The sequence below is a fragment of the Pipra filicauda genome, unplaced genomic scaffold (assembly GCF_003945595.2).
Source record: "Pipra filicauda isolate LSUMZ 115617 unplaced genomic scaffold, ASM394559v2 scaffold127_size2900866_pilon, whole genome shotgun sequence".
NCBI classification, from domain to species: Eukaryota; Metazoa; Chordata; class Aves; order Passeriformes; family Pipridae; genus Pipra; species Pipra filicauda.
In genome coordinates, this window is record NW_024103740.1 from 1967980 (window position 1) to 2028927 (window position 60948).

Sequence of the window (60948 nt, forward strand, 5' to 3'; positions counted from 1 at the left end):
AAATCCTCTAATGAAACCAAGCTGGTTTTACAGCTTCAAATCTTCTGCCAGGTATGTTTGGAGTTATAAGGATACAACCAACACCGGGAGCAGCACTCCTGCAGCTGGCACTGACAGATAGGAGTTATCTTGCAGAGTTTTTTTTCCTTCTTAATTAGTTTTGGCAAAGCTCCCACAGATTAGTTGTCTGGCAGGAAAGTTGGGCTTGTATCGATCCTTTTTCTCACGATCTCACTGAACAGCACTTAAGGAGCCCCTTTCTGCTCAAATTCCCAATAAACCTAACATGGTGTGAACAAACTTGGAGCAGCAACTCTCACTTGCACCAATCCCGTGTAAAAGTTTGGAAGAAACTTAAGTGACATACAGCAGTCACCATCACCAAGAGCTCTGAGGGAAAAAAGGGAAATAAGGGGGAATCCCATCCTTGTGGCCACTTTTCACGCACAGTAAGTGTGAAAAAATTAACGGGGAGCCCCGGTGGCCACAGCCCTGCACCCCTCACACGTGTGCCTTGTGCAGTGATTCCTGCAGTCCCCGCAGGACCCACAGCAAGGCCACGGCCCCGAGCCACCTCATGGTGTTGGTGAAGAGCAGACAGTGACACACAGAAACAAAGCCAGCCCAGAGAGACTTCCAGCATCCCGAGGAGAGGGACCAGGGCTGCCCTTCTCACGTCCCCATGGCAAAGAAGAAAGTTGATTTCAAAGAAAGTCAGGGATTTCTGGAGCAGGCAGGGCAGGGGGGAGCCAGCTGCCGGCCCCGCGGGAGGCACACGCGCTCCTTCCCTGCCGCAGCCAGCGCCCATTAAATCACCTTCACCCCGCGCCGCAGCCGCCGCCGGGCACTCACCTTGGCTGATTTTGATGTTGGTCTGGGGGAAGGCGTGGGCGGCCAGCAGGGCGGCGGCCAGCAGGGCGCACAGCGCCCGCCCGCAGCCCATGGCCGGGCCGCCCGGGCTCCGCTGCCGGGCGCTGGGGTCGCGCTCGGCCCGAGCCCCGCGGGCTATGGGGGGCGGCCGCCGGCCGGGGCGGATATAGGGGCCGCGCTGCCCCCTCCCCCGAGCAGCGGCTCCTCCGCAGCCCGCCCCCGGCTGAGCCCGGCCCCGCTCAGCGCAGCCCAGACGGGACCCGCGCCCGGGGCGCGCCCCCAGCCCGCCCCCGGCTGAGCCCGCCCGCGCTCAGTGCATCCCAGACGGGGACTCGGACCCGGACCCGTGCCCAGGGCGCTGCCCCCAGCCCGGCTCGGGGTGCACGCTGCTCCCAGAGAGCCATTGTCACCCTCCGGAGCTGCAGGCGAGCAAGGACGTTACCCCTCCTCGCCCCTGCAGCCGCATCCCGGGTTGATATTCAGTGTCCCCATCCCGCGGCGCCGCGCCGGCTGCGTCCCTCGGGATACTGGCGGAGGGGACTCCGGGCAGCCCGTCACCTCGGGGGGGTGACAAATGGGACCTTCTGCCTGCGGGCAAGGCCGGCAGAGAGCGGGCAGGGGCGGCGGGAGGGCGAGGGCTGTGCTGACACCGGGGAGCGGCGGCGGCCGGCACCGGGCACCTGGGGAGGCAGGGGGAGAGGGTCCCAGGGCTGCAGGGCAGACGGGTGTAATACATTAATGCCCTATTTTGTGTTGGGTTTTTTTTCTTGTTTTGGTTTTGTGGGTTTTTTTGTTGTGGTGGTGGTTTGGTTGTTTGGTTTTTTTTCCTTCGTTTGGTTGGTTTGTTTTTTACCCAGAGCAAGGCGCTACAACAGCCTGGAAGAGGGAACCCTCCCAGCTGTGCCCGGGGCTCCAAGGCTATTTCAGAAACGCACACAGCGCCCATCTGCCAGGTCTGTGCTGGGTCCGTGCAGTCCTGAGACAGCAGAAAACCTGGTATGAGACAGCACTCTGTATCATTAATAGCCAATATTATCCAGCATGTCTCCTTCCTGTGGTCAACATTTGGTCGGACATAAACTTCATGTGTTTAAAAATATTGTATAAAGTCCTTTCCTAACTGTGGCAGTGGTAAGGCAAAGAGCGCAGACACAAGTACTATAAAATTTTGTGGCCCTGTTCCATTTCCAATTTATGCCTTAAATCAGCATTGAACAAACTGCTTAGGAACACACTCAATGCTGTTCCCTTTTTATTCTTAGCTACCAATTAAAATATTCAGCATTTTTTGGGACTTCAGTTGGGATGACCATTTTTAGAGGCAAGATTCAAATACAAACAATTGGGAGTGATGGGAGGCCTTTAGTACAATAAAGCATCCAGACTTACTCCAGAGACAGTAACTCATTCAATCAATTTTCTATATTAAGTTTTCTTTGCATTAAATAAAGCCTTTTAAGAACACCTCCCCCTCACTTGCATACATTGATCTGAAACTATATGGCTCAAGGAAAAGCTTATTGCTACAGCAGACCACTAAAAATGAAGGAATTGAGATTATTAGAAGTCACGGCATGCCTTCTCCCTTCTTTCCTGTGTGTCATCCCCAGATAAAGCCAGTGTTATAAACAACTTTCAGCAAACTATGGAACAAAAATCTCTTTTGAGTATATTAATCTATTTCCAAAGCACAGATGTTCAGGGAGGAGAGATCCTGAATAATTTTTATCCTGTTTCTAACAACAGACCCACGGCAGCAGCATCCCCCCAGTGCAGGTGGGAGCACCGAGCCCCCCGTGCTGCTGCCCCTGAGCCTGGCACAGCAGCTGGGCACCAGCTTTGCTCCCAGCACTGGGACAGCACAAGCACGTTAAGCACACAGTGCCAGCTGGAGTTGCAGCTGCACTTTGTGTTACCTTCCAATTTCACCAACCATGAGATGTGCTTCACCTGCTGGGTGCAGCCCTGGGAACAGGTCTCAGTGATTCAGCCCTCACACTCCTCTCGCTTCCCATCCTGTGTTCTGATTGTCCTGCAGGTCGGGAGCTCCTCAGTGTGTTTCCATCCTGCTTTTATTAACCTTTCCTCTGGGTTCCCTCACCAATTTTTGGCGTCCTCTGTATGTGACAGCCCCCTCCCTGTGAAACAGATACCTCACAACTCCGAGGACAGACTCAGGGCAAGAGTACCTTCTGTTCACATTTCATCCCCAGTGTTGAGCAAAGCACATGGCTGGGCTCAGATCAGCTCCCATGGAGCTCGTGCTGCTGCCCACAGGCTCCAGATGGAAGAATATTAATGTCCACAGCAGTAACTGCTGAAACCACAGCCCCTTGTCTGAGCCTTTTTGACTTTTCATAGAAGGAGATCTTCCTTCTACAGCATGTATTTGCCCAGAACTCCTCATGGGGTCCCTCTCCTTTGTGATTTATTGATGAGACAAACCAGGAGGAAGCCAGAGAACTGTCGACCTCACTGCAGGACAGAGGAGGAACTTCACCTTGCAGAGGGGCAGGTTAGATCCAAAACATGCTCAGAAATAAGATGCCCAGCCCTGGAGCCACCACTGCCCCACTGCTGTGTGCTGCCAACACAGAGCAGCTCCCAGTTCATCTACAGTGAGGAACAAGGGGGTAACCATCAATGTTTTGGCTTTTCTTCTGCCATAAGCATAACTGAGGGAGCTCAACAGAAAGGTGAATTCTGCCAATAGGTATCACCCCAGTCTACGTGGCACAATTAAATAGAATTTTATTTTCAATAAATATACAATCTGCATCATACCAGACAATATGCTGTGAAAAAATAAAATGTACAGAAGCAACCAACAGGACAGCTTGACCGTAACTAAGTTCGCTTGGTGACCTGGAGAACTACCAGGGTTAACACACACAACACAGAAAGAGCCACTGCAGTCTGTGAGAGAATTAAAATTGTGTATTTTGGGTCTTCTTAACCGCAAAAGTCCCTGCAGGAGGTTTCTTTTGCACAGCACAAGTTTGGAAAGATGCGAGCTGGTTTTCCCAGTACAAATGGTATTGGAAATGTTTATTTTGCTATATCATCACTGTATCTACTACACACACAGACTGCTATCGAGAGTGGCAGGTCTCACTGCTGACGGGACATCAGATCCATCTGACGTGGGGCCGCACAGCCACACGTGTGCCCCGGCACACAAACGCACGCACTAACAGGAGCTTAATTCTGTTAAAACTAGTACAAGGACAAAACTGGAGTCAGAATCGATTTCACCACAGGTTCTACTGTTTAAAAAAATACTCTAGCCTAATTACCACGTTCACCAACGAGAGCACATGGGTACTTATATCTCTGAGAGGATGAGCCATGGATTTGGACTGGAAGGACAGCAGAGGCAACTCCCAACTCCTCCACCCACTCTGCGCTCACCATGGCACCTCCACGTGCAGCCCATGCCGCCCGGCCACGCGCTCTGCCACGCGGGATGCAAACAGCTGAGCGGTGCCGGGGGCAAGCAGCGAGAGGTCTGGCCCCAGGGGAACAGCCAGGACCCGGTGGGACATGGTTCACAGACGCCAGTGCGGCCAGTTGGGTGCTGGCAGCTGCTTCAATCCAACAGAGCTGCTGTGGGGTGTGTGTAGGGTGTGAGGTGGGGTGTTTTGGTCACTGGTTTATTGTTTTATCTTGTCCGCCTGCTTGGTCTGGCTGCCATTCGTCTCCCACCTCATGTCACCTCCAGGGATGCCGGGGAGACGCGGTCGCACTCCTCCCGGGACCGCAGGCTGTGCCACTGCTCCACGGCCGTCCGGTGCGCGTTCAGCATCCGGCGCCAGTGGTTGGACTCGGGGGCACCTGTCGAGTACTGCCCGATCACGATCCTCCCAATGAAGTCATTGCTGCTCTTCACGTTGTGCCCGTAGACTGGGGAGAGCAGAAACAGAGACCGGTCAAGACAAAGGCACCGCTCGTCCACCCAGAGCCCTGCCCCAGGAAACCAAATATCCTCCACACGTCCCCTCACACTGTGTGCCAGATGCCGGCATTTTTGGTATGTGACTCAGCACCTCAAAAATGTTAGAGACCAAAACAGGAGTTTGGAAGGAATAAAATAAGCTGTACTACCAACTAAAATACAATTCAAATAAGCAAAACACAGATCCACAGTTATGGAATTTAGCAAGAACAGGTGAAGTAGAATCATACAGTGGTTTGGGTTGGAAGGGACCTCAAAGATCATCCAGTTCCAGCTCCCCTGCCATAGGCAGGGATACCATCCACTAGAGCAGGTTGCTCAAAGCCCTTTGTGTCTGGCCTTGAAGCAGAATTACATCATGTAAAGAAGTGCCAAAAGCTCTGCCTGGGCATCGTGAAATGACAAAAGCAACCCTGCAACCTGTGCCTGGGGAAATGCAGAAGCAGCATCTCACACTCTCCTCCTCCAAATGCACGTAACCCAAACCGCTCCAGTGCTAATTGACAGCCTTCCTGACTGGAAGACAGGAACTACACATGTCCAGGCTGTCAGCAGGATGTTTACACGGAAAAGATTTGCCATAATTATCACTGCAGCTACTTGTTAGAAGACCGGGAAAGAAACTGGGGGAGAGACATCAACTCCACACCCCATCCTTTGGATTAGCCCAGTCTCCTGGAACAAAAGGCAAACCCTAATGATGGGCCCGATCCTGGGAAAGGTTGAACACTCCCACTAGACAGGAGCAAAAGCACTTTGTGTGCTACGAATTGAAGCCCTGCTTTGGCTCATTAGAAAGTTGAATTAAAAGTCTTTGCAAGCTGAAGCCAGGATATCCACAGGCACTGGCTGGAATATTAAGGATTAAAAAATCTCCTCAGGAAAGAGAGGGATTTTTAAGAACAAATGTCTGCAGGAGATCCAAATCCAGCCAGGCTTGCGCAGCAAGAGCATGTTCAGTGTGGAGTGGAGCCGTGAGCCCAGCACTGCCATCGCTGCCCCTGCCAGCAGCACCAGCTCCCCAGGGCTGCTGGAAACCAGCACTGGCAGCAAAGCTACATCTGGGATCCCTCACAGCACACCCTTCCAGGCAGGCAGGACACTGAGCACTATGCACTTGACCCCACTTTTAGTGGGGCACCTTTGTCAAGGCTGCATATTTCCTATTATAATACACCCCACAATTGATTAATGTTACTTTAATGTGGCACTTCGTCACCTCCACGCTCTGCAAAGGCTTGTTCCCCATCACTGCACCAGTCTGGGATCTTATTCCCTGGGTGACTCAGGCACCACCTGCCAGTGCAGTCCCAAAATCAAGCTGAGCAAGGTTACATCTCACTATATCCCTTCCAACAGCTCTGACATACACAGTTCATGGGCAGAGATGTTTCTGCCCACCAAATTACCTGTGGATATTTTAGGTAATGGCAAACCTTCAAATGCCCAAGTAATTTGTCCAAATAATTTCCCTAAAAAACCCACTCCGCAACTCAGACTCCTGTAAGTTTATCTTCAAACAATGATTTGGGGTTCACTACCCCAGCAGGAAGACTGCAGCTGTTCTGCCCATCACCAGCAGCTATCTAGGGGTGACGCCATCAACTCTCTGAGATGTGTTGCTGAGCAAGTGCCCCTGTCAAGAGGCCAGGCTGGTGTTATTTGGAAAGGCCACCTTCTGAGGATGTGGTGAGGAATTTTAAGCCATGCATTTCCAACTAGTACACAGCTTGTCACGGTTATTAACGAGTTCTCCTACAAAGCAATGGATCACAAGCATAGCTAGCAGGACTATACTAAATGTCCTGCTATGATTTATTAGCCTAGAGGAATCAAATATTGTGATAAAATTTATGTGCCATGTAAAAGTACCCCCAAAACAAATTTTTAAACAGGATTTTTTCCATCTTTTTTTTTTTCCATTCTTTTTTTTTCCAAAATGAAAGAAAATGAAAAAAAATGAAAGAAAATCTTGGGAGACAATACTAAGTAATTTAAACCAAGAAGTCTTACAGGCCATCAATTAATCATAGGATAAATTAACAGTGGGGAAGTACCCCAGGCATACAAATTCTTCAAAAACATTCCATGCCAGGACTGTAAAACAAGCAGGTGTCCTAAGTAAGGGGACCTGTTATTTTACTGTTGATCCAAGTATTCTGAATTCCTGTAATGCAACTTGTTAATCTCATCGTGTCAGGTAATAAGCATGCTGAGTCCTTTGGGGTATTAATGAGCTAATTATACAAGCACTGTTGCTTCTATCATTAACTAGTGTAGAGAGCACAGAGACTTATTGCTGAAGAACAGGGAAGACATTTTCCAAGGCCAAATGCTTACACACACACAGACCATAAGAGGTGGCACTAGATCGATCTCAGGTTAACAAACTCGCAGCTTCACCACAGCAGCCTTCTCAAAAGATGAGAGATCTTTGTGGGCCAAAAATTCTGATCCACTCATCAGTTCATGAGCCTTTTAAACTCAAGGACATGCTTTTCTGAGAGGCTAACTGCTGTATTGCACTCACAAATGGCCAGGATTTGCTGAGCAATTTGCTGATGGCTGAGTGGTACCGAGCTGTGGAACCTTACCCAGGAGAAGCTGGTATTGTGAAAATAAGCTCTTTCCTTTGCTCACATTCAGGAGCACAATTTTTCCTGTTGCTATCATTGGTTCTTCCAAGAACAGCTTGGAAAAGAGAACTGTAGGAGCCCAGGGGCCCAGGAGAGCAGCCAAAAGCAGAGGCTGGCTGTGTCATCGTGCCGTGGGCTTCTGTCCTGGCACAAGGAGGGGGAGCAGCTCCCCAAGTCCTCCTTCAGCTGCAGCAATCACTTCTCAAACACAGGAGCAACCGTTTCCTTGAGCATCAACAAGCAACCACCAGCCACTGCTGCGCTGTTTACACTCCTGTCTGACACTTCAGCCTGCTCCAAAACCCTGCAGAAGCAGTTACCATCACACTCTTGAAACAGACCCCTCAGGTACTCATGGACTGACAAGGGCTCCTTGTGCTCAGCCTCAGGAAGTAAAAAGCACCTGCTCTTTCCTTCCAGCTTCTTCCACAACAGGTAGAGGTGGAGAAGCCCCTGTGGTCCAGCCACGGGCAGCAGCTGAGCACTGCTCCATGCTCCAAGCTCAGGTGACAGTACAGGACTGAACTGTGTTCCCCGATGCCTGAGCATCCCCTGACATAGTCTGAAAGGAGCTCAGAGTAAACTTCAGATTAAATCTCCCCTTGGCCACAAAAAACAGTAAATCCGTAGAGCTGCTCAGAGGCAGAAAATGAAGTAATTATCATCTGGGATTTTCAGACTGACCCAGACTCTGGTTATGAACAGGTAGATGCTGCTTTCCATTTAAGAAACCTATTTTCCTGACAGAAACTATACACCTGATCTCATGAGCTTTTTTCCTACCATCAGGGTAATTTACACAATAGCAACATCCATTTCTAGGCCAACACAGAGCAGAAAGCAATTAAAGAAGCAGAGGTCAAACCAATTCCTTCTGCAGCTGCTCTTCACCGAGGGATGCATTTGGAAACAGAAAGGCTCCTTAAAAAGAAATTCTTCATAATAGAAATGCTGAAATACAGAAAAAAATTGGGTTCACTTATGTCCATTAAATGGGTTGAATTCTTGAGAACAAGTTACATGGTGTAAATAAAACATTTTCACGTTATACACTTATTGAGGCAGCACTCCTAAATGATGCATATCAAAGTGATGGGGCCCTCAGTGCCACATGAAACATCTTTGGGGTAAGGGCCCATGTGCCCCACAGGGCTCCTGCACAGGAGGGATGGCTGAGGGCCCCCCAGCCTGGCTGCCTGCTCCCTGCAGGGCTGAGAGCACAGCACGGTGGGTATCAGGCACTGCACAGCCCAGAGCTTCTCCCCAGCAGGGCAGCGACTTCCAGGGGATGTGATGACACTGGAGCTCCAACATCTGGCTCCAGGTGCAACTCCAGCCTGAGCTTTCCCCTTGTCTTCTACCAACCTCAGTCACATGGAATTGCATTTTACCAGTCAACTGTTTTGCATGTCACTACATAACCAACCCATGAGGTTGCCTAGGTGGCATCAGCCCTGGCACCAGATCCGGCCAAAACACCCTTTACCTTCCCCTTTGCCACCACACTGAGACTTGCAAACTGCCTACCTGTGAAGAGCACGACTGCAAAGCATTTGTCATCTGTGAGTTATGTGCAATAGTACAATTTAAGCTGGCATTTCAGATACTAATTCATCCTTTGATTGAACTTATTAGCAGCTTTGGAATGACCAGGGAGGAGCACTGACTCAGAAAATTTCCTTAAGCTAACTTCAAGGCTACCAGTACCATATATGTGATGGGGAAAAGCTTGTGACTTGCAGCTGGGGCCGGTCACAAAACCTCTGCACTTCCTGCAAACCCTTTTTCAGATGTGCTCAGCAGTTACTCAGCAGTTAAGGCTGTGCTGCACCACCAAGTACGGCCGCACAGCGCCTCTGCTGCTGCCTCTCTGGGAGTAACAGCAGAGGAATCTCAGCGTGCTGGAACAGCTGAGAGCTCCAGCACAAGCACCTAACTCTTCTTCAGCCACCTACATCGTTACCTGCAACACAATTAAAACCATTTAACTCAGAGAAAAGAAAAATAAGCAAAAACATGCCCAAGGCTGCAAATGGGCAACTGAGGACACAGGTCTCACAGGTTCTCTGGCAGAACCACACACTGTTTGCACTGACCCATCAGCACTTCCTGCACTTCCCACTTCACCCTCAGCGCTTGGCAAGGTCTCAGAAAGTGCCCCTTCACACACCTGCCCCACTTGGGCAGGCAGTGCCTCAACCCACCCTCGGCAGGCAGGAGCCAGTGCCCAGCCCTCTCTGTGCTGACCACCAAGCGCTGCCACCAGCCACTGGGGGTGAGCTGTCAGGTTAAGTAGGACTGAAAACTAATTCTGAACTGCTTGACATCAATACTGAAAAGCTATTTAGCACAAAGAGGTGCTGCAAGGAGCAGCAGCAGCTGGGCTAATGATGCACACCGAGAAGGTCACAGGTATGGACCAAATCCTGCCCCTTGCTCCCTGAGCGTGGTCCATCATATTTAGTAGAGAGGAGAGAAAAGCACAGGAGAAGATGCCGTGGTTTCACATTTATCAATTTAATCTCTGTCAGGCTCCGATGTGCACGTAAAACTCACTTCCCAGCCTCTCCTCTGTGAGACTGCTCCCTGCAATGTCTGCACCTGCCCAGTTCCAGAGGGAACTGGAACTACTCGAGCGTGTGGCCGAATCCTGGCACAGCTCCAGCATCCAGCTGATGCTCCACGAGGGAGAATGCCACCACAACAGGACACTCTCTTTGGAAAATCATCTCCCTCCCTCAAGGGCAGCCCCTGTGCTCTGGCTGGGGCACCCAGGGAAGGGGACCCTGCTGATGCACCCTGAGCCAGGCATTTGCCTAAGCAGGGTCTGGCCTCAGACAGGGAGAGGAAAGTCCCGTAGGAGACAGCAGGGACCCAGGGTGCAGGGAAAGTGCAAGAGCACAAGTGTGTCTTACAGGGATCTCAAGGGCATGCAGGGATGACACCTCATGAAATTACCTCATCAGGAGAAACTGGAGTAACGGGCTGGATGTATCTATCACGACAGCCCAGAGGATACTGAAAAGGAGTATCTACAGCTGGCTTTTTCCAACTCCAATTCCTCCTTTTTTTAAAATCGCATCTTAATTCTCTGCACTATGAGCCCCAGATCCAACAAAGCACACGGATGGTTTCACGCGTATTTACACACCTCACACAAAGAGAGGCTCCAGCACCAACCCCATACAGCACCTCCATACAGCACCTGCACGAAGGCAGGGATGGTCGTGAGGGAGAGGCAGCCTCTGCCTGCACGACCATCTCCTCTGATGGCCACGGCCAGGCACAGGCATTCCATTTCCAGACACTGCTCTGCCACCCACAGCAGCTCCCACCACCAAGACTTTTCCTCATTTGATACACGGGGAGATTCTGGCCTTGTGAGACATTTGAGCAATTCCTTTCACCACAGTGTGACCCAAACAAGATGGAGAGGCAACACTGCTTAAATTAAGGGGCTTGGCAAAAGCAGTAAGCACCGATCATCCTGGAGAGAGGGGGACTTGCTCCTTTCTTTAGGAGAAAAAGATTCCCCCAAAATTCCAGAGAACTCCAGCACAAGCCATTTCTGCCACATCTGATGTGGTACATTTAATAACTAAGGCCACTTGAAGAACCTAATTCTGCCTTCTAAGCAAGCAACAGATTGGCTCAGGAAGCATTAGCATATTGTTGCTCTCACCAGGATTAATGGTGTTTCACTCCTCCTCGTTGAAGAAGCCAGTGTGCTGCAAAAAGCCAAATCCATCCACAGAGCATCTTCCCTGAGTGACCCTGGGCCAGGATTGGGGCTGCAGGACTCCACTCAGTACCTCCAACCAACCCTTGCCGCCTGCTCTGCTCTCACCTGCTCCAGGCTGACAGACAGCATCTGTCATGGAGGGGGACATCCAATCCCCCACAGATGGGGATTGAGAATTGAGAGCAACAGGGACCTTCCTCCTCCCAAAGGGGATTTGAAGCCTTTGCATTGTACCTCTGCAGAGAGGCTCTGCCAGGCAGGGCAGGCTTCAGGAGGCCACTGTCTCCCCCTGCCAGCACATCTCCCTGTGCCCTTCTCCCAGCACCCTGAGGTGTCCTCACGAGACCTGCTGGGACACCTGGAGTGGCCACAGCCCCTGGAGCAACCTGGAGCAGTGCACTGCTCTCCTCAGACTTGGGCATGGACCATATGGTGTCTGCTGCATAAATGCATCAAGTGTTTTATAATGCCAGACACAAAGGCCAAATTCTGATCTAAATTAAACAGGTATAAATCCCCAGAAAACCCGGTGCTGACATCAATGGTTTTTTCCATTTTTTCTCCTTTGGCTAAAGTGGGATTACACAGGTTTAAGCAAGGATTAGACTTTGCTTCTGAGCTCCAGATATGGGAAATATACAGACAGTCCAACACTTCAGAAAGACACATTTAATAGACATTAAGAAACAATTTTCCAGCGTCAAGCTGTCTAATTATCCATCCATCTAAAAGATGCTATGGTGCCCAACACAATAGTGTTTAAAAAAAGAAACCACTTCTTCCACCAGCATTCCACCATGGGGAAAAAAAACAAACAGTTTAGTTTGACTCATACATTAGGGAAGATTTGTTCCCCATATATGTGTGCAAAACACAAAGTGCCTGAATGTTTGTTGGGGTTTTTTTTGTTGCAAAGAAAAAGCAACAAGAGAAAGGAGAGATGAGCATCTGAGTCAGCAAGTCAAAATGTATATGTGTGATGACTCCAGATACATGCTGTTTTCCATCCTGGCATCTCAAGGTCATGCTTCCACACAGCCAGGGAAATCAAAATTCAGATGTATTTCAGGGGAAGCCTGAGGACAAAAACATTATCAACCTTCAACCTGCTCAGCTAACTGAGATATTTCAAAATCAGTCTGTTAATTAAAAAAATACCACTGAAAAGCCTTGCTATCTCTGCATCCTGTTCACGGAACATTTACAAATCTCATGTAGCAGGCAAACACCAGAAACATCACCTTGTCTCCAACATCTACACCACAAATCTGACCAGCAGAGTTGATGGTGAAAGACAAACAGTGTTAAGGGCTGAAGAGAGAATGCTCGTGAGCTGCACCCTCAGCCAGCACTTACAGGGAAGATCTCACCAGCTGTCACACACATATCAAGGGCAACTTCTCCACCAACAAGCAAACTCTAGCCCAGTCTGCTTCCCTCCCCCAGGCAGAGCATCCTGTCCTGCTGGAGCCATGGCCAACTTCCACAGGGCAATGGGGCAGTGGGATGAGCCCCACCACTGCTCTCCATCAGATACCATCAGCCCCAGTGCTGTCCTAGCTCCAGCTACACTCCCAGCCAGGTCAGATGGCAAAGCAGGTTTTCCCTCTGCAATTGCACAGACAGTACCCTGAGCACGAAAATGATTTTTCCCTCTTTGGGGACTCTGGTCTCTTCACAAGCCATAAAGATCCTGCCACTGTAAACACGTACAAGAGCTTATTTAAATGGAGAAAGACACACACAGTCACCACGAGGACCTTGGGGAGATAAATATTCCCTAACTGTGAATGCTGAAGGTTGCCTTTTTTATGGTAAGCGATCAAAAGATGTTAACGAGTCACCGAGATGCAGTTTGCCCTGGAGTGCTGATGGTTTTTATTGGGCCATCTGGGCTTTACTGCAACACAAACAGCATTACTGACGATTGTTATTAACAACATTATAATCATTAACAAAATACTCAGTGCTCAGATTTCAGGTGTTGTCCACCCTCCCGCTGCACAGCCCAGGATTTCTGAAGGTTAGGCTGGGATTTAGAGGACAGCCTGCCCAAAATCCAGCAGTGGGGACAGCACAGGGTCTCTAGGCACCCAGCATCCAGCTCTCCTGAGCACAGAGGCTGCATCTCAAATAATCTTTTTTCTTCTTGGAAATGACAGCTGGCAGCCCTGCTGTCAGGACCAAATTCCACCTTCCCCTTACCACTGGACAAAGAGTAACCAACACCTTTGTTCACAGGTGTACACAGTTAGGAGAACACCCTGCCTTTCACAGCCTGCCCCATTTCTCTGCAGCAGGTGAGCCCATGACTTGCCTGCACTCAAGCACAAGGTGGCACATGGGGGGATGATGTCAAGTTGCCAAAAAAACAGGAAGTGGATAAAAGAACCATCCAAGAGTGCATTTCTGTTAGATATGGCTGCTTATTACCTAGACAACATATTTGATAGAGTAAATGAAAAATCAAACATCATCTCCACCAGCCGTTGACTCACTCATCATCTTTTTTTTTTTCCTCAGGACATGAGACTTGTTATGAGTATCAGTGGCTTTCCTGGTTTCAGCCTCTTTTGGTGAGAAGCTGTGAACAGACAATACTTGCAGCAGCAATCCTGACCCTGGATGCCTCTTCCTGGAGAGGACATCTCCACCTGAGCTCATCCCACCTCATTTTAGGCACTAAACTGGGACATGTGAGTTAATGTGGAGTGACAACTCCAGTAAGCATTAGAGGTAGGAACAGAGGGCAAGGCGGAAAGGCAGCTTGTACAAGGTGTCCTGCACTAATGTGGAAGGAGAAGCATTTTGGTCTGTAAATGCCAATAATTTACAGTATTGAATCCTTATATGCCTAAGGAGGAGGAAGGATCAAAGAATCAGCCCAACCACCACCTTTCCCAATCTTGGCTAATGCAAAGCTGTCTCTGTGCACCCCATCTTGGAGGCACCCCCTGCCCCCCTCCTAATCCAGCCATGCTTCAACCCTGGCTTTGGTCTGAGTCCAGCTCTCCAGAGCACCACCAGGAAAGCAGGGAGCAGGACGGTGCCTTACTGTCCACTCACAATGCTTGCACACACAGTCCTGGCTAAATCACAGCAAAATGGTGGAGAAATCCTTACTAGAGTGCACTAAACCCAGACGGCTTTATTCAAGATGTGCAACAGAAAAACACACAGGGGAAAAAAAATTAATTCTACTTTGTCTGGATAGTGCCTTACTTTGCAGCGTGGTACCAGCCCCATCAGGAGCCTGGAGCCCCAGCTGATGGGAACTGGCAGGATTCCATGGCTTTCCAGTGAAGCCAAGCCAATGTAAAGACAGCTGCAGACTGGGTCCAAAATATGAAGCCACAGAAAAGGTTCCTCTAAATTATTGAAGACATACTCACTTCTGGCTCCCATGACTGCTTTTACAGCTCCCTCTCTCCATTCAAAGCATCATCACCCACCCGTTAAGCAGGATTATTTTCCTTTTCAATTGGACTTTGACTCAACAGCAAATTTAATTAACTGACCTAATGGACTAGAGCTGTGTATTGGAAAAAAAGAAAAAAAAAAGAAATAAAAAACAACTCCCAACAAAACACACAACAGAAAGAACCATTACTGCAGAAAAAAAAAAAAAACAAAAACAAAACCACCCAAGTTAAACCAAAACACCCAAGCACAGCAGGAGCAGCCAGCCCGAGGACACCCACAGCAGTGCCATACCCAAGCTGTGTGTCACCCTTCAGTCTGAGAGCAGCCAGGAAATCCTGCCCCACCGCTCTTCCAAAAAGCTCTGCACATTCCTTCCCAGCTTTGGAGCCGCTGGGGACATTTCTGGCCTGGGATTATTTATTGCAACGTTCAAAGCAAGCAATATGTCACTTTGAAAGTGAAGCACCACTTACAAGGCTCACCGCTGAAATCCGACTGCATGATGTATGGTGATAATTCAGCCAACTTCCCATTGGCTTATTTTGAGACTACATCCCTTTGCACAGAAAAATTTAATCAGAGATCCACTCATTAATACTGACTTCATCCACTGTGGTGAGGAGCAGCACATTCCCCTCACCCTCCTGTCTGCACACAGCTGCTACTCTGTTTGCCTTTTCTGCTACTAGTAGGAAAAGCGGAAAACAAAGAATAGAGTGTTTCCCACCTGTCACAAGATCACCTGATGGAAGCTTCCAAGAACAAACTCATCGCTGCACATGCAAGGTACAGTCAGGGTGACATGCATGCAAAACAGTGATTAATTATAGATGTTTTGCTGAGGAAATTTCTGAGCATGAAGGGCAAAATTTAAATTGCTGATCAGCATCACTTTTGCTCTAATATGTTTGGAAACAAACTAACGGGTTGGAATTAGCCTCCTTGTACCAGCTTTGACACCTGTATCTGGCATGTAAAAAGTAAAATTAAAATTAAAAAATACTTCAAAATACATCCTTTCTGAAGCAGATTGCTTTCTTTTCATCAAAAAAGGGTGAGTTATGGGTGGAAAGTTGACAAAAAACGTGTTTGTGAAGCATGAGAGCCCAGTGTGGTGGAAGAGTGTGGGTCCCACCACCCAGCCCCTCTGACCCTCCAGACAGCAAGATGGTCTGACCCTGCTCCTGATGGTGCCCGAGCTCCACAGCTCCATGGGCTGGGTGAAACCACAGTGTGAGAGGGAAACCCACCCCTCATCAGGGTCCCTGCAGCCCTGCTCAAGATCTCTCTGCTGGGAAATGGCAGAGAATGCCACCAACCACAGCGGGTCCCTCGCCCAGTGCTGCTGCCCAGCCGGGGACCATCCCTGTGCTCTGCAACTCCTGCTCCCACCAGCACCTCGACTGCCAAGCTCTACTGCCTGGTTTTACGCCTCGAGAACAAAAACAGGAGATTCAGAAATTGTTTAAAAATAAGAATTCCTATCCCAGCCAAACATCTCCAGCGCTGACAAAGCTCTTGAGTGAAGTCAGCCTGGGACTGCTCCTGGCCCACAGCCTGCATGGTCTGTGTCTGGGTCCACCTCAGCTGTGCCACACAGGGCTTGGCACTGAATCTCAGTCCTTCAGAAATAAAGGCATGAACAAACCTGCTTACAGAATAGGAGAGGTCAATGTGAAACACCTCCAGCTGCATCATCTCACCAGCAAACCATGTCGAATTTTTGTCAGTGCCTGGGCTCTGGGATCATTCACTACTGCCCTCTCATTCTTCTAATTTTTGACTTTGTGCCCAAGTTGGCTGTCACTGAGAAGTGCAATTAACGCTCCTGCTCTTCCTCTGCACAAAAGCATTCCAAGTGGCACCAGTTAAGCCAGGATTGACACAGTGTGCTCCCAGCCAGCTCCAGCTGTTGGGTGGCAATGCTGGGAACAGCTTCTGCAGAGGACAGAGTGCAAATTAAGCTTCCCTGGAGACCCCAGCGATGGCCACCCCTTGCAGGGTGGCTACTGGGACAAACACTGCCCTGCATGGGCTCATCTGCACACCCACAACTGCTGCTTTGTTCACCCCAGAGCCAACCATGACCATGCTGAGCCAGTAACACCACCACAATTACCTGTGAACACCAGGCTGGTATTCTCCAACTCTTCCTGTGGAACCTTGAAGCTGAAGGACTCATTGTAGAAGGGATCTATCGTGCCCCGCATGCAGGAGGTCTTCTTAGTTTTTGTTAATTTTAATCCATGAACAAGCTGAATTTTCACAAAGGGATCTGGCAAAAAGCACAAGGCACAGGCTCTGCATTACAGGCATCATGAGTCAGTACCCCTGTTCATGAAGGTTGGGCACTACAGGGATGGACCACGATGAGAAACAGCCTTTGGAAATGGCAGGGACTTGTACCCCCACACTGCTCCCAGGGATTTGCAGTGGAGACAAAAGTCAGGCAGCAGGATTAAAAACAGTCCTTGCCAAAACCACAGTTAATGACAGCCTTGATACAGACCGAGCACACTGTTCTTTTTGGAAAATGCCAATATTCTGGCAGCAGCAGTGGCTGGGGCAGGGAACATGGGAAAAACACCTGAGAACGTAAGCATGAAGCAGTTACCAGCCAGCATGCTCAGAGCCAGCAGGGAGCACTGCCCACGGGTTGCCTTACAGAACACAAGGGGGGAACATTAAAGCTCCTGGTTCCTCACCTCACCCCGGTACAGAGATTTTTACTTCAAATATGGCAAAGGTATTCACAGGGTAAGCGCTCCAAATACTTTCATTATTCTTGGTTATACATTTAATATGAATATCCAGAGCTTTGTATTGATAAGAACTGAGCATCCAAATCCCCCTGGGTCCCCCACAAATTGCTGCCTCACCACTGATGTGCTTTAGAGGCACATATATATAATCTGTGCATGAGTAATGTGAGAAATGCACTGCCCTTTACCTGAACCTTGGCTCATGTCTGTCTGAAGGAGCTGTTTTGCTCTAATGATGTCCACGTTCAGTCTTCCCGCGCTGGGTAGATAGTTTAGTGACAACAGCAGCTCTCCCAGCTCCACTTCATTCTGCAAGGAAAAGGCAATGTGGAAATTTAGAACAGAGCTCAGAGGGGAAGGGAAGAGAAGGAAGAGAAATTAAATAAATCCCATTTGTCTAAGTGCCTGAAAAATGAATTTTAGTCACGCTCTGAACTGCAACCAAGAACCATCTGGTGGCTCCTCGTCCTAAGCAGAAACAAGAAAAAATACTATCCCCAAGTGAAAATTGTTCTTTAATCACTGATTTTTCCCCAGCTTTTCAGCAGCAATGCAAATAAGACCTAAAAGGAGGCAGAAATACAAGGTCAGTAGTTTTTACCTGCTCCATTTTGAATGGTTCCAGGTGGTTCTGATCTTAGCCATGTGCAGAACATAAATCCATTCGAGAAGATATTATCTGTACTTCCCAGCCCCCAGGGACCACACCAGCCACTTGGGAAATTCAGGCATGCAGTGGTTAATGTATCCCTGAGTCACAAGAAAGCAGTCCAGAGGAGACATTCCCTCAGCATCCAGCCATCTACCCAGAGACCACGGCACAGCCTGACTGTGCCCTTGCTGTTCATCAGGCTGCACTACTGCCACAGCTCTGCTTCAATACAGCTGTGCAGCCATTATTTCTTTTCCTTCTACTTAGTGATGCTTAAAACTAGTAATTAAAGAGCTGGAGAGCTGATATCACTGCTCCTCTTCTGCCTTGCACAACCTGGCTCTGAGATGCTCTCATTGTCAGATGCAAAATACACACACTGAAACAACTCTGGAGCCTGAAAACACACCAGCCAGTCCAGGAAGGGCATTGATCCATCTGCCTTGTCCTGCCTCAGGTCCACACAGGAGTGCAGAGCTAGTTCTTCATCCCAAATAGTCAAACAGTTCAAAACCAAACTAGATCAGGTGGTTACAGCCCATTTCCAAGAGGAAAAAGAGCGGCAGTGGTATTGCAATCATAACAAAAGGCTTAAATATCTTTACTGATGCCCCATATATTAGATTACAGAAACCAGAAACTAAAGGGCTGGGTAGACAATAAAGTAAAAAGCTCTGAGACACAGTCACAGCCTGAACTGACCCAAAGAACCAGGTTCATCAGCAGATGGGGCAGCACACAAGGCACAGTCCCTGGCAAAGACATCAGTGGCTCAGGGAAACTGAGGCTGGGCTGCTGGGAAACCCAACCAGTTCATGGCTATTCAGCTGCAAGTGGAAAAGCACAATTTCCACTGGGTGCAGAAGAATCAGAGGGCTCAGACCAAACCCAGGAGCAGCACAGCACCTCCTGCCTGGCTGGCCAGCAGCCTCCAACAGCTCCTGCTGACAGCAGGTCACTTCGCTCCTCACCCAGCAAGCCAAGCACTAAAAGTGATGTCAGGTAATGGCATTAGAAGTTTTTCCCAAGACACTCGTTCATGCTTTTCAAGTGTGCCCATAATTCTGTTAATTATTTTAAGGGAAGGAACATGCAGGCCCCACCTCCACAGAGGCCATGGCAGGATGGGTGTGCTCAGAGCCAGCAGGGAAGAGCAGCCTCACTGCAGGCAGCACCAGCAGCATTTGCAGCCGTAACACAAGGTCTTTTCAGAAGGAAGCCCAGATCCCTGGATAGCTCACCTCCCCAGGCAAGTGACTCAGCCTTTTCAAGGCACTTAATTCCAGCAGCCAACTGCCTCTGATATTATAAATGCATTATTTCCAGCTTAGCCACGAGGATCTGGGAAACATGCTTCAAATCCTGCCCTGGTGCCTTGAGGGGATGTCAAGCACTCGAGAAAATGAATCAGTTGCCAATAGTCACCACACTTTCCTCCCTGGCACATTATGCTGGCACTGCCCTCACTGTGCTGCTGCACCACATCCACCAGGTTTCTCCTGCAGTCCCCCGCCATCACTAGCAAGCAAGCACAGAATTCACGGGTTGCCCCGAGAAGCAGGAGGTACAAGGCACACCTCCAAAACCTATGGGAGGTTTTAGTTCCCTATGCTTTCCCCAAAAGCTTTGCTGACGTGACAGTCTTGCTCACCCGCACCTTGGACACACTGTGTGCTGCTGTACCCACTGACCCCCGTGCCCATCCCCTTGTTCACAGGCATCTTCACCAGCATTAGGGCACGCTGTGCCGGGGGCAGCATGCACAGAAATGTTCTGTCACACACACTGGAGCATCCCCAAACCTCAGGCTCACGCAGGGGCTGAGCTGAGAAGAGGGATCATGCACGAGAGGTGTCATCGGCACGCTGTTACACGTAGGGCAAGGAAGTGTCTGAATTTTACGTTTCCTGGGTCTTTTCATCAGGAAACTAAAATGTTGTTGGTTTTGCCTTCAATATTTTGCTCACAGAAAGCAGCGTGCAGAGGTGCCCCTACGAACCTGTGCTAAGGCATCATTTCAGTTGCCATTATTATGCTGATGACGTGCTGAATTCTGCCAAGATCCCAGATGACCATGGAAAAGCAATTTCCTGTTTGATGAGATGCTGGGAGTGACACCAAGTCTGGGATGTCTGAGACTCTCCTGAAGCTCTGATTAACATTTCACTCCTGGCTGTTCCTCTCCACAGCTGTATTACACAGCCAGGTTGGATTTGCAGCCCTGGGCTCGCCTGTGATCCAGAACCTTCTGCAGTTACTGCCTGGGTTGAACCCAGAAATTTTTAAGCAGAATTCTTTTTTCTTCTTTTCTGTCATCTCTGAAACACAAAGAGGCTCCCCCAAAGGAAGATGAGCTTCTAACTCATGCCATTTGTACATCTTGTTTGGACCAGGGTAATTCCTTGCTCACAGCCCCCCAGACTGTTTGTTGTGCATTGCTATAACACCAGCAAAATTCTGCAGCTGAAACCCTCACCAGTCCCCGACGGGAACCAGAGCACATTACATCAGCACAGACATCTATGCAACACTCCTAATGAAGTTTCAGATTGATTTTCTTCCTCAAGGTTATCTGTGATGATACCTCCAGGCACATTAAAAAACTGATGGTTTCGAACAGTTTGCTCTAACAGGTTTTCTACAGCATCCTGTGACACATAGCCATCATTTTGGGAAGGCTGAGCTATTAAGGATCAGAACCTGAAAAAAAACCCAACTTACCAATGGATAAGAACAGTGTTTCCTACTTAAGGTATATCAAAAAGAGTCACAAAATCCCTTCTAAAATGTAAACTGTCTTTGCATTTTGGACAGCCATAAGAAAGCCTCTGCTGTACAAAAAGCTTTAGGAAGAAGATATCCTATGGAGAGGTTCTACTCACAATGGGCAACCCCTCCTCTGGGCTCTTCCTCAGCAAAATACACCCCACAGCATCCCAGTCCTCTGCAGAAAGGGCAAGGAGCAAACAACACTGAGGGGAAGGGGTGAGGTGACTGAGATGACAGCTGGAAGCAGAAGAGATAGATAAGGATAAAGAGAAAACAATAAAGAAGAAAAATTGCTCAGTGATGGAGCTTTAAAGACTGAAGAGAGAAAGGAGGAAAAAAAACCCCACTGAAACGGAAAATACAGAGTGAAAGAAAGATGGCAGAATGTTATAATACAAAACAGGAAAACAAACATAGGTTAAGAGCTAAAAATAGTGTTACCATGACAGACAATAATCCATCATGGCTGTCTGTCTCAGTTCCCACAACTCCAGTGACATGAAGGGTGGGGGTATCCTTCCCTCTGCCAGGCTTTGCCCAGGGCATCTCCCACACTGGCCACAGGTGAACTGCCAGGTTGATTTCAACATCCTGCTGCTGAGCAAGCATGGCCCCACATAACCAATCCACATTCATCATCAGTGATTCTGCAGCATTCCTTCAACTAAACAGCCACTAAGCTTTTGGATAGCTAAAAAAAAAGATGGAGAAAAAGGAAAAAAAACCCTGACAACATTCCCTTTCATATTTAATTTCCCATGACTGTTACAAACATGGACCCCCATTTCACACTGATGCACACAGCCTTGAGCCAGCTGTTATGCCAACTCTCTGAACTAAATCTCTGTCTGTCCAGCACTTTCTGCCTGTATGAGACATGGGGATGGCATTAATTTCAATAATACACTGTGCTACCAAATGCAAGGCATCATCCCATTCCCCAAGGATGGCTCCTCCTCAGGGCTGCAATGGATAAGCCAAGGAACATGGGCACCAAGAGCAAACCTGGCACATGCACAACTGGGGGCCTCCAAGCCACATGCCATAACCACCTGGCAGAGCAGATACCACTGACAGCCAAGAGAATGTTCTGAAATCAGTCATTACCTGAAATCCTTTCTCCCTTTTCCTCCCCAGCCAAGGCACTGTAAGAACAACAGTGCAGTACTTGTAGGCTCATCCCTGAGATGGGAATGAAAAATTGCAAAGCTGCCATGGCAAAGCCACTCTGTTTGTGGAGCACATACCATCTTGAACATAAGAACTGACAGGTCATTCTAGTGCACTCGTAGTATGAAGTTAAAAAAGCAAGTCCAATACATACTCCCTCTACTACAAAAATGGCTTAATTTGAGGGAAGGAATTTCATGCTATTTTCCCACCACAACCAGGCAATTTTTTTTTCCTTTTGCAGAATGATCTCCAAGCTCTCATTACCGCTGGTCTAAAACATTTATTCCTGCCCACTCAAATCTGCCAAAAGAGAAATGAATCATATGTCAATAAAACTTGGGGTCCTGAACATGTGCTTCAGAATTAGTTTTAGCGGCGAAATGTGCGAATCTGAGCCCAGCTACAGCAGGGCCTGCCAACTTCATTCATGGTAATTAAGCAAAGCCACACACATTTCAGGGGATATTTAAGGAGCGCAGAGTGTTCCTATGGGGACTGGACTCAAGAGCCTTTCCATGAGCTTTAGAAAGGCATTAATTACCCTGCAAGAAAAAGCCTCCCAGAACTACCAAAGATAAAGAATTTGGCAATACCTGCACTGACATTTTCTGCAAGGAGTAAGTCCTTCTGCTTAGCTGCTGGCTCTGATGACACATAGGGCAGCAGCTCCCCGGTGCCTCTGCTTTGGACTCAACCCCACTAAGCACTGAATACGTGATCCAAGCTCAGAGTGCTCACGTGCAGGTACAGCCTTCTGCCTGAGGCTTGACATCGAGTAGTTTATTGCACTGAGAGGACAGCCCACTGCTCACCCATACTCGGTTCTCTGACCATCCATTCCTGACACAACGAGCAGGGCAGTGCTGCAACGCCCAGTTACAGCCAAGGTAAGCTCTCCAGCTGTTCATTCACAAGCAACTCCATGAGCTGGTAATGAAGATGATTCTCAATTAATGACAATGGGCTTTTGCCCATTGAGGAGCTAGCTGTACATCCCACCCACACCCCAAGGTAAGGAGCTTATCTTGGTCCTGCTCACATTGGAGCCAACGGAGCTGTTTATTTGCTATAGAAGCTGGACCACTGCCTCACCTGGGAGAAGCTCAGTGTCCCTGCTGACACTGCACACACCAAAAGATTCCTGTCATTCCCCTCCTTTTTCAGCTCACTGGTGCTGGCACAGTCCTGTACTAAGGCAGTGATCCAGCTGTGGGCTTGATAGGGCTCAGCATGATGGTGGGACAAGGACTCAGCACTTGACTTTATCCACACACTATGCCCATGGCTTCCAGGTGGAGACAGCAAGTGCAGAAACAGATGTTCTCCTTAGCCCATACCATTTGGCCACTTTCTCTGCTCCTCCACAAACCCTGCCGCCCTGCCACTCCCACCAGTATGAAGAGAAAACTTTCTCCACAGCTCCTGCCATCTGGATTCACTTTCCTCCCTCTCTCCAGCCCATGATGGTTCTGTCTATAAATTCCAGTAAAAAAAAAAAAAGAAAAAAGAAAAATTCACGTATTTTGTGCCTTTCATCTTTACATATCATGCCTATGACTGTCTATGTTTCTCTCCCTCTGGTTACTGTTTTTCCAAGCACCTGCTTCAGCATTTTCTCCAACTGGATCTTTTATCACTGCGGGGGTGCTGCCAGCTGCTGCTCCGTGTCACAGCCTGGGGGCAGCCAACCCAGACTGGCAAATTTTCCTCAAGTAATGATCAGAACTGCACCACAGCAGCTTTGTGTTGCTCTCCAGAATCCAAGGAGAGCAACCTTCTGCAAAATAAAGTGCTACTGCACGTAGATTTTTCTTTTTTGCCCCTGTCTATCACGATCTCACAACACAAAGCACACTTCAGCAGGCTCAGGTTCAATCCAACAAGAAACTGATAAAGGCTGCCTGTCCCTCAGAGAATCTAGCAAAAAAATGAGAAGTATAAAAAAATTGTCAACATGTCAAATCTATCATTCCACAGGCAGGAGGTTCCAACTAATCATAAAAAACCCTCACAAATTTCTAGCACGAAGCATCACTGTTATCGAAAGACATTAAAATGCATTTTTTCAAAGCAATAAGCTTTATTGTTCTACTTCTTCCAGGATTTATTTTAACCCTTTGATCAATTAATTTAACTTCAGTTATCACTAAGAAGAAATATACCTCACTAAATGAAAATCTTATCATTGAGAAAACATGGGAAGATGACACCAAACATCCTCCCAGGATGTCCTGTACAAGCACTGTTGTGCACTGTTGTTCCCTTTGCAGTAGCAGTCTGCCAGTTGAGGTAAAAAGAACAAGGAGGTATGAAAAGACCAAAACAAGGCTGTTTACTAATCAAGGCATGAAGGACTTTGCTTAAGTTTTTCCATATGATAGCAAGGAAATAAATTCAAAAGGGTTCTAAGGTTAGGCCTGCCCATTCAAACAGAGTTTTCTCTTTCTCCTTCCTTTTATAAATATCAGAAATTATAACTTCTGCATAAATAATTTATCTTGAATACTGGTGAAGCAGACGGCACTGCTGAAAACAGCAGCAGCTTTCAATAAAACTTTGGAGAGGGGGAAAAGGAAGAGCTGGCTCTGAGCTTGGCACACAAAGGCAGAGATGATCTTGTCTAATCAAGGTCTGTATTATCTGTGGAATGAGTCCATGTTACTCATAAAGAGATACATAATACAGGGAAGTATTTATCATGCAAAAGTAGGGGGTGGCAGGGAGAAACAAAACTGCATGGTGGGAATCACAGGAGGATAATGGGATGCAAAGAGGAGAGCTCTGTCCTCAGATGCACAACACAGAGCCTGCTCTGTGATGAACTGCTCATATCAAAAATAAAAGGAAAAAAAATTGTTGCAGGCACTTGTAAATGAACATCTGGGGGAAAGGCTCAATGAGGAGAGCCCAGGGACATGGTTTAGTGGTGACCTTGGCAGTGCTGGGTTAACAGTTGGACTTGATGATCTTAAAGGTCTTTTCCAACCTAAACAATTCCGTGATTCTATGATTTCCCTTACAAATCACTTTGTAACACAACGGTCCCCTTGTCCCTCACTGTCACTCTACTGAGCAAAGCAGATCTCACTGACATGAAGACATGCCCTACATAAAGACATGTTCAGGGACCCCATGATTTTGATTTGTGCACAACTTTCAAAACTTTCCTTTTGTGCCTGAACACCGTTCAAGAAAATCCTGCAACGCTCCTACAACTATTACAGCAAATCCAGTTGGCTCTCCTGCAGTTACCTGGAGTCTTGATCTTCCTTCCCCTCACACAGTGCAGCAGGTCTGAGCAGGAGGTAAAAGCACTCCCAGCCCCACTGTGCACACACAGAGAGGCCAAAGCAGAGTCAGAGCCCGAGCTGGCTTCACTTATAAACACTGCTCGGGGGATTTCACTTCCACAAGTGCCTCATCACAAATTTCAACTCCAAATCAGACTCTCAGACCCACACTGTAAATCAGCAGTGAGGACAATGATTTACTGTTCATCTAATACTTCCGGCTGTGCCACCCTTTTGCGAACACAAAAATCAAAGAAAATGTGAACCATACAACTGCACACAGAGTTCGATTCAGCAAAGGCTCTAAAACTTAAAAACTGCAATCCCAGAGCAGGCAAGGAACTGGGAGAGGCAACCTCATTACACCAACCTTGTGTGAAACTCCTGTCCTTAACACAAATATTTGAGATGCTGCTCACACTACGCTCTTTGCTTGGTTTTTTACAGGATTCTGTGCTTCTAGCTATGTGGGTGATACTGCTAATAGCAAATTTGGTCGCTAACCACCATTCCTGCTTGCAAAGCTCAGAGCTTCCCACTGAACAGCCCTTTACCTGGCTGGCAGGGAGATGGCCCTTTCCTGAGAACAGAGGTAAAAGCACACAGGCCCTCTGCATCTCCTCTTCCCATCCCATTCCATGGTTGAATCTAGTTCAAAACATGTACACAACGCCACTTGCATCAGACAAATATTTATGGCAAGTTTAATTCCTTCAGGGACGTGATGAAAATAAATCTACCACTCTTGTGCAAATTTTTGCTCATGCATTATGCCACAAGTCTGTAGAGATTTCATCTTCTATATGTTTAATTGAATCAAATCATTACTGAACTGGCATCAGTGGTTCCCCTCGTGACCTCAAAGCACAGGCATGTTAACAACCACAGGAATGACCTGGGTGGGACAGTGTCCCTGCAGTGCCTGGAATGAATGCAGGTCCCTGCAGTGACAAGAAACATCTCCCAAAGGTGAAGACTTCCAAAGCAGTCTTGAGTTGTTCTCATTTAAGCTGACACAGGATCTTTGGTCATGCCATCTCCTTTGAATATTAAAGACAGCTCCTCTACCTCACACTTATAAAACCAGTCATAGGCCCACATTATTCCAACCCAGAAGATTTTGTAGTAACAAGATGACAATGACTAATTAGAAACTGCATTACTTGCCAACAGGTAAAGGAACCACACACAAAAAAAACCAAACAACAAAATAATGAGAAAAATGGCATCAATAATTTGATAAATTCTGTTACCTGAGAACTAGGCACAAGGGCTTTCCACCAGTGTCCACCTTTCACAAGGTCTACATCGCTCAAGGGCATTGACACTTTGCCAATAACACAATGGCGTGAGAATTTGTCAAAATCCACTACAGTTAAAAGCAGAGTTCTTCTCTGGGCTTCTAAAAAGGGGATTTCAAATGTGTACCTCTCCTCAAACACCGGGTTCTGCGTTTTGCGTTTCACGCCGGTCTGCTTGGAGTTCTTCTGATCAGGAAGAAGGCAGATCTTCACATAGGGGTTGGAGTGAGCCATGTCTTGCCTTGAACCATCGTAAGAAATTGGAGGAGGCAGATCTTTAGCCTCGATGACTCTCACTATTAGATAATTATGCAACAGATCATACTGTGTGCTAAAATGCAGCATGCCCAGCTGATACTTCGACAAGATCTCCTCATCTGTCAAGGAGTCCATATCATCACTATTTGAGTCAAGAGAGTACAGTCTTGGTTCAAATTTTCTAAAATAGTCATCTGGGGTGTAGGTTTTCCGCAGGATAGTTGGCTGAACTATTTCTTTCTTAGCTCCTATTATTCCAAACTCGATAGGCTTAATGTCAATCAGCGGAGAACTCGGCCTCCTCGACTCTAGACCTAAACAAGAGAAATGCACAAATATGATTGTCAGAAACTCAACTGAAGCAATTACAGGTGCACATCAACTTCAGGTGCTTCTTTGGGTACAGCTATCCTGTGTCTGTGCAATGCAGGCTGCACAGAGGGACTTTTCCCCATCGCACTGCCAACAATTAACAGCACCCTTAGCTACACCAAAGCACAAGCCCACCCACACTTTTCCCTCCCTGTCCATTTTCACGTGCAATTACCACACACATATGCCTCAGCAAGAAAAACAGGGCTGGTCCCTTCTACTGTGTTCCTGCAGAACAGGATGAGATTTGAATCAATGTACCTTCAACTTGACTTGATTCCCTGTCTAAAAGATGAAAGAGAAAGCACTACAGTTTGATTTTCTTTCCCACAAGAATTACATTAATGTTGGAAGGACGACCTTACTTGAAATCCGCCGTGTGAGGCTGTAAGTGGACCGTGATGTATCTGACGACGACCGCCTTCTGTCAGGGGAAACATCCTGAAGAGTGGGAGGCAGCTCGCTGATTGTATTATCAGAGTCTCCATCTTTGTCCTCATTTTGGCTGCTTATCCTGTTATAAGGAGAGACCTTTGGATGATTCAACCCAGTACAAGGAGTATATACAGAATAACAATGTGTTCTGGCATTCTGGGTCTCATCTAGGGTGCTCATCCCTGATCTATCTGGCAAGCAAAAGGCTGAGCAGCTGACTTCAAACCTATGTAAAAAACAGATTCTTTATCTTTCTGCCTGTCTTTCAAACAGAGTTTTATCAGTATTAAAGCACGACACAGGCCACAAAGGCACATGTAACTCAAATCTTGATCAGAAATATTATACTTGTCTCTAAGGAAAAAAAATAGGAAAACCAAAACCCCACAAACCACAAACCTCAAACAGAAGCTTACTGCTATAATTCACAGCTACACTTTGGAAGCACAGACTTTACCAGCAATGAACCATCATGGCAAACCTCTGTGATCAGATATCCCAAACCTACCACACACCTTCCAGTAAAATATGGCTTTGCAGGTATACCAGTAAAGTTTCAAAACTCGACCTTATAAACACAATTCATCAGGAGCTATTTATTGACATGCCTTTTTAAATAATTGGCTGCTTTTTATCCACTTCTATAAACCAGACACAATTCTCACCAGACAGTAATTTTACTACCCAGGGGTCTTGGTGGGAGCAGGGAAGTTGGCAGGATCTAAATGACAAAGCAAATTTTGGAGAGAGCTGTAGCAGCTTTGAGGAGACTCAACAGAAGACTGGCACCACAGAGAAGTCCACGTGTAACCCCTGTTTCAGTGTGTTTAAATACATACACCTGCACACAAGTTGTTTTCGTATACAACAACATTCTGGTTGCAAGCCTCAATGTGTTACAGCTGCAGTGGCTCCAAAAAGCAGTGAGGACCTCCCACCTTGACTGAAAGAGGGGCAAAAGAGCAGACAGTAATAACTACAGGAGATAAAGTCTCCAACTGAATGCTCAGAGGGGAGTGCTGCCAATGGAAATGAAATCACACAACGGTGCATGACGTGTGTGCATCTGTTTTGCATCATGCAAAACAGCTCATCCACAAGACAGAAAATAGCAGCAGATCACAAGGAAAGTGTCAGCATGAAATGAGCAAAGCAAAAGGGAATTCTGTGTGTTTTGCTTCCAATTCACCCTTTCTACGTGGCTCAGCTGTGTATAAATGAAATAAGTTGAATCATTTTCATTAGTAACCAATGACTGGAACAGAGCAAATCACATACTCTGCAAGAAGCAGTAAACTTGCAGAAAAGTCCCCCAAATATAAAAAAAAAACAACAACCAAACCCCAAAAATCAACTGGAAATTGTTATCCAAACCCATGAAGTTCACAGCAGGTTCTATGCAAATCTCACCAATTCAGACTCACACAACTCATCTACACTAAAAAAAAAAAAATCTGTTAATAATCAAAACCAAACCCTATGCTAAAAGAGGCATACAATATTTGCACAGCTCTGCAACCCATTAAAGGCAGTCCAAATCATGCAGTTTGATATATAATCAGTACTTGGAACACAAATAGCTTTTCCATGTATAAATGCAGGTCTACACAATCACAGGTGGCATTTGGATATGCTTGTGTTTGAGAAGCAAACGCACAGAATGAGGCGAAGGCAGGGTGAAAAGGGAATCAGGAAGAGAGGCATTAAGGATGTTCTACAATGGGTAAACGTAATAGTGAGTTAATAACATACAGATGACCTTTAGTAAGGAAATTGCTACTGAGCCACAATAATTTTTCCTCAAATAAACTTTGGCTCTGGTTAAAGCAGCTCTGTTTCTGTTTAATCCGAACCTTTGGAAAGAGGAGTCTTGTCCTGATTTCAATTCAGCCTCACAGTGTGCACTGTTTATCTTTGGGGTTTGTGTAGAATATTCTGTAACAGTCAGCTCCAACATAAACCCTCATTCCCAGCCCATTTCTGCAAAGACCAGGATGCAAGTGCTCCTCATGAAATAACAAGAAGCCACCAGGCACTCAGATCAATACAACTGGACTCACTGCAGGAAGGGTGCTTTTTTTTCCCCCTAAGTTGTCACTGTAAAAAATTCAGAAAGTGGGAAAAATCCATAGTGTCCCAAGAGGAAGGGCTTTAACTTGCAGCCTTAACATCCCTCCTGAATTTCCAGGACAATGAGGTGTCTCAGAGCTGCCAAAGGGAAAACTTAAGGACAGAAAATAAAGGATGGATCATTAAGCACAGGCATTCAGATGTTTACTAGTTCACCAATGAGGACCATAAAAGCAGTTTTCCCCAGGGGAGTGGGTAAGGTGGTGAGGAATGAACAAATTGCATTCTGCATTACACCACTGTCCTGGGCTCATGAAGAAATGGCAAGATGGAAAGATCTCAGCTGAAAACTTAGATCAAATAGATCAAAACTTAGATCTATTTTTAAAACACTTTCAGGCTGCAAGCAGGACAATAAATTGATTTGTTCCCAAACTCAATGCACGCATGCAAATGCAAAATACAGTGATGTCAAATCTGTTTTTCCTTGCAGGGGTTTCCACTAACTCCAAACGCTCCCTTTTCAAAAACAAGAGCTAAAAAAAAAAAGAATGAGGGGTCAACTGGCATACACAGATCTCTGAGCACTTAAAAACATACCCATTAAACACCTTATTCTAAGACCAAGTCCAAATTCTTACTCTGCTCACACATCTAACTCCAGACATTGTTCCCTACCTCCAAAACCACATCTGGATATTTAAGAGCATAAGATCAACACAGTGAAAACAGGAATCTTCTTTGGCTTCTGAATTCTGAGCCAACAGAGGCTGCATGGGATCATTTCCACCTTAAACCTGCACACACAAAAAGCTTGGCTCTCGTGTTCATCAGCAAGCAAAACATACTGAATCTGGCTCCTGCCTTTTACTTTCTTTTCCTCTTCATCTTCCAGATTCTTGTTCCTCTACAGGCTCATTTTTTCTCCTCTCAATCACATCCCCTTGACTCTTTTACCTCTCCATATCTCCTCTGCTCTCTTTGTCCTCCTCACTTAAATAATTTCTGGGTTCCCTCACCGTTTTCCAACAAAATCACCCTGGAAGCATAGATTATTGTCACATTTCCTGGCATTACCCTGGGTCCATCTCAGCTCAAGAAGAGGAGCCCACTGCCCTTTGAAGCAAGCAAAGCCTGATCTCCAGCTTCTAAATCAATGTGTATTACAGGCATCCTCAGAAATCACAGGATTTGCAACAGTGCCACAGGAGATGGTGACTTCAGTGATCCCAAGGCATGGCAGCATCCCTGTACCCTCAAAAAGCAAAGCTACTTCTCTCATGTGTCCTCCTCTTTGGTGCCTGCTGCCCCTCTCAGGCATTATCTCTGGGAACTCACCTTCTCTCAGCACTTAGGGAGAGACCTTAACTGCACCAAATCACCTGAAATCAGATGGAAAGATGGATATGTGGCCTGGGCTGGGGTCCCAGGGACTCTTCCCAGGGTTGTGAGTGTCCATAGGTGAAGAATAAAGCACAATAGGGTTGAAGAACCAGGTTGTTTTTTTCCAGAGCATGTTGTCTTCTGCTTATGGCCATTCCAGTAAGTTACTGTAGGGGCTTTCAGACAGAACAGGACTGGGGGGAAACAATACAAGCTGGAGAAAGCATTTTATGAGTCCAAAGGTCTCCATGTTCACTATCTGTGGCAGAGTCCAACTCATCTGCAAAGCCACCATTCCTCTAAGTTTTGAGATAAGAAGAACAGAGCTTCAGTGCCCACAATGCCCCTTTAGCCACACAGAAGGATCAAGGAGTCATAAACTAAACCATGGTACAGTCACCCCACACCTCCAAATACACAAGATGTCCCTTCTGCTACTCAGCACACCAGAAAAACTCTGAATCACCCTCTCACTACAAGCCCAGCTACTTGTTCCCAAGATGTAATTGCTCCTGTACCAATCTTTCCACGTCCAATACTGCAACCTCATCACTGTGCTCTCCTGTGCGTGATGCTTTCCTATTTAGCATTGATTTTGTTTCCATTCCCCATTAATTGCAGGTGAATCCATTTCTGGGCATATATCACACTCTTAAATATGCTGCTTCACATTTAAAAACCACTCTAACACATCTTGAACAGCTCTATTTTTATTGCTTCAGTATTAATTACCATCCTATTCTACCTGGATTCAAAAGAGTACCCAGACAAGACTGTGATTTAAACATGAGAATTTATTTCATGCAGCACAAAGACATGAACCTTCCAGCCCTGAGATAGAGCAACAGTAGGTACTCACAGGAGTAGGTAAAATCACCTGAGTGTCTCAGTGCCTAGGTACCAAACTCTGAGCATCATATGATGCACTAAAGAGGCCTCTCCTGTGTCACAAATTCTGGACACGCTGTCCATCAAACAGTCTGCTCCCAAAAAAGACAGCCCAGCCCAGCTGACGACACAGCCACTAAAACACTGGAGAGTTCTGCTCCCTTCTTGGTTTCATTAATGCCTCCACAGGGTCACCTCTGTGCCGCAGATTCCCAGTTGAGAGGGAGTAAAACAGGGAAGACTTCACAGACTTCCTTTGTAATGGATTTGCAAATACACTAATCAGAGCTCCAGACAGAACCTGGTGCTGGTGCTATGGTTCTTTAATGATTTGAGAAGAAATCTTGAAGAGTCCTAAGGTGACACAAGAGATCAAGTCCTGCTAAATGAAACTTTAAATGAATTTCCCCTTCAGAGCACGTACGAGCTATGCCTTTCATCTGCCTATATGATAACCACCTTCACGCTAGGATAAGAAAATATTTCAAAACAACCTCATCAGCATTTCAGCCAAGTTGAAGTGCTCCAAAGGGCTGGTCCATTTGAGGAGGAAATAGGACTGAAGATGAAAGGCATCTTTAGAAAAGGGCACACAGCTAAACCAGCTATCAGCTTGCTACGCCAGCTGACAAAACAACTTCTGTCTTACCCATCAGAAAAGGTTGTTACAAAGACTAACCTTGCTATTTGAGTTACCAGAGCTGCCCTTTGTCACCTTGCTGTGAGTAGCCTGCGTTCCCACCCTCAGGAGGTTCCTCCTTTCTAAGTGGCACCCTCTGAATGTCCCACTGCACCAACACCCTCATCGCAGCTGAGCAGTCCTTGGGTAAAGCTAGGAAATCGTGCATCTAAACTTACAGCCAGGCTGGAGTTTGAGCAGGAAAAGGTCCCAGGATTTCAACTTCATCTTCATTTGTTTGACAACAGCTACAGTCGAAACACTTCTGACAACAATTTCTACAAGTCCACCGGCACAGCAAGAGATCCGAGATTCTAGCGAGCAGACCCTGAAGCCATTGGAAACCAAAGTACAACATTACAACCCATCAACAGCTATGGAGAAAAAGCATTCAGCTGTATTTATGTTTGTGTTTCTGCAACAGAACATTAAGAACTGTATTTATTTCAGCTAGACCAACAGACATGTGCTATGCAGTTACCAGCCCAACCCCACCGATGCCATAACAAGGCAGGGAAATAAGCATTCTCCACAGGTATTTTCCCTCTAGTAGAGATTTATTATTATGTAGGTTGGCAAGAGGGTGGTTTACAAAACACTGTGGTGTAGCAACATGCCAGAGTAGAAACATGCATATTCCTTCATGAACATCAACAAACTAATAGATCAGCAAACGTACAACAGAAGGAATTAAAAACAGAAGGTAAGCGAAAGCTCCAATTTAATCCAGCAAGGATCTATTTAATTAACACAGCAGTGTGAACACACCTGGTCCCTGCAGATGTACCAGTTAACATTTGTATGATCCATACACATATAGCATTACAGCCCAACAAACTCGCCACTAAAATGGATTAGCCAAAGAACACTATCCACGTCTCTCCTCTGCTATGATGATTAATTTATTGAAGAACCTTCCATGATATTTTTTAAAAGAACTTAGTTGACCCAGAAAAATACTTCATTTCTTAGGCTTCCATGATGGCACTGGCAGCACCACCTGTAACAGTGCTCCTCTGCTGTGACAACCAGGGGTGTGAGCTCCCCATCTGAGGGGCAGTGGCCTGTGGCCCCACCTCCATGCCATCCCTACAACCTTCCCTCTGTTTGCTTTAAGAGGATGAGAGAGATAAACTTTAGCCTATTTCCCGCCCACACCAACTCCAAGTTCTGCAGTTCATGCAAAGGCCCATTAAGCAGCACAAGGGCACTGGTAAGAAAGGGCACCGCTCCATAGGCACGGGGAAGACACGCAGCTGCCAGGGCACAGCACCTGCATCCAGGGTCAAACAGCATTACAACTGTGTGTGACCTTGGAATGTTCCTAAGAAGCTGAAGAAACAAAGCATATGAGATTTTCTCCACAGATATCTCCCCCAAATACTCGAGACATTTGCAGTATTCATGAGTGTACAGATACAAGGGCATTACCACACCACGAGGGGTTTCCTTGGAGGAACTCTGATCTACAGAGAAGACTCCTCAGAAACATGTCTTTCTGCTCCAGTAAAACGCATATTTCTTTCCGTAAACAAAATCTGGGCATTGAAAAACAAAAATTACCAGCCCAAAATGTGGTGCAGTACTTATATCTAGGACATCAGCAGAGAGTCAGAAAATACGAGACAATCCCCTCAGGATGGTGCGAGGAGACAGAGTGGGGAGTGAATCATCAGATTAACTCACCTCATTTATTGGTTCCAACTGTCCTTTTAGACATCCAGAATGAAGCAAAGGGAAACAAAATGAAAAAGACAAAAACAGGTTAGCAATGCTCAAATAACTTTAAATTTTCTGCCATGACATGCCCCAGCCTGGGATGAGCTTGAATTTCTGGCAAGACAGTACCCTGCAGATATTAGAGGAAGGAGAAGCCTCCTGACAGGGCATCAGTTTCTGCTGTTTCCAGTCCTTCTCCACCAAGCTTACTCTGCTTCTCCTTCCCCAGGAGCAAAATTCTCAAATTCGTCCTGGAGCATCAGAGTCCTGCTCATTGCTCCTTGCAAATGGGGTATCACAAGTAACCACTTGTTTTATTTTCTTTAATAACCTGTTGCTAATTGCAGCAACTACTTGCTGCTGACAGTAAACCACATCAATATTTTCCAGTGGAAAAAAAAGGCTTCTCTCCAGATTCAGCCCATATCAATGCAGCTTCAATGCCAACTTGTTGCAGCAACATTTCTAGGAAGGGATACAGACTGAATACTCTCCATTATGTACACATCACTGGGCACCTTCAGCCTCGTCCTCAGATGTGAGTTGAAGAATACATAAGACAGAAGTTAAATGCTTGAGCCACACACTCCAAAAATCCACGCTGCAGCCACCTGCCCCAAATCACAGTCAAGAAGTCATAACAAACCAGTGTTTTATTCACAAAGCCACCCTTGCGACATTATACTTGACTCATTTCATTTATAGTTGGAGACTTAGTAGCATTTCTGATGCCTGCTGAAATGTCTTTCCTATCGCGTTCCCTTGATAATGCCTAAAAGTTTCCTAATTGTCCCAGATGTCTTTCTATAGGTGGAATCTCTAAAAAACAAACCCAAACAACACAAAACCACAGAACAGAACAAAACAAAACCGAAACAAACAAAAAACCCCCAAACTTCATTCTACTCTTCCACGTGTAGAAATTGGTTCCTAGCTTTATGCTCATGACAGGGGCAAGACCAGCCTTTTATAAAGAAGCTGGCATGTAGAGGTTCCAAGAACTCTCCCGTGGGCCACATTTTGGTGCAAGTCTCCCTTTTAAACTTCTTGGAAGCCACTGCTTGCCAAACAGGCCACCACTTGTTAGAAGCACAAACTAAAATACTAGAAAAGCTGAAGTGCAATATGACAAGACAGCGATTACAGATAACCATGGACCAACTGTTTAAGAAAACTGCAAATGGTTTAAAGGGCTTTGTCATTCCTTATTAATGCAAAGTTGCCGTCAAAGCTACAGTGGTTTAGCAAAGCTGCAAGGAGGATATTTAAATTGCTCTAAAACAAAGCAGCTGGATCCATGCCACTCGATCGAATGCCATAGCACGTGCCATGAGAAGAAACTGGCTTTTCCAAGTGGCCCACAGGGATGCACGGCAGGCTCGTGTTAAACAGCCCTCCTGTCACCATCAGTCACCAGTGACGTGAACCCAGCCCTGTGTGCCACCAGCCCAAGGGCACACACAGCTGTCCCAAAGGTACCATGAGAAGTGAGCCTGTGACCACCCACAAATCTCCACCAGGAAACAGGAGGGCAGGGATAAGAACTAAACGTTATAGTGCTGGAGAGGTAAACAAGTCACCAGCACCATACGGGGCTGAAATGCAGGGCCCATGAAAGGAAAGCAAACACGACCACCTGTTCATCCACCTCGCTCACACCAGGCAGGTGGGTCAGGGCTGGGGAGGGGCAGAGGTTTAGGGAAGGATGCAGCAGTGAGCTGGCGCTGGGGGATCCCTGAGAGCACAGCTGCTGCAATGTACTCAGCAACCCCCAGAGAAGAGCCCAACCCCGGGGTCGGGAGGCACCGTCATGCCCTGCCACGTCATTCCAAGCTGGCCGAGCAGAGAACAACCCAGATGGGAGTCTCCAGCCCCGAGTGAACCCTCATCGAGGGCCAGGTGCACCCCTCTGCTGAGGCTGAGTGCGAGGCAGGGCTCCATCTCCACACCCTGCTGCAGGGGCCCAGTCCCAGAGTCTGCCCGGGCCTGGGTGGGGGTCCCCCGCTCCAAGTCAGCACAGACACCAATCCCAACCGGGTCCACAGACCAGTGACAACATGCCACGGTGGCAGTGCCCCTGGGGATTCTGCAGCAGGGTGGGGTCCTCACTGGTGACAGACTGTATTGTGCCCCTGCAGTTACACCCCAGGAAAGGCTCACAAGCTCCATCACAGTGAATACCACAGCCTGGGGACAGTACAGTCCCCGCAGCTACACATCCGCGGGTGGCCCCTCACCATGACTGACACCGCGGTGTGGGGATAACGCGGTGTTGCTGCTGTTCTGAGTCCCCATCCGGGTAGCCCACCTTGTACCCACGGGCCCCGACGGCCGTGCTGCCGAAGGCAGTGCCGTGTCCAGCCCCACTCGAGACCCCCGCCGAGCCAGGGGGCTCCGGGAGCCCCGAAGGACACCTCCGGTGGGGTCCAGCCGGGGCAGCTCCCTCAGCATCCCCGCTCCCACCCGGCGGGCGCGGCGGCGGCTCAGCCCCGAGCGGGAGGGAACGGGGGGACGGCGAGGCGGATGGAGGGGGACGCGGCCCCGCGGGACGGGGGTGCCGAGTGGCGTCGGTAGCGGGGTCTGTAGCAGCGCCCGGCCGGCCTGCGAGGCTGGAGATGCCCCGCTCGTGTTCATCACGAACTGGGCGGCTGCGCTCTGAGCAACGGGTGAGAAACGGGCGTCTCGGAGGTCTCTCGGGGTCTGAACAAGCCCGACAACAATTAAGCCCCACAACGCTGGGTGAGCCCATCCATCACCCAGCAGCCCGCGGCTCCCCGCAGCCCAGGGCGCCCGTGCCTCCCACCCCGCGGGTGCCCCCCACCCCGCCAGACTGTGCCCAGGCTGGAGGGGCCCATCGCATCTCAGTCTGCCCGCGGGGTTCAGCATCCTCCTCCCTCCAAGAAGTCCTTGTGCAAAATCAGGACTCCCACGTCCCCGGGGCCATCCCGCTCTCCCGGCAGAGAGGAGAGAGGCCCGAGGGCTGCTCGCCAACCCCGCGGGGATCCGCTCCCACCCCGGCGCCTCGGGAGCAACAGCTGCCGGCCCCGCTCCTGCCCCGGCCCCGCCTGGCCCCTCGCCGGGAGCCGCTGTCGCCGCCGGGAACTCCTCCCCAGAAGTTCCCCCGAAGTTGTGCACCCGCACCGGGCACGGAGCACGGGGGGACGAGGGGGGCCCGCCGCGGCACCGCACGCGTCCCGCAGACGCCCCAGACGCCCCGCCATCCCCAGGGATGAGCGGCGGCCCGGGGGCTCCGCACCCACCTGGATGTACGCCATGGCTCCGCGGGCGCGCCCGGCGCCTCCCGCCGCGCGGCTCCACCCGCGCCCGCCGCGCAGCAGCCGCAGCGGCACCGGCACCGCCCCGGGCGGGGGCACCGGGGGGCGGCCCCCGCGGGCAGCACCGGCCCCGCGCAGCCACCGCCGGCGCGGGGGGACCCGCCGCCCCCGCGGGGCCGGGTGGAGGGAGCGGGGCTGGAGCTCCGAGCAGCTCCCGCCCGGCTCGGCCCTGCCCGCGGAGCCTCCGCGGGGCCGCAACAGGTCCGCCGCAGCGCGGGCGAACACTGACCTCCAGAGGGCCCGGCGCGGAAATTCAGGGATGCGAACCCCTCCTGGCCGCCGGGACACGGCGCCGGTGGAAGCGGGGCACGGCCGGGCAGGTGCGAGCGGTGGCCGATAAAGTGGTTTTACAGCAGCGTTTTGCCACGAAGAGTTCGTTGTGTGAGAGGATGCCACGGACACACTTGAGGTTCAACACGGATGCGGTTGTTTCATGAGCTTGAATGAACAAAACGTACACACTCACGCCTTCCCTGGCAGAGGTTTTACAACTCCTTGCTGGAGCAAGGAGTGAGCTTGGAACCCACAGACCTTAATGAACATCGTGTCCCTGCGCTTAAATGTTGGGTCCAGCCAGAGCCAGGGTGGGAGGAAACGTGGTCCAGCAATGGGCAAATCCCACTACGTGGGTGGTTTGACCGCAAGAGCTCAAGTAGCAAAGCGCTCTTTTGAGGTCAAACTCTTGAAAGCACAGGAAAATCGGGGATTTGGGGCTGTTCTCTTGAGCACCACTTTGGTGCCACACAAATTAGAGGCTTCCCAGCATCCTAGTGTAAACAAAGGCTTCTGACCTCGGTTTTGGAGGACACTCTCAGGCTTCTCGAAGCAGTTTACAGCTCAGCCCAGCTGGATGGTCGGCAGTTGCTACAGGGCATCTCCTCGAGTCACAACAGCCCTGACTCACCACATTTCAGTTTACTGTGGTGAATGGTAAAAGCATCTCCTGCTCTGGAGAAGAGGATACTCCAGCTTTAAATGTTGTCCAGACTAAGAACAGTGGTGACTGCTGCTCCTTGTGGTAAGGAGGGAGCATCTGGGGCAGGATGTCTTTGGAAAGCTCTTGCATTACTGATCTCATTTAGTTGCCCATTTAAGTTCTCATTGAATTCAATGAAAACTCCTGTTGACTTCCGTGGGAAGGGCCATACTCTGAATCAAAAAAAAAATAAATGCTCCTTTTCCCCAGGGAGAGCAGCTACTGCTTTAGAAGAATAATTACCACAGTGAAGATAAGCAAGAAAAAAAGCCTGTAGTGCTTACGTGTTTCAGGCAGTTTTGAGCATACGATTAAACTGTGGTACAAGTTGTTTGTCAATTTTTGCTCTGCAGTTCTTTTTAATTCCACTTCTTTCCAAGTGCCAGTGTTTAAAATGTCAGCCTTTACTTTGAATATTGTTGCTCTTTTCACCACCGCCTTGATGCAGCTTGCAATCACCGAACACACAGATTTTCTTTTTTTTTTCCCTCATGTTGCAACATAATGGAGAGAGGCATAAGGTTCCCAGACAGATTTTTTGACTCCTTAAAGGCAGAATGCTGTGAGTCACAAAACTGGGGCATGCACTACACCAACATTATGTGCATGTTTGTACTTACCCCTTTAAAAATGTTTAGGGCAGAGAAAAACCAAATGCTGCATCACTCGTCACTGACTTTTTTGGTTGACACATATAAGCATTATGAACCAAAAAAGAAGAGCAAAAGAAGTTTTATATGGGGGGGTTGGCAATGCTATTGATTTTTGAATTAAAAATATGCCCTTCCCTCCCCCATGCTTTAGTAGCAGATTGTAGCACAAAGCCATGAGATAGATGTGCTTCCCTTGCACACTCATACATATACATGCATTTAGGTGCCTTTCACACTGTTGCATGAAGGCTTTTAGATGACATTCTCCCAGGACACACATTCTCTACGCAAACACAGCTCCAACCCAGGGAATATGATGGATTCGAAACAGTAGACAGGTGGTTATTGTAAAATCTAATTTCAAATCTGCATATGGCTGATGCTCTGATTAAGCTCTGCTTCTACAGCACTCAGAATAAACAGACCCATTTGACATGATGACAACATAACCTTTGGATGTCCTTTGCTGTGCACGCTCTGTGTCTGATAAGACACATTCCATACTTCCCACATGTAATGGCTGTGATGCAGATGGTGAGGCTTGCAAATGCAGAATTTCTAAGCAGAAAACAAGAAAATGAATACTGCTTTTGCAGAATATGATTTTATGATATATTTCTAGTCTTTCTGGTATTAATACACACTGGGAGTAACATCACCTACATCCAAAGCATGCACTCAAATCATTACAACCAGCCCAGCAAGTAGCAACATCTACCTCCAGCAGAGCAAATCGGTTCAGCAGCTTCTCAGACAAACCAGAACGAGGGCTGTTGGTATTCAAAATGCCATGCCATGCCCAAACCTAGCCAAAGACTTTCAGCTTCTTTATGCCTTAAAGTTAAGGGAGATGAACAGCACTCTGAAAAAGTAGAGGAAGAAAGAAAGGAAGGCAGTCTTATGGCTATTTCAAAGGATTTTCATTTGAATCCTCCTAAAGGAATTGACAGTGCTTTCTGCTGCAAGAGGGAAGCAAAGTGGCTATGCAAGGTAAGATGAGATGTCTTCCTCTGCTGTTCATACACCAAATCCTTACAATCATCACTTGAACCTGCTGGAATAACCAGCTACCACTCTGCCCAAAAATAAGCTCCTTATCTCCAGATGTTTTTATAAATGGCAAGCCACTGTAGCTGGTGCTTCCCCACTGCTGTTGGCAGCCTATAAAGGTCCAGCTTCTCACTGTTACAGAATCGGCTTCGTTTCCCCACAGCATCATCCCTCCAATAAAGGCATCTTCAATTCACTCTTCCAGAGCCATCTCTAGCAACGTGTTTGTCTCCTTGCAGGTGTCATGGAAATGCACTTTTTTTCCTTCAGTGGTTTTTCAGGCCTTTTTCTGCTTTGGGCTTGTACCCTGAAGGGGCAAGTCTGTGAGGTTTTATTCCAGAATTTCTGGGAAAATAGGAGCTGTTCCCTACAACTTGCACCCAGGAGAGAGGAAGGGCTGGTGGGCACTGCATGGAAACCCCCAGCAATGGAGTGGTACACAAGGGAGAGAACTGGGTGAATATCCCTCTTTGGGAGTGCAGGCCAGGCAAAGCTCTGAGAAGATCTATCTCAGGAAAGGGATAGAAATAGGAAAGCAGCAAACTAGTCACCTGCCTTTACCCCCAGCTGCACCCCAGCAGAGCCCTGACACACCGCAGGGGTGAGGGATGGTTTGCTCTGGGACAGGACAGCTCTGCCTCGCTGGCCCCACACCTCACAGTCTTCCAGGAGCAAGGATTAGCTTTCACTTTGCCATAGGGGCTTGTATTTATTCTAGCTCTAGGAGTGACTCAGTGTCAGGGGCTGTGTCAGAAAATGCCTGAAGTGACCTGAGCTGAGCTCTGCTTCCTGCTGATAACGCAGGTGCAACCTCAACCCCACCGGCTGCCTCCCAAGCTCATGCGCTGATCCCTTCAATTCTTTCTCCCAAATTCCCACCTGACATCATGCCCAGACAGCTTTGTTCAGATAGGAAAAGGTCCTTCTACATCATTCCTGGTGTACTCCAGGGGTCAGCAAGAAGCCTGGGCTCCAGTGCCTCTGTTCCAGGCTCTGGTCTCTTGGGGCATGAGGGAGTCAAAGAAATGGATCTTGTCCAGTGATGTTGCAGTTTCCAGCAGGAACTGGGCTGACATCAGTGTGACAGACACAGATTCCAGCTCATGACAAAAGGGGAAGGTTTTACAACCCATTCCCATGACTCATCCATCCTTTGGTCTCAACTGCCTGTAAATCAGCCCATTGACACTGTGGACACCTGTGAATCTGCATGATTTGAAGTCAAGATACCATTTCCCAGGCTTCTGCATTTCCAGTAGCCAACTGTTCTTTATATTCCATTGCATTCCCGTACTTCTTTTTTGCAAATAAGCTCTTATCCCTTTCTGATTTGGCATTACCTACCCCAGGATCTCCCTCTCGTCACATCTCCAGGACCCAACTCACGTCTGTAGCCCTGGAAAGCTCTCCTGTGCTTCACTTCAGAAACAGCCTCTGCTGATGCTGCATCTTGCAGCACATCTGGGTTATTAACTGGCCACCTGGCAGCTCCCTAATTGGCAATATCAGTAAAAGCACATTTTTCTCTTTTCTTAAATCTCCAAATAAAGGGGCTAAATTTGATCTAAAATCCTCAGATCCTCATTACCTCGTATAATTTGTAATGGCCTTGCTCATGCCATAAAAATTACAGCTCCTTTCTTGCACTCTCACACTTTCTGGTTTGTCTTTAACATGCACTCTGGCAGGGAACTGAATGACACAGCATAATCTGCTAAAGCTATTTCTATAGTAAACAGAGAGAAAAACCACAGCCAAAGGGCACGCAGCCTCCGAGGAAGTAAGCACCGCGTGTTATTGTATCCAGCACTCGAATCCGAGTTCCTGCTCGAAGGAAACCTGTCCCCAGGGGGAGCCGTCACCGCCCGGTGAAGTCGCGCTCCATTCCAGCCCTGACCACGTCTCTGCACTGGTCCGGCGCGACACAGCCCGCGGTGGCTTCACGCGGTGTCACTCGTGTGAGCCCAGGGTCATCAGCTGCCCCTGCTGAAGGGAAATGCTGTCTGCTAGGTCACAAGTGTAAATGTGAGCTTGAGGTCATGTCCAACGACCTGATTTTGCAATAAAGACAGGACCTCTGTGACCTGTGACTCACTTGCTCGCAGAGTCCCCCCGGCTCGGTGCAGCTTCAGCAGAGGGAGAGCAGGCAGAGCCTCGGAGAAGGCACAGCGCCACCGAGACTCTTCTGCTTTGGAACTCACTCCCTGCGCTGAGGCCAAAAAAGCTTGGATACGGTAGGCTTTGGGTCATGCTAAAAAGGCTAGAGTATTTTGAGACTTCCGAGGAGAGAACGCTGTATTTATAGGGAAGTTTAGTTTTTCAGTGGCTTTTGTAATTCATTTTGTTTATGACTGGTTTATTCAAGCTGTAGGGATGAGGAGTTAGCTGCTAGATTTCTTTTCCAGGCTCACATTTCTAACTGTTTGCAGACACAGGACAGAGCTATTTTTGTAATATAAGTCATTACAGAGAGAATATCTCACAATCCCCACTGAAGCAAATTCCTAAGGAAGTGAGCTCTATTTTTAAAGTAAATTTCTACTTCATATTTGTTTTAATCTTATAACTGAGAACCAAGCCACATCAGCCTGTCTGAGGCCGAGCAGTATCCCCATTTCTCAGGAAAACAAATTGAACAGAATGAGAGTCACTCCTACGAAGAAGAGCTGGGTGGGAGCTGCAGAAGAGGCTTCCCAAGCCCCAGGGGATTGGGTGTGATCCTGGTGAAGGGGCTGAGCAAATGAGGGACAGAACCCCAGCCTTCGAAGTGACACAACTTTAAAGATACTCAAGATACATTCACTGCCCACCTTAGAAAGTAAGACAATATCTTTTAAGAAGGCCAGACTGTGAGATTTTATAGAATAAGCAAACACAGTCTCAGCACCATCTCTCTGAGATTCAGGGTTAGAACTGTAAGATAAATGCTGAGAGCTTTGGTTGTGTTACAGACTCATGGATGACTTATTTTAGAAGAACAGTCTCATCCCCTGGAAGTTGCTCCAATAACTGTGCTATGACTTTTCCCATTTGATTCACACTAATTTAATAAGTCACAATTCCTATTCATAGGAGCATTAAAAACCATATCAGACCTAGAAAGTGGACAGGAAGGAATTGGCATTTACAGATTTCTCCTTTCCAGCAGTGGCTTAAAGATGTAAGTTAACACAGAAACAGAAGTGGTCAGGCACACTTTCTTCAACTGAATCACCAAGGTGTTACAACAGCCCTGGGCCGTGCAGCTGTAAAATGTAACAAAAGTTATCCAAACCTATTTAAATATGGCTGGTAGGAGAAAAGCTTTTAGACTATGAAACAAATTACCAAACCAGAAAAATAGAGATTGCTTAAAGCTTTTGGAAAAAAACCCCAGTATCAACAGCAATGAAATCCACTTTCAAGCTGCGAAGGAACAGCTACAGGAATGAGTTCAGAATTATTCAGCTGCAAATACCAAATCATCATTTGCAAAAACATGCCCAAGTCAGCTTCAGAATTCAACAGGTTCAGAAGGGCAGGACTATTTTCATGACAAAAGGTTCTGTTTCCAATCATTCCCTCACAGCAGCAGAGACCCTTACATCTGCTTTTCCCATTTTGCGCATCTCATTAAGCAGATGTGCAAAATACTGCATCATGGCAGTAGAACTAAACTTGGTGGGTTAAAGGGGCAATTTGCATTCTAAAGCACTGCAGTGCTGTAACTGAGAAATAAATGTAATCCCTGAATATCTCTGCCTTGAAGGGACCTTGGTTTCACCTGTCTGTGTCTGTTGTTCCATTCTTTTCCCTCCTCCCCATTCCTGTGCATTTACCCTGCAGCACTTTCTGTAGGACAGAGCTCTGCTGAGCAGTGAGGCTGCAATCCAGCTGAATGCAACCAATATAAATGAACTGAGTCCTTTCTGAATTAAAATTTTGTTCTTGCAAGGAATCTCCTCTCTGGACACTAATGGAAACCAAAATCACTACACACAGCAACACACAGTGTGCTCTCTGACACTCAGAGCTGAACTTTGAAGGCAAACCTGTCTTCATCACAGACTGAACCAACCTCATATACAAAAGTCTGCTAAAATCCAGGTGATAACATTACTCCTTGCTGCTGGGCATTCCCCTGGGTGTCTGACTGAAAACACTGCTCTTACGGATCCGATGGTAACACGTTAGATCTTGGGGTTGCTCCCTATATGGTCCTGTGCAAGGCTAAGAGCTGGACACAGTGATCCTTGTGGGTCCCTTCCAACTCAGCATATTCTGCAATTCTGTGGTTACACAGGTAGCAGCACATTATGTTCCTCCCCCATAATGTGCCCAGTGACTTGCAGTTGATTGAGTGATGCTGTCAGGGAATGAGATGCTGTCCCTGTTCCTGAGCAATGTCCTGGTGTGTGTCCAGCCCCATCTACGACCTCATCCTGCTGTGCCAATAGCTCAGCCTGCATCACCTGCCATCACGGGTGACAAACTGCATTCCCACTGGCCTCAGAAAAGCAGTTTATATGAGTCAAGGATTGCATTAGCCCTTTCCCAAGGGAGGAAGCTTACTTGCCCTCCTCCCTGCAGCATCCCTTTTACAGCATTGAACTGGGGACCTTGTTAGCAACACAAATAAGTTTCCAAGCAGAAAAGGGAAAAAAGTAAATCTGATCTCATCCTGGCTTCCTCCCCCACTGGAAGAAATGGAGCAGCAGTGGCCAGCATGTGATCACCATCTTGTCCCCATTCCACAGGGATGCCATTAAAAGGTTATGAAAATACTGGGAGGGAGGGAGAAGGGAGATATCTGTCTGCTCCCTTTGCTGCAAGGGCCTGCTCCCTCTGCAAGCCTGGAACCATCACAGGGAGGGGAAATTTGCTGAAAACAAACCCTAGGTGCTCTCAAGGGGCAAAGATGTGCCAGAGCAGCCAGAACAGCATATTCCAGTATGTGCAGGGTCCTATGTTCAATCAGAGAAACACATTATTCACTCAAAATTAACCTTCTTCTCTGCAATTCAAAAGTTTTTGGGGCAGCTGTGTTTGCTGACCACTGAGAGTGAGCAGTTTTATGCAAATAAAATACCTGTGCACTTCAGATACAGCTACACCAATGGCAGTCAGGCAAATAGATTCTCAAACTGTTGCCCCACCAGAGCCCTCTGATATGAAAGTCTCATTATGAGGGTCTTTATCAGCCAGAGATAAATTTCACCACTGAAATGATCCTTTTTCAGAGTCCCTCCAGCTGCCAGAGACAGGTGAACAGCACTTTCACCGGCTGACACTTCAGAAGGCAGGAAGCAGCACTCACACCACATCATCTTCCACAAGAGATACAAGCACTGAAAGCTTTGGCTGAAGGATTTCATGCAAATCCCCTCGTTATCCCTCAGAAAAGCTGTCACATTTTCCACTGAGGGCTGACTCTTCTGATGACCATCCAGGTAGTTACCATCTCCTCCAAGGGGATGCACCTGCCCCTCCTTACAGCCCAGCTGCTGCCTTCCCTACTTACACTTTTCTCCCACCATCTCCTCTCCTGCTTATCTATGTGGATGTTTCTGTTGACACTCTAAATCAGCTACTAATCTCAGCCAACAGCATCTCATTATAATTAGCTCTTAATTGCCACTTAACACAGGGATCACTTTGGAAGACCATAACAATTCTTCCTTGAGGAATTATTAAGCTCATTATGTGCCTCTATACACATTTTAGATAATGAGAATTATTTCAGGAGGCAAATTTAAAACACCACTGGGCACACAAGCTGTGCACACAAGATTTATATGGTTTCTTGGAGCACTAGCAGCATTTTCAAGTAACAAACCACAGAAGTCAGTGTGCTTTGCTACCATCCTCCCACACCCACCACGTCTTTATACTGAAAGCAGGAACATTTTAAGAAGCACCTGTAAAATGTGATGGGTAAATGTCACAGTAAAGTTGCATTGCTACTGCTCTGCTGGAATTGGTGCCCCCAGCCCGGTGCAGGACATCATAAAGACTCTGCACATCAAGGCAGACAGCACTCGAGGAGCCAAGAGATAAGCAGACTGTTAGAAGAAACTCATTCTTAGGCACATACAAAGCTTTGGCCAAGAATTGCTTTGTTCCTGAACAAGTCAGACTCCTGAGAGATTTGAAAATGGGCAATTTGCCAAATTCTTACCAAGATCTCCAGCGTTTTCACAGCAGAAGCTACAACTGAGTGCCAGTCTGCTCTGTTTAGTCATCTACCTGTCAGAGCAGCAGTGAGGAGACAGAGAAGCCTGATGCTACTCAGGTACTGCCCCATCCACACTGTGCCAACAGGCAGTTTAATGTCTGTTTGCAGCACTCTGGAAAACACTACACTGACATAAATGGGGAGAGATGGGCCAACTGGTTTCTCAGAGCCTACTGCCTCTGTTCTCTCCATTTCCCTTGGTGGGTTTTTTTTACTGTTCAGGAGATATCATTAGTTTTGGTAGGGTCTGAATGGCTGTTGAGCTCCAGTAGCTTCTGGGAAAACATACAGGCTCTGTACAGAAATATTTTTTTGGAGAAGTTCCCATGATTCACAATCCTTATGACTAGCAAGTTTCTCCTTTTTGAAACACACTTAAACAAGCCTCCAAGGGCACACAACAACAAAAAAAGAGGCACTCAGAAGTCATACTCACACCCCCCATACAACCACCTCATCAGCAGCAGCCCCTCTGCCAGCAAACGGACCTGGAGCTGAGAACTGCATGGAATACCAGTGTCAGGAAGGCTCCAAAAAACCCTCCCTGCAGAAGCCAAGCCTGCACAACCGATTTAAGTGAAGTGAAAGTCTGTAAGTGCCTGTTAATTTGATGGGTTTTATGCCTAAACGTGGTCCTAGGAGGAGAACTTCCAAGAAGCAATAGGAATATATTCCTAAATGCATTGCACAGCGCAGAGAAGTCTTTTGCAACAGAAATAGAGGAATGACTCATTTCCTCTGTAGCGGCTGCTCCAGCGTTTCACTTGCACAGGCAGTGGAGCAGCTCCCTGTGCCATGCCAGGAGGAACTGGGAAACTCAAGAGCAGCTTCCAGCACACGTAAACCAAACTGAATTTCAGAAGGACTTGTCTTTAAAACCAGTGATCCCCCATTGTCCTCTGGCAGAGCACAGGAGACAGATTCACAAACTGTGCCCCAACACTCCCTCCCTTGATGGGAGTTTTGTCTTTCAGCATTTTAATTTTGCACAGGATTAAACCTTGAGAGAGTGAGCCAGGAGTTGCCCTCTCCATTGCCCTCCCCTGAAGCAGGACTACTAAGCACAGGGATTTGTCAGTGAATTCAGCTCCATGTTTCTCTTCTCCTCTACTTGAAACTGGAAAGGAGTGGACTGAAATCACAGGGGAGAAGTGAGCTATCAGTTGGGCTTTGCTGCAGTTCTTCCTCTGTTTCTACAGCTATCAGGTTTCTGTCAGCACAGTGAGACTTTTCAAAGCAACCCTTCCACTTTCTCCACTATGAATCTGCCATAAGGGTAATTTTTCTTCTTTAATTTGATAGCTAGTAACCTTCACAGCATGATGTCCATCAAGCCTGTCTCCTTGATTCCTTACATCTCCCTTTCTTTCCCCTGCCCAGATTACTGTATGGGCTCTGCAGAAGGGATAAAAGCCAACAGAGGATCATAAGTATGATGAAAACACTAGCAAACCCTTATTACATCCAGCCCAGCTCAGAGAGCTGAGTATTCTTTATGCAGCTTTGGTCTCAGGTTTTTTTTGGGGAGGGGGGTGGGGGAAACTCCCAGGGGTCTCAAGAAAAGCAGCCTGTAACTGGAGTAGACAGAAATTTTCCAAGTCTCTGAATCAGCACTGCTGTCCTTTAAAAGGAAAAAAATAAGGCTTCTTTAACACAGACTGGAACATGGTGACATTTGATGTATGCGTTTGTAACAACCTTTAAGCATTTTGCATAGAAATTGTTACTTGAATCCACAGGCTGTTTACAGCCACAGAACACACAGTACCTATAGCTCTCTTGCTGATGAGCATTATAGTGCTTTGAATCTCTTACAAAGCAGTTACAAACATGCCAATTCTTGGTTAGCTATTTAAAATAGGACACTGCAGGCACACGCACCAGAGCAGAGGTAGTCTCTTAACTAGGCATCCCAAATGGTTAAGAAACCCGGGCAGATCTCTCCGTGGTCAGCCCTCCATATCCTGCTTTTTTTAGAGCTGGGAGCTACTCTAACCCCTCGAGTAAGCACAGCACTGCTCCAAAGCATCAGCAAGCACTGAAGGCAAATCCTTGTGCTCTAAGGGGTGCTAATCCTTGCCCCTACATTGACCACCAGCTTCCTAGTGCTGTTTGGCCCAACGAAAGCGGGGCTGGCTGCTCTTCTGCTGGCAACTCAGATGTGTGTCACTTACCTCAGGGAAGATTCACCAGGCACACATTTAAAGAGGTGACAGGAAACGAACCAGCCTGGAACAGCAAATTTCTCATGTCTGAACTCTTTTGGAGCCTTATGAAAATGGGATGCACAAATAAGAGTCCCTTCCCTTCCAGGCAGCTTTAACTTGCATTAGCGGTATTTAATCAGCAATTCACTACTGACCTTGGCTGCATTACAAGGGATGTATTTGCACAGGGATGGAAAGATTTTAAACAATTTATCCAAAGAGTTGGATGCAAACAGGCTTTTCTTTAAACATCAAGCATGCAAGTCCTTAGGCCAGTTAATTTTTTGTTAACAGATTTATCATGAAAGGAAAGGCCCGTGTTTCCTTTAATGATTTTCTGCTGAATAGAAACTCAGGCTTCAAACAGAGAAATACTTCAGAGCAAGGAATGAATGGAGACCAGAGGATGGTTATTGCTTTTAAAGGAAGCCATTAATAAGAGATAATGTTATTAGAGGTAATGTTCTAAATACATTTCCACCACGCTGACTTGGGTGTCTGAGTGTTGACACTAAAGGAATGACATTTTTCCAGTCTCTGCCAGCGGGAAGTGCTGGGCTGCCTCAGCACTGTGCCAGCACCTGCTGCCCCTCTCACAGAAGCTACTCCCTGGGAGGCAAAGGCAGGTACACAAAGACCTGGCAATAGTTATTTTCAGCCTGCTTTGACTCAATGATTAAAAAGCTCAGGGTCTTGCTGTTATTTCATTCTTTAATAGGGAACATCAGCACAAGCTCTAAGTGTACAGTTCTAGCATCTTACCAAAGACTAACAAAGGGCAGGTAACTTGCTGGCCCATCACCAAAACTCCTGCTGGCTCCAGAAGGACTTTTCTCATATTTAATAAAGCACGACCTACACAGCTTGGAACAGAGATGTGTCTGTACGTGCCACACTGAAGAGATCACACAGATACTGTGAAACCGAGTCCTAGCTTTTTATTAAGCACCAGAAAAAGCATATTTGCAGCAACCTAAAAGTGGAGCCAGAGAAACAAGGACTGAATCCTCCTTAACCTCTGAGCAGGACAACCCCAAACCCCAACGTGCTGCATTTCACAAGTCAGCAACACCACAGGTGGTGCCAGCCGTGCTCTCCTCTCTTCTGGCTCTCCTCCCACGTCCCTCTGCACAACTCCCAAGGTGTGGACTTCCTGCTTTCCCATGGTTTTGTCACTTTAGTAGTCTCCTCCCAAAGAGCACACAAACCTGCCAATCATAGTTCTGTGGCTGCAGGTATCTTTTACTGAAAAAAAGATAACAAGGAATTTAAATCTTGAGACATAGGTGCTTTAACACAGCTGTTTATTACTATAGTGAAATATTCAAACAAAACCACTGACTTTTTATGGAAACAATAAAAGTGCAAATGTATTTTGGCATTAAATAGGAAATGAATTTATAAATGTTTCATTAAAATGGGCTGACACTTTGAGCCTATAAACACTTTAAAATAAACCAAAACAATAGCAGCTGAACACTTCAGTTTACTCTTTGGTCTTATGATTAACCAGCAAAAAATAGTTGTACCAAGAATGTCCATTACAAACAGACACTTAAAATTTACATTACTCTGCAGAGATTCAAAATCAAGAGGAATGTTTGCAAGATATTTGGTCAGATAAAATATAATAATGCCTTTGAGAAATACAAAGCATTTTTCAATACAAAATGAAATCACATATATGAATTTTGGTACTGTAACTAAACTTGTTCTCTTTCAGGTATGTTCAATAAAATCAACTTCATTTGCACAGTCTTTGCAAAATTAGATTGCAGGTAAGAGAACCAAGAACCCACATTAGGGGTAAATAACATGCTCTTTCTTCTGTGTTTGTGTTTCAGTTTACACACACAGAGGGAACCACACCGAATCTATGGTACATTATAACAGCTACAACCTTAACAAACAGGTATTCACAACCTCGTTCTGTGTGCAGTATCCATGGGCTGGGAGAGGAGGAAGAAGGCAAAAGGCTCACAGGATTACTCCTATGGGTCAAGTTCTCTTTACACCTGCTTGCAGATAAGGCCGTCTGACAGCTCCAGCACCCTGCAGGTACCAGTGCTGTCAATCTGCTGTGGAACAGAACCCAGCTTTTATCAGCTCCTTTTGTCAATCGTATTCATGAATGCACGCTTTATAGCAGACAAGAAAAATACATTTAATATCTCAATTGTACAACTGAGACACAAGTTAATCCAATCTAAGAGATTTTCTCACACCTCTCACCACCTGCACACACATTGCCTTATGGCAGGATGCCCTCTCTCTTCAGGAAAGCTCACCCAAGCCTAAGGTGAAAGCAAACATATGCATTTTTCTCCCATCACCACCCATCGCAAACTCAAAAATGTCTTTCTGAGCAAAAACTCACACTGAAGATCTGCCTGCATGTCTAATAAACTGAGGGTTTGCCTCACTTTTCATCCTGATTCAACTGCCTTGGAAATACTGTCAAAAGCAAACCCCACTTAAATCTCTTTTTTCCCTACACTCCAAATCTGCTTGCTTTCAATAGCTCTCCTCCAATTTTACCCCATGTCCTTTGGTTTGTTTGCAGCACGTCTTCACTGAGAGTTTACCATCATCCTCACTCACCCCTCAGCCCAACTTTCATTTTCTAAACTATTTACATTCTTCACCATCTCTGTCATGCATTTTCCAATGCAAACTTTTTCCTGGCCTTACTACATTTTAGTGAGAAAGTCCTTCCCAAATCTATTTCAGATTTTCCTGTATTGTGGCAATACTACAAAAATGTGCATCTACCTTTTCAGAGAGAGACAGGGATGCAGTGATGTAAACTGACAGACAGCTGATTGAAGTGGTCATGATGCCAGAATTAACAGCCAAAGGGTTTTTATGTCATGAGTTCAGGCAGCCACAATAACCTGGACTGGCTGTCTGGTTCTTCTTTGGGCAAAAGATTCAATGGCTTTGATTGCAGAACTGCATCTTATTTTAAATACCAACTAACACAAGTCTGGAAAAATAGAACATATCATGGTCTGCTACCAAAAAAAACCCGGAAATGCCAAGGTAGCTGACTTAGTCTTAAATACCATGTGCAAAGAACATTTGATCAATACTACCTATAAATACACTATCTGTATTTGTAGAGGGAAGCACAGTGCTTCAAATACAAAAATAACCCAGCTTGCGGGTGTGACCTAAGGCTATAATTACCTGAAAATAAGACTGCAAGAGCAGTTAAAAAAATAGACAGAAGTAGGCAAACACATGCCTAGGGAGTGTTTCCATTTAGAAAAATAGATTTTTATAAAGCTTCATAGATTTTGAAAACGTTTGTTTTGTGCTCTGATGTACAGAACTGTGAATAAGTCACACTGGTACATCGGGGAGAGCAGGAGCAGATTAGTAACTTCAAGTTATCCTAAAGCTTCCCAGAAGTTACACTTGGTCCTTCATAATTCATTTCAGAGTGCTTACCTAGGACACAGTAATGAGTAATAAGGCACACACTCCTAGACACCAGCAATTCAGCAACACATTTTGGCCCTTAATACATCAAATACTTGAGCAGGTGACCAAATAAAGCAAGGATTTGAAATTCTGACTTTGCTGACGCCCTGGCACATCAGGTTCCCATACACCAGGTACCTGCACTGGGAGCCAAGGATATTTGCAAAGCTGGCTGCATTACAGCTCAACAGGTTATTCCAGAACTGGGACATAACCAGGCAAGAAGTAGAAACATCTGCCTGATGTTTATACTTAAAGGACACCAGAATCCGTAGCCTACGACTGCCATTGTACCACAAATTAGTACTAAATAATTTTGAAGTACCCTGAAATATTTTGCTTCCTCCTCCCCATAATAAAATAACGATTTGCTATGGCATAGCACTAAAAAATCCCATCAGGTTATTTGGTTCAAACACTGACACTATCAAACAACTGGTTAGGCAGTCATCCAAAAATCCCACCAAACTCCTACCAGGGAGCAGGAGGGTTGCAGCAGTCAGCTTTGGCACTGAGATTTGGACTGCTTTCAGATTTGTTCCAAAAAATAATACAGAATTTCTTAGTTTTGTTGTTGGTCCTTGAGGTAAAGCAAATTCTAAGAAAATAATACTTGAATACAGGAACAAACAATAAAACTCAACGAGAACCCACAAATGAACCTCAGAGTATTTCTTTCAAAGGTTTTCCTTAGGATGATTCAAATACCACTCCTTTAAGAAAATACTAATGCCTCCTCCATAGCAATATTTAGTGCAGCCAATTACCCTAAAAATAAGGCCTTTGTGAAAATAAAGTGCTATTTGTTTCCTTTTATCTCTATTTTAATCCTTTGTTACAAACTTCACTTGAACACAGCAATGTGCAACTAGATTCTTCATACTGTTATCAGAGAGGCTTCATTTCTTCCCTCAATTTTACACTAACGTGTTATATTTCTGTTCAGCACGATGTGCTCTATTACACAGGAAATTTAAAGTATGGCATTGAGCATTTCTAGCTGTGATCCACACCCATGCTCCAGTGCTCATCGCATTTTAAGAGCGTCTTGCTATGCTGAAGGGGGGTTGTTTGCACTTCCAGGATTTTTAAATCCAAAATGGATTTTCTGTCATAAAAGGCAAATTTCAAAAAAAATGGTCAATTTTGCCACTAAGACAAAAAATTAAAGTGGCTTTCTAAAAATATCAGTTTGAGCCTGTTAGTTTGCAAACAAGTCAACTGAACACAAGACTTCTCCACTAAGGCACTTCCCCAGAAATTTCACAATTTTCCCACGTACAACCAATGAGACTGAACAACAAGAATCACAATTTCAGTCTTGGTCTCTGGATTCCAAGTTTTCTCAGGTCAGGGACAAATCCACAGGACCACATTTAATCAGGTCCCACCTTCCTCAGGCTCTTGAAGGACCAGTGGGCTGCGATTGTGCGTTGCCCTGGAAGGGTCCACGGGTGACACCGGCTCACTCTGCCAGCGGCTCCTGCTTGGCCTCAGCGATGTGCCGGCACGGGGTGGGCACTGGCCGCAAGTACCGGGGATTGCTGTACATCCTGATGATGTGTGGGGCCTGGATCCAGGTGCTGATCAGTTGGAAGGCCACAAGGTCCAGCGTGGGCCCGTCGAAGGCAGCCAGCAAGTTCACAGGGGTGGCTTCCTTGAGGAACCGGGGCAGCGCCACAGCCTCGGGGATGCTGGTGTTGCCCAGGAAGAAATCCATCAGCACCTGCTTGCGCAGGCAGTCCCGGAGGTACAGCACCAGGTCCTCCAGCCGCTCCACCAGGAACCGCTCATCCCAGGCCTCCAAGGGCCCCTGCAGCAGCACAGAGAAGAGGGCCGTCTTCAGGACGTAGGAGGAGAGCACTCGGCCCCACTGGGAGCAGAAGGGCTCCTCCAGGCCCTGCCCGCGGAGGTCCCGCAGGCCCTTGAGGATCTGCAGGCACTTGAGGTGGCAGGAGGAGGCCGGGGCCTGTTCCTTCAGCCAGCCCAGCAGACGCTGCTCCTGCCGCGAGGCGTTGAGGCCCCAGAGAGCCTCGGGGGCCGGGGGGCCCGGGGGGCTCTGGGGTGGCAGGGCTGTGAGGTAGAGGGCGTCGCCGAGAGGGATGGCCGGGATGAGGCGCACGGCCATGGAGATGTGGCAGCAGACGTAGTCGGAGCAGGGCAGGATGTGCAGCGTGGGTGGGTGCCCGGGGCAGGCCGAGAGGCTGATGCGGCAGCGCTCCTGCAGCCGGTACCGCACGGCGCCCAGGCAGCGCTGCAGGTGGCCCTGGAACCAGCGCAGCACCAGCCCCGAGGAGAGGTGGCTGCGGCCCTGCAGCTCCACGCAGAAGCCCTCGGCGAAGGGCCGGCAGCGCCGTGACCAGCCGTCCCTCGCCCGCAGGCCGCACACGAAGGCGCCGCGTGGCCCCAGCCCGGGGGCGCAGCGCGGCTGCGGCTCCAGGTGCGGCGGGAGCCGCAGGGGCACCAGGATGTCGAAGCAGTCGGGGCTGCGCACCTTGTGCTGCTCGTAGGCGCTGCCGATGCGCACGAAGTCCCCGCGCAGGCTGAGGGCGAGCGGGCCGGGCTGCAGCCCCTGCGCCTTGGCGGCGCGGACCAGCTCGGCCACCACCCGCCCGACGTGCGCCTTGCTGTGCCCCAGCACGTGCGGGGACACCCGCAGCTGCCGCTCGTGGAACCGCTCCAGGGCCCCGCGCCGCGCCCCCGCCGCCCACCGCGCCCCGCCGCGCCGGGGGCCGCCGCCCGCCGCGCCGCAGCACCGGGCGAGCAGGCAGCCCAGGAGCAGCAGCGCCGAGCCCTTCAGCAGCGGCACCCCGGACCCCGCCGCCTCCTCCGTCCCCGCCGCGTCCCCCGCGCCCTCGCCGGCCGCGCCGCCGCGCAGCGCCTGGTAGAGGCAGAGGAGCGCGGTGCAGAGCGCGGTGAGCAGCGGCCAGAAGCCGCGCACGCTGAGGGGGGAGGCGGGCAGGGCGCGGCGGGGGCTCGGGCCGCGGGGGGAGCCGCCGCCCGGCCCCGCAGGCGGGGAGCGCCCGCCCCCGCCGGCCCCCTCCTCCTCCGCCGCCCCGGCCGCCCCCAGCGCGGGCCGCGCCGCTGCTGCCCCCGGCCCCGCCGCGCCCCTGCCTGCCCCGGCCGCCGCGCCGCTGCCGGGCTTCCTCTTCCGACGGACGCGGCCCCGCGTCAGCCGCCGGCTGAGCTCAGAGGAAATGCCGCGGGCGGCGGCCCGAGGGCCGGGGGCGTTGTCCGACGGGGGCCGGCCCGGGGCGGGGAGCGGCGGGGGCCGCCCGCGAGGTGCCCGTTTCCCGCCTTCTCGCCGCCGGGCCGGGGGAGCCGCTCCGGGCCCGCCGAGCCCCGGCTGCCCCGAAAGTGGAGCGAGAGCCGCTCCGGGAGCACCGCGTGCCCCCCTCACCGCCACACGGCGCTGCGGGGTGTCCTGGTGTGGAACGGGGTGTTTCTGTACCCCCGCACCGGGTCACGGCGGGTGGCGGGGAGCGCTGCTGCCCGCGCTGCGGTGCCGTGTCACGGGCTCCATGTTGCACGTTTTTCCTCAAATAAAAAGTGTTACATGCCTGTCCCGCTGCAGGGAAGGCTCTCCGGTTCCCAACTCTGCCTGAGGGATTCGGTGCGAAAGGGACAGCAAAGCCATTAGTGCCAGTGCACCAGGGTGTGGATGGGCTGCTGCCTTACTAACAGTTGATTGCAGTCAGAAACATTCAAAAGCCCTGAGTTTTTTACCTTGTGCCCAAATATTCAGATATTAACAAACTAAAAGGGAAGAAATAGCCCTGGAATATATCTGCACAGATACTTGAGATCATTGCAAAACATATTTTTCTGGAAGTATGTAAAAGTCTCAGATGTTGATGGGGACTTCTGCTTGGTTAATAAACATTTACTGAGTTTTGAAGCTGTTTGCTGAAGTTTAAGAACCATCTGTGTAAGCATTCTGTGGTTTAATTTCAGGTGGTCATGTTCTTAATGCATTACTGAAACTTGCTGCATCTGCACACTGGCAGTAAGTGGCCCTACGAAGGTGAAGAAGCAGTGCTTGAACACAAGAGACTGAACCCAATAAGCTGAAAATGCTGTAACAAAGGACCAGTCAGAGAATCGAGAGAAAGGCTGTAGAAATGTTTGGTTATGCAATTTGTCTTTATATGACACAAAATATGACTTCAAGTACATAAAAATCAGACTTCACCAAAAGTAACTTGTGTTTTACAGCCAAGATACTGCACGCAAAGTCAAACTGGGTAATCAAGGTCAAGCAACCCGAATTAATTCACAGGCAACAAAACTAGGGTGAGAGTCAAGAGTACACTTGAGAAATACAAAGAGATGTCCTAACCACTCCAACTCTGACTCTTGGACTTACAATCAGGAGTTTGAGGATTTTTTTAAATTAAAAATAAAGCAGATGTAAAGGTAAGGCAATTTTATAACATCTCAGCCAGTACAGTATTCCATGCCCCACAACCAAAAGCATGTTTTCTGACAGCTGCAGGCAGCTGAGTCCACAGCCTCACTACTCAGAAATGTCATTCCTCAACAGTCATATCTTAGGGGAAAAAAAAAAACCAGGAAGTGAAAAGCGTCTTTCTTCCCCACTCCTTGTTTTATGTTTTCCTATATTTTTTCACAAAGCCAAATAAGGGAACAAAAACATTCATTGTGCTGTTTATTGCCTGTGACCCCTCACTTCACTTTGTTCTGCACCCCCAAACCCCCAAACTGTTTAAAAAAACCACAGCTGTGCTGGTATTAAACCAATCCTTCAAGATGTTTCAACTGAAAATACTGTTGAACTCTGAACCCTTGGCCCATGCATTCAATTTTTACTAGCCTGTGCTTTTTTACACCCTCAAGCCCAGCATATTCCACATGCCTTCAGGCCTTGCTACAGGCACACTGATTTTTGAAGACAGCCTGCACTCTCTTTTCACGCAGGGTTGATTTGATTAGCTGCACGGCCACGCTCAGGAGACAGACAGCTACACATGCAGGAGCTGGCACAGCCCTTTGTGCCTGCCCACGGGGTGACCTAGAGCTGAGCAGCACGGCAGTTATCCCTGTGGGACCTGTGTACAGGGGAATGCTGCAGCTTCCCAGCCAGCTGTGGGCCCCATGGGTGGGAGGAAATGCAGATGTCACCCCTGGCAGTGGGGCAGGCCCCAGGGCCAGCTGGCCAAAAGTGTGTGTGACCAGTCACACCAGGCCCGCCAGTGCAAACACCAGCCCAGCACAGGCTCCTACGTGCCCAGATGCTGCTGAGGTGGGCTCTCTTAGGCTGCAGAGTGATGGGTTGTACACAAATAACCACGACCTTAAAATCAACCAGAATGAATCCACAACACTGATTTTTACTACTGCTGTTTAAATTACCAGTGGGTCCTTTCCCATCTCCTCAGCCAGATGCAAGATGAGAGCTGTAGAACCTGAGGCTGATAAAAGGTGGCCAACAGCCTATTTTCTGAGGCTTGGCTGCTTCGTGTCTCCCTGAGCACAGGGTGGGTCTCTGGTCAAAATGCTCAGTACATCAGAGGTGGGAGACATCACAGAGGTGCTCAGCTTTATGAAGTTTTTAATAGCAATTGCATACTCAAGAAAAATAATAGGTTGTACACTAATAACCTTGACCTCAAAATCATGACCAGAGAGAATTCATAACATCAATTTTTACTACTATTGTTTAAATCACCCATTGTTTAAATCGATGTTATCTAAACACTCGCTTCAGAATGTCCCATATCCAGGATATCCTGTTCACTAAATAAGGAATAATGTTATTCTCAAACAAGCCTGAGCTAAAAATAGATATCCCAGTATATATGATCTGCATGATAGCTCTGGGGCAGATTTGCAGAGGCAAAAGGAATCATTGGGTTAGAGCATCCATTAAAGTTTCCCCACAGCTGGCAGTATTTCATCAGTCACATCTGTGTGACTGATCTGTTCATGCTACAGTATGCCAGACACTGTCAGATGTAGGCAGAACAGTCTGCATCATCCAAGTAGGTAGAAGAAAGTGGCAGAAAGACACAAGACAAGGACAGGTGATGACATTTGTCTGGTGTTTCCACAATCTACCTGAGACACAAGCCTTAGACTTTCTCCCAGCTATCCCAGGTTGGTATCTGCCCTGGTGAACCAAAGCTGCACGTGGTCTATTGCAGGTGCAGGAGGAAATATGTGGGGATCCCTTCCAGCACCAGTGATGTACAGCTGCTCTTCTACAGCAAGCGGGTTATACCTCCAACTTCTTATAGTGCTCTATTAAATGGACTATAGCAGAAAAGTAGAATAATTGATTACAAAAAAATACAAGATCTGTCACTCAACTTCATGCTCCAGTCATTACTCTTTTAATTATTTCCTCTGAAAGCAAAGTTGCCAGCACATCTCTCCCCCAGCCCACTGGGTGGTCCTGCCAGGGAGATGCCATGATCATAATAAACATTCTTCGCCTGCCATTTGTCTGACTGCCACTCCAGGTTTTATGGGATACTATTAACTACCATGCAAACCAACAGCATCAGGCAGACATGAATCCATCTTTTATTGTGGACTAATGAATCTCTGCCAGTCACAGCAGCAGGGGATGGGAGAACAGGCAAGGGTGTTCTTGCTACCACTAACAGATGAGGAGACTCAGCAATCCAGGACTGAGGAGAGCCAAACCTCCAAAGCACGTGCATGGACATGGAGCAGTTTTGGGGGTAGGGGTGTTAGTGCACATTCCCTCTTAAAACATTTTCTGTTTAATAAGTGGGATGTTCTTGCCACCTCTGCCAGTCTGTTTGCTCACTAGCTATCAGCAGGGTGTAGCACTTCTTAATCTGAGAGCCTGCAAGCAGCCCAGGCTGCTACAAATCACATAGAGCCCAATACAGGATTTCCTTGCTGTAGAAGGATGGCTTCCTGAGTAACTCATACAACAACCTCTTGCCCAAGCTTGTCCTTATCACAAACAGAAATACCCTGGCTCTATGCTGGTGATCAGTACCAGCATCAGCTGGTTCATTTCCAGCTTGTCCCATATCATTTGAAAAGCCTCAAGGACTACTTTTCTGCATAAAAACTTGTGTGAGCAGGGCATTTATACTTACTATTACTCCAGCATTCAGGAAGCCATGTCTATATGTTTCCAGCTAAGCAATGAAACAAGAAAAAAAACGCACCAGCCTATGTACATCAGTGTCAGTTGGGGTGCTGAGTTCTGTCTGACAAGCTGTGGCCGTGGCAGACTGCCATCCCATGTCCTCCAGAAAGCTGAAGTGGCTCATGTTGTGAAGAAATCCAACTACAGCATCAGAGAAAGGAAACATCTTTCAGCAAGAAGAATGCAAGTATACAACCATCATATGGAAAGGGGATCAGCAGTAACTGTGAATGTTTTTTACATCGAAAATGGAAACATGACAACTCTCCAGGTCAAGACCATAAGTCTCGCAAAGGCACTTTAAGTTCAGTATTTGATGTGATCCACATTTGAATGACAACAGTCATGCTGAGGTATAGCTTCCAGTGCTGTATCTAAACACTCCAGCTAACAAGCCCTGGTAGCTCTCCTAGGGCAGCAGAGGAGGTGATCACACTGTGCTGGTGACAAGGCCCCAGTGTGTCACCTTCCCCATGCAGGAGCCCGCTCAACCCTTCCCTTCCCCCACCACCCCCAGGGCTCAGCAGAACTTGTGGGTCTGAGAACCCCCAACACGGAATCCCCAGGCTTAAAAAGCATCAGATAGAGCCAAACCTTGCACATGCTTGTGTTAAACCAATTTAATAAAAACCAGTTTAATACCAATCTAATTAAATGTAAATTTAATCACTGACTGAAATAGTTTAGCTTAATTAATGGTAAGTAACTGAAATTTGTATTTGCACTATAACTTGCTAAACTAATAAGAAGTGATCACATAGCTGAGCCCTAATGTGTTGATTAAAGGAGAGTAATTTACATGAGGATTGTAACAGTTTCCTTATACCAGTTTGGGGTTGTTTTGCCATTTCTGTTTTTCATAAGAGAGTTAGAGACATCGGGCTTGTCCCACAGCTCCCTGCTGGTTTCAGCAGTGCTGTGGCAGTGTCACTGATGGTTTCTAAAGAGCAGCAGAATGGCAGCAGCTGCCCCCCTCCCCTCCAGTGACTCTCATTACTGGGTCCCAGCCGTGAGCCTGCCTGGCCTCCCTGCCTTTCAGCTTTGGACTTCTGTACCCCTAAGCTTGCCATGAAATTAGAGAAGGGGTTTTGTGCCTGACAAACAACCTGCAGCACCAAGCTGCAAAGAGGAAGCTTAGGCACAAAGCATTGAGATACACCCTGCAGAATCAAAGGTAAGTGCACAACAGGGAACGAGCTTACAGCCTCACATAATGAGATGATCCCGGCTCAGCTGACACTCCTCCTGATGAGCCTGGGCTGGATCACCCACCCAGGGAAAAGGAGGGAAAATAGAGTGTAGGAGGAAACCTGAGTGAGGGAGGATCTGTCCAGGGAAACCAGCTTATCAGCACTTGGCAATTACAGTGGGAAAAGCTGATGCTCTGGCTCACAGCACCCGGTCTGCCAGGCTGGAGGATAGTGGTAGCTCTAGGAAGCCTTGTCCTAGACCCTTACCACATCCTGTCAAGGACAGAGAAGGAAAAAGCTAATGGCTTAA

The 60948-nt window shown here is 47.8% G+C and overlaps 3 protein-coding genes across 4 annotated transcripts in view; all 3 read right to left on the bottom strand.

The window, feature by feature from the left end:
• Nucleotides 1-977, bottom strand: part of CLEC19A (C-type lectin domain containing 19A) — an 8565-nt gene extending 7588 nt beyond the window's left edge. For both annotated transcript variants that reach the window (XM_027743982.2, XM_039390541.1), the window contains exon 1: nt 853-977. In XM_027743982.2, coding sequence (XP_027599783.1) covers nt 853-943 — 91 coding nt within the window. In that variant the 5' untranslated portion in view covers nt 944-977. The remainder of the gene's footprint in view (nt 1-852) is intronic.
• A 2620-nt stretch (nt 978-3597) lies between these two features.
• Nucleotides 3598-37692, bottom strand: SYT17 (synaptotagmin 17). The gene is made up of 8 exons (XM_027743986.2): nt 37638-37692; nt 34345-34362; nt 32838-32986; nt 27569-27717; nt 26526-27145; nt 17577-17697; nt 16746-16901; nt 3598-4773 (listed from the first exon to the last, which is right to left on the bottom strand). The coding sequence occupies exons 1-8, from the start codon at nt 37650-37652 to the stop codon at nt 4577-4579; spliced, it is 1425 nt and encodes a 474-aa protein (XP_027599787.1). The 5' UTR covers nt 37653-37692; the 3' UTR covers nt 3598-4576.
• Nucleotides 37693-50899: 13207 nt separating this feature from the next.
• On the bottom strand, nt 50900-55821 carry ITPRIPL2 (ITPRIP like 2). The gene is made up of 2 exons (XM_039390501.1): nt 55813-55821; nt 50900-55644 (listed from the first exon to the last, which is right to left on the bottom strand). Exons 1-2 carry the CDS (start codon nt 55819-55821, stop codon nt 53764-53766), a joined length of 1890 nt encoding a protein of 629 aa, XP_039246435.1. The 3' UTR covers nt 50900-53763.
• Between the last annotated feature and the right edge of the window lie 5127 nt (nt 55822-60948).

Bases quoted from the DNA above. Each gene is read 5' to 3' on its own strand.
- SYT17 (XM_027743986.2), bottom strand. The intron at 17,698-26,525 runs GTAACAGAATTT...TTTTCCTTGCAG, and splicing joins CCCTTGTGCCTAGTTCTCAG to AATGAAGTGGAGCTGGGAGA. The intron at 4,774-16,745 runs GTAATTGTGGTG...TGCTCTCCCCAG, and splicing joins TACCAGCCTGGTGTTCACAG to TCTACGGGCACAACGTGAAG.